The 69,593-nt window shown below is 40.4% G+C and overlaps 2 protein-coding genes and 2 long non-coding RNA genes across 6 annotated transcripts in view; 3 read left to right on the top strand and 1 right to left on the bottom strand.

The window, feature by feature from the left end:
* The first annotated feature begins 11,970 nt into the window (after positions 1–11,970).
* LOC126388636 (uncharacterized) lies at positions 11,971–14,633 on the top strand. The gene is made up of 3 exons (XR_007569767.1): positions 11,971–12,056; positions 12,634–12,804; positions 14,316–14,633. It is a non-coding gene; the product is annotated as an uncharacterized LOC126388636 (long non-coding RNA).
* A 2,777-nt stretch (positions 14,634–17,410) lies between these two features.
* On the bottom strand, positions 17,411–22,835 carry LOC126388634 (uncharacterized). The gene is made up of 4 exons (XR_007569766.1): positions 22,728–22,835; positions 22,388–22,420; positions 21,567–21,705; positions 17,411–18,067 (listed from the first exon to the last, which is right to left on the bottom strand). It is a non-coding gene; the product is annotated as an uncharacterized LOC126388634 (long non-coding RNA).
* A 9,861-nt stretch (positions 22,836–32,696) lies between these two features.
* Positions 32,697–47,807, top strand: tlx2 (T cell leukemia homeobox 2). Of its 3 annotated transcripts, XM_050041831.1 has the most exons (5): positions 32,700–33,914; positions 41,298–41,510; positions 42,204–42,441; positions 46,767–46,947; positions 47,432–47,807. In XM_050041831.1, the coding sequence occupies exons 1-5, from the start codon at positions 33,407–33,409 to the stop codon at positions 47,441–47,443; spliced, it is 1,152 nt and encodes a 383-aa protein (XP_049897788.1). In that variant the 5' UTR covers positions 32,700–33,406; the 3' UTR covers positions 47,444–47,807. The 3 variants fall into 3 exon arrangements, with proteins under 3 accessions (XP_049897787.1, XP_049897789.1, XP_049897788.1); XM_050041830.1 differs by lacking the exon at positions 47,432–47,807 and having other exon boundaries at positions 32,697–33,914; positions 46,767–47,424; XM_050041832.1 differs by lacking the exons at positions 41,298–41,510; positions 47,432–47,807 and having other exon boundaries at positions 32,698–33,914; positions 46,767–47,424.
* Positions 47,808–57,635: 9,828 nt separating this feature from the next.
* Positions 57,636–69,593, top strand: part of npm1b (nucleophosmin 1b) — a 24,545-nt gene continuing 12,587 nt past the window's right edge. The window contains exons 1-8 of the mRNA XM_050041838.1: positions 57,636–57,719; positions 58,033–58,115; positions 60,306–60,425; positions 60,666–60,759; positions 61,325–61,416; positions 61,672–61,730; positions 61,921–61,993; positions 68,638–68,736. Of these exons, the coding sequence (XP_049897795.1) occupies positions 57,671–57,719; positions 58,033–58,115; positions 60,306–60,425; positions 60,666–60,759; positions 61,325–61,416; positions 61,672–61,730; positions 61,921–61,993; positions 68,638–68,736 (669 nt within the window). The 5' untranslated portion in view covers positions 57,636–57,670. The remainder of the gene's footprint in view (positions 57,720–58,032; positions 58,116–60,305; positions 60,426–60,665; positions 60,760–61,324; positions 61,417–61,671; positions 61,731–61,920; positions 61,994–68,637; positions 68,737–69,593) is intronic.

Genomic DNA, 69,593 nt, shown 5'->3' with positions numbered 1-69,593 from the left:
TTGTGATGTCCATATTAAATAAAATAAACCTAAAACCTAAGTAAAAGATATTTAATAGTTGTCTATTTTTTTCATTATTGTACCGAAAAAAAACGAACTGTGACTTGTGTACCGAGGTACGTACCGAACCGAGATTTTTGTGTACCGTTACACCCCTACCGTGGAGGCATGTGAAAAAAACAAAGTTTTCTCCACAAATTTAAAGTCACATGGACTGCGAACTGTTATGGAAATTATCATTTTGTGAGTGAAGTGTTCCTTTAATGCAATATATTCTGAGGTATTTTTGTGGTTCCTGTTCTGTATTATTTTATTTTATGTGTTTTGTTGAGATGTTTGTGCCTGAGCTCTGCTACATATACGTTTCATTCCTCCTGGGAGTGCATGAAGTTATTAAATTGAATTGAGCTGAATTATTATTATTCTGTCCACTCCATAAACCAGAAACAAAAACAGTTTTGGATGTGCTGTCTGAAGACGTTTATTTGTTTCTAAATGCATCCCAACCAGTTTATCACACCAAAGTTTTTGTAAGTGCCAAACGAGACTTTTTAATTAAAAAACAAAAAAAACAAAAGAAATAACACTTTCTTCTTGTGTGACTCTGTTCAGCAACTTAACTAAACGAAAATACTCTGGTGACAACATTAATAAGTAATGACTAAATTCTATACTTCAGTAACATTAGATGACATATATTTTGCAATATGAAAGTAATTTCACTTATGCTGACGTCACGTTGCGTGCAGCAGTTATTGTTTTTGGAATTGTTTGGCAGATGAGTCATGAGCTGCTTCCTAGAACAATGACAGTGAATATGCAAGAGCGTAGGTGTCAGTGTAACATTTGTGTTGACACATATGAGACAGGAGGTTCAGGCGTCCTCAGACAGAAAACTCTCACACTCCACTGGTTCAACTTAAAAAAATTAAGGTAACAATATGCATGCATCTTTTGAAGTAGTTCCAACTCTGGCATTATTTAGTAAATCCTATGAGTCATTTATAATCTGACAAATCCAATTTGTTTAGTACAACAAACATGATTTGCTTTGATATAAAATAAACCTAATTAAGTTGAACCAATTTAATATTTATACAAATTGAATTGATATTTAGTGGGTAAACTATTTCATTTAAGATATTCTAATTCATTTTAATTCCAGCAATTTCTTACAATAAGTTGTCAACTGGCTAAAACATGTTAATGAGACAAACATATATTTTTTATACTGAAAAACTTTATTTAACTTTACTTTAACTTTATTTTAAGCATTATTCAATAACCTCATGCATAATTTTTTTTAGAGTGCAGCAAACGCTTCATTTCCTGCATTCTTGTGAATTTTTATGCACCTTTTTTTTTTTTTGCCTTTTCTGCATCTGTTTATAGTGTAAACATCTTAAATTATGTCAAAATGAAAGTCTCATTCCACTTTCATGTTTTACTTTGGGGAGAGAAATGCACATGTTTTAAATATTGAGGGAAGCATGGCCCCTGCGTCCCCCCTAAAATCTACACCTATGTGAATATGAGTGAAGAAACAGCAAGGTAAACCTCAGAAAGTGAGTCAGCCTGAGTGTAATAATACTTCACCATGTCACAAATTTTAGCCTTAATCTTGAACAAAGTTGTTGTAACCATCAGCTAATATTTTCACCCAGTGAACGTGTTGACTGTTGTTTCTATAATACACAATAGGTATGATTTCAGTCATTGAAAACACAGCTGTTACACTGTCATAGACAAGAGATGCCGCAGCAGCAGCAGTCCTCATTCTTATCACAGAACATCAGAGGTTTCATCAGTATCGCCATCTTCACCGTTAATGGCCATTAACCTGATCTCCCCTCAGCATCCGTCAAGGTGAGGGTAATGCAACTCAAGCAGAAGATCAGAGATCAGCGGATGAATGAATCTGGGCCTGCTTTATTGAAAGTAAAGCCATGGTGGTAGTATCTGCGTTTCTCCAAACACTCCCAGCTCTGTCTCGGGATTATTATGGGCCGACTTCAATGGTTTGAACCCCATCCATCACGTCTGCGGCGATGGTGGCTGAGGGCGTTCTCACATGCTGTGAAGGAGACATCCTGTGAAAAACCCAGAGATCCGTATCGAGGCTCTATAAAAGTAACAAAACTACAACCGGTCAAACTTATTTCCCTGTTGATCGAGCCGAATGTTAATGACTGCAAATCTTGTCCTGTTCATGATGTGTCGAATATACTCTTATGAGATTCTCAAATTTATGTTTGACCCCTGTAGGTTTACATGCTGTGTGATGATTCTGTGAGAGCTTAAACAGATGTTTTATGTAGTTGTTTTGTGTCTAATTGTTCTTCTTTTATATGTTGTGTTTTCACTGAGGAACCATGGCAAAGATAATTTACTGTCACCTGCAGAGAGACAGACATTAAATTTTTGCTTATTCTTATTCTAATTATTCCTACATGGAACATTTGGAATAAGACTGCCATGTAATGCAGTTTCTTCATTACTAAAGTTTTGCACCAAGGTAAATTTCGCTGCTGTAGTACTTTAACTAGGCAATATTTTTCTGTAAAATTACACCCAGGTGGGTGTCCTGCTTGGTTGGCCTTATCATGTGATCACATGACATCCCTGCGTTCATGTCAGCCTGAACCACAAAGTGGGGCTGCAACAGTGAAACGTGCCCCATTCTTACTAATTGAAATACTGTAGACCCCGTTGCCCAAATGTAATTATAGCATCAAGTATGGGCACTAGAGGAAACAGCAAGATACAAATTGAAATTTAAGAGTGAAATACAAACTGTCTCCAGCAGTGCGTGAGTGCTCATAGTGCCCACAAGACCTGGCCCGCAGTCTCGTACATGTTAAAAGTGAGTGAGTGAGTGAGTGCACCGTAATAAAGCAAGGCACTTTCATTTTGTCCCTTACACTGGGAGGAATTTGGGATTGAATGGATAAGGGGGGAGCCAGGAACTGATAACCCACTCCCTCTACCAACTGAATAATAACGGGGAGGTTGAGTGAGTGCTATAAGCTATAAGTGTTCTTGCTAAATAGTTTAATTGTTTAAAAAAAAATAATATTACAATCAGTACATTTTGCATGTTACACTCCACTCTATGTCTCTGTCAGACATAATGAGAAGCTTTATTTTTAGGCAGAAAATGTTCAGACGATGTGGGATTACATATCTCATCTTTCTTGGGAACACCTCGGGATCCACCTCGAAGAGCTGGAAAGCGTTGCTGGGGAGATGGGCAACTGGAATACTTTGCTCAGCCTGCTGCCCCCGTGACCTGGGTTCGGATACGTGGTTGAAAATGTATGGATGGATATGAAACTTCTACATCCATCATCTTACTTAAAGGAGCTCTATGCAAAATTCAGAGCGTATGAATCGTCTAGACGATTGGCAGCAGTGTTTGCAGAGCAAATTATTAAATGGGTGTTACGCCTCCCTGATGACGCCATCCAGATATCAGGGGTAACCTCCATATAAGCGCAGTGCTAAGCAGCCATGATGAGCTAGCCAGTGGGATACACACATGCACTAACATGCACATGCTGCCGGACCGGCTCACCACAACAAACCACAGACGAACTCTCCAACACACACACAGAGGGAGTGTGACTTAATTTTCTGCTCAGGACACCATTACTCCAATATCTTCACATAGTAAATAGAGGTTTGGTGCTATATTAATGTTGCATGCAGAACCTTTAAGTCAAAGTGTGGAAGTGTCATCAGTGAAATGTGCTTATGTTGAAGGTATGGAGATAAAATGGCCCCTGTCAGTGGTGTGCTATCATATATAGGCAGTGTTGGGCAGTAACACGTTACTAGTGATGCATTACAATAATATTACTTTTTCTAGGAACAAGTAGTGCAACTAATTACTAATAAAATTTTAGTAATAATATTACAGTTATCCCGAAACAGTCACATCAGCAGACTCATTTTCGTATTCGTCACGCTACGCATGCACGTCACAAAACAGCAAGCTAATTAGGAAGATGGAATTGCCGACCTAAGCAGCTGAAAATATTCCTGTTACTTTGATTTTATCGTGCAAAACTTTCGCTCACACTGAGAAGTATGGCAAAATGCAGTGCACTATGAGTACCCAGATGGTGCACTCAAAACGGTCAAGAAGTTGAGTGTGGAACTATGGACACTTCTCACCCTCAATGGTCACCATCTTGGCTACGTAGCAGAAGGGGAGGGGCCACTTTTCAAACTGGAAATAGCAGCCGAGGACTGTGCGACCGTGAACGTCGCTGCATTGTACAAATACATGTGTTTTTGGTAGGTATAAGCCAGCAGTATGTTTATTGGGTTAATTTAGCAGTCTGAAATGATTTTGTACCGCGAACGATAACGTGAATGCTAATGCTCGTTTGCTAACTAGCTAATTTGCGGTCGTCATTTCCGGTAAGTGCGCAACGGCCATGTTTGGTTTGAGACAACACTACCCTGTCGAAATTCGTGCACTACGCTAATTAGTACACAGTGCATCTAGTATACTACATAGAAGTGTACTAACATGATTTGAGACACACCATCTGTCTTTCAGGCAGATCTTTGGGAAAATACCGGTTACAGGTAACTGAAGAGCAGGTAAAGAAAAAAAAAAAAATTGCACTCTATGGCAATTACCCTGAAATTCACAAAGAGGCACACATCCAAATTTTGGGGAGAAATGCAATTACAAGTTTTATGGAGTATAAGGGAAAAGTAATATAACTAGTAGTGTAATGAATTACAGTTGGCAGAGAGTAATTGGTAACGTAATAGTATTACTATTGAAAAGTGTAGCGTGTAATGAGCAATATATTATGTTTTTAGAGTAACAAGCTTTAACTGCTGTATATACCATTTAAAGTGTAATGGCTGCAGAATAATGACACAATCTGCATTTAGATTGGTTTCCTATAAGCCTTTACTACTCAATTCTGCCACCGGGTACAATCTCCAGGAAAATTAAGGCTGGATTTACAGCATAAAGGAAGTGCGTAGCTTTCCCCAGTTACTGAAGGGTATCAATGTAAATTCTTTGCTGTTACTACTCCCAGTAGCAGAAATGGTAGATGACGGAACAACTAAAGTAAGTATGGAAACTCCTGGCAAAAGAAAAAGAGCCCAGTTGCAAACGAGAGGGAAAATGATCCAGTCGAGTTTGGGGGTGATGGAAACTTAGTTTACAGCTCATTTAAATGAGTCATTAACAATCATATCTTAAAAACTAATCGTATATTTTGTATGTAAAACATAATTCTGCTCAATAACTAGAGCTGTCCTATAACTAGTGATGTAAAAATTATAATATTTGCCTTTTAAATTTAATGTAGTGTCATGTAATCTTATACTTTTACACTTCCTAATCTTGACATTCAATAATGCTATGGAGCATGAAGGGACCATAAAAAAAGGCAACTGATTTGTCGCAGTGTTCCAGACTGTATTATTTCTGCTGATTAAGCCTCTAACTTCTCAAGCTGTTACCTCTTGCTGACATCTGGGGCTTAAGATTTAACTATCATTGATATTCTACTTAATAAAATTCAGTTCCCTTCTGTAACTCACAGGAAGATTAGTTCCCACAAAGGTTAGTTTTAATTGTGGAGGAATATTGAGCACTCCATCAGCAGAGGAGCATAATGACAGCTAAATACAGTATGTAGGCTCCATCAATGCACCTCTCCCCCGGCGCTGCTGTTGTGACTCCCCTCACGTTCAGGAGCTGTCAGCAGGTCGGCCGCAGGGAGCTCAGAGTGCAGATGACAGGTGGAAGAGCAGAGCGGCTGCGCTGGAATGAAAATGGCACAGCCCGGACAGCATGGCGACAAAACGTTTCAAGAGGCTCGAGAGTTCAGAGGATCCGGACAAGAGATGCTATCCAGATGCCTCTTTTCAGCCTCAGCTGAAGCGTTCATTCTTTGAGTCAGTGTGTCGATCACTGGCTGTGTGTGTGTGAGGGAGAGGGGAGGGAGATGTTAGGCTGCTGTTTTTCTTCCCCAAGCTGTGATCTCCAGGCTTCTGCTTTGCCAAGACAATGGCAGACGGGAATGTGTCGATATTAGCAGAGGCCCTCTGCGTGCATGGACACGCCGTACAAAGTTCAACAGTGTCACGCTCCTTCTCTGACTCTGCTGCTGTGTAACGTTTGTGTATGATCTCTGAACCTTTTAAGTAACTCGTGTATGCTGTGTAAACTTGTGCCTGCACGCTCTTGTATTTGTTTTTCTACAGATCCTCGGGGTTTGTTCCGATAAAGCATCATTAGTGTGACTGATATTAAATTTACAAACCGCTAATAATCGTTGGAAATGAAAACATTTGGATTCAGACACAACCTTGAGACGGAGCCAGTTGTTGTTGTGAGGTTAAACCCCACAACACCTGCTTCATCATTAACATAAGAAGCAGCAACAGGCCCATTTTAAGCTCTGACATAAATTAACTTGTGTCCTTCTTAATAAAAGCAGCATATCTGGTTTCCGGAGGACTACGATCCGTCGGGACTAATGCATTTTCCTCCTGCTGGACGGCCGTGCTGCCGACGACAGAGACGTTTCACACAAGCTGTTGAAAATGGCAGCCGCTTCGCTCGTTCTTAATCCAGATATTTCAATCTTGACACTTTTATGGGTGGACAGTCAAAGGAGAGTAGAAGTTGCACTGCCGCGGAACAAAACAATCCCCTTAGTTACAGTAGCCAGGAATTTGGCCGCGGTGGAAAGACGCAGATGTGGAAGATCACATTTCAGATGAGCGCTAATACACCAACAAGCCTCTGCAACAGCTCTTTGTAAAGGTATGTGCCACACTTTCCATGGGCGATCGAGTTTTTGACGACACATTAACAAATTTCATCATCTTCTCAGGCCCCCGGCCCCCCCCCCCCCCCAAAAAAATGGATCTGTAAATGTGCAGACATGGTGAGACAGCTGAAATCTTGAAATAGCTGACAAGTCTGCAGTGGCTGTGTGTTTTCATCCACCTTTGGCGCCCTCACCACTAAAATCTAGTCACCGCAAGTGGATTGACCTCGCTTTGTAACCGGAGACGGAGTTGTACTTTGGAATTCACAAACTTTCATCTCTGCAGTCAAAACCTTTCATCGCAAGTGGCTCGGCGTCTTGATCTGCCGTCAGTTATCTGCCAAGCAAAGTAAACATGGCTCACACTTAAAGAAATATAAGGTAACAGAGACACTGAGAAACATTTTAATTATGGGAAGCTCCTGGATGCTTAAAATGGTCAAGTGATTCACAGCAGTAGACACAAACATATCCTTTGAGAGAAAGCATTAACACGATGAAAAAAATATATATTCAAAAAATGCAGAATGCAAGAAATGTTATCAAATATCACAAACCAAAGTATTGAAGCTGTGGGGGGAATATTGGTTTAATCAGAATATCTTTCCAGTATCAGTGTCACTATATTGCAGATGTATGTAAAAATCACATTTCAAATAAACAAACTTATGTCAGGTGGCACGTCGGTACAGTGGTTGGCATTGTTGCCTGACAACAAGCAGGTTCCTGGTTTGAACCTGGAGTGGCTGGCTACTGTAAATAAGGGGATTGTTTTGTTCCGCGGCAGTGCAACTTCTACTCTCCTTTGACTGTCCACCCATGAAAGTGTCAAGATTGAAATGTCTGGATTAAGAACGAGCGAAGCGGCTGTCATTTTCAACAGCTTGTTTGAAACGTCTCTGTCGTCCAGTGTCAGCTGGGATAAGCTCCAGCGACGACCCCTAACAGCATAAGAGGTTACGGAAAATAAATGAATGAAACTAATGCCAAATACATCTAAATGTTCTTTACTGTCATCAAAGGCATATGTTTAAAGACTTAGGTTTGAAAGGAATACTTCACCCCCTGAGTGACTATTTGAACATCAATTATTCATAATAATAATATTAATACATTATACTTAGTATATAGCGCTTTTCAAGGCACTCAGAGACTCATAAGACTCTGAGACTCACCCATGTTGCACTTAATTAATGAAGAAAATGTAGAAAATTTTTTTTTGGTTTCCTGTGATTGAAGAACAAAGTCTCACACAACTCGTGCAGTATAATCCAAGTCTCATTGATCCAGTCGTATACTCAGAACTTCCCAAACAGACTGTTCTTTTTGACAGGGTACTCAGCGGAAAGTTAAACTTATTTCTGCTCTCTTTAAAACCACACTCCATTGACAAAAACAGTAATTTTACCTCGCTGAACATGAAAGCTGCTAGTCTACCGCTACCTCGATCAGTAACTTTATCTTTGTTACTGTGTGATTTTAGTATTTTAAAGGCTTAGTTTGGATGCACCAAAGTCACACAATAACACAAACAAAGTGCCAATCGAGGCAGCGGTAGACCAGCAGCTCCTGTGTTCAGCAAGGTAAAATTACAGTTTTTGTCACTGGAGTCTGGCTTTGAAGAGAACATGGATAAGTTTTCCCTTTAGTATAGTTTCCTGTTGGAATGGGTTGTCTATTTGGGAAGTACTGAGCATACGACTGGATAAATGAGACTTGGATTATACTGCTCGAGTTATGTGAGAGTTTGTAAATGGATGTTTTGATATAGTTTTGCTGTTGTTAAACTTGGACCCCTGTGACTTCAATTCATCAAGAATTTTCTCAGTTTTTGGATTCTTTGTTCACTTTGGAGGCATGTGAGAAAAACTACGATTTTCCCACAAATTCAACATAACACAGGGTGAGTAATTGATATATAAATGATCATCTGAGGGGTGAAATATTTGTTAAGTGTAAAAGTTCATGGCCATGACAGAATGCAAAATAATCTCAGGTCAGAGGTCTCACTTTTTGTTGCTTTCAACAGTATCTCATAGTCAAGCTGAAGCAAAATGTCATTGTTTTAACACCCCAAAACCACTAAGGACGATATCAACTGTGGGCCCAAACCCAACATTTAATATCCCACTTTATGTCTGATCTGCTACCAATTATCAACGTTGGTTTCTTTTACTCTGTAGACCTGCTTTCCCAAAACATGTAGCTTTAGTTGCCTGTAGCGTGCAGGTTCACTATGGGGATGTCACATCAGCAATCATTAAGTCATTTTAGGAGCAGTCAGTATAGGAAGCACTGACAGACCACCTTGTCTACCTACCTTTCCATTTCCACAGACACATAGATGCATGTTCATCATCTTATTTTGGTTAACAAGGCTCATAAATAACAGACAATAGCAAACGTACGTGCACACAGCCGTCCTCATTTGTTCTCACCTGATTTCAACCAGGAGCAAAGCTAGTTTGGAGTGCTGCATACAAGCAGCGCACTGCCTTAAGATTCCTTCTCTTCCCTCTTCCTGTAAAAGAGCAATCATTTCTTCATTAGCCTTTTATTTGTTTCTAACTGTTCCACTTCAGGGGTAACACACACAGTTTATTTGGGTACTCTTAATTACAAAAGGGAGATTGTGTGCCCTCCTCGCCAAAATGAATGTCTCTCTCCGCCTCCCAGAGGGCAACAGCAGCTTAGAGTTGGACTGTATCTGATTGCATTTTCCAGGATTGATGAAGTTATCGAAATACTGACCAGACTCACTCGGACCTTATCTCGCTTGTATGTGGCTGTGAAGTCTTTAACCTGTGTCTTTCACCCTTGAGGTGAGGAGGATTAAGAGGAGAAATGCCTTTATTTCCTATTTGTTAGTTTTTGAGATTTTTTTCCTTTGGAAGGAGAAGCCCGGGGGCTGTGAGCTCAGTCACGATAAATTACATTGCAGTGCTGTTTCTCTCTCCAGATAGCCGTTCAGGAGGTATAGCTACCTTCAGGATCTTTTCATTTTTCGTGCCGTTATTAAACACAGTGATAGAATCGGCTTCCCTAGTTGATTCAGAAATGTCAGGGTTGACAACAGAGGAAGAAATATAGCTTTCTGTTTGCAGTTCACTGTCACCTTCAACATCATATCTAAGACAAAAACACCTCTGCAGACACAAGTGAACACCTGCACATGGACACACACAGAAATCTCCTGCAAATTAAGTTTATAGGAATCTAATTTGTAATAGTGACTCATACTTACTGCCAACATTTGGAACCAGTGCAGGAAACAGTTGCATTATGCCGGGACAGGTGAGTGTGCTAGTTTAAAGTGTTTATCTAAAACATCATTAACTACCTCTATAAGAAATAGTTTGACATTTTGGGAACAATCTTACCAGCTTTCTTGCAGAGATTTAGAGATTTTGTTGATATAAGACAGAGCCAGGCTAGCTATATTCCTCTGTTTCCAATCTTTAGGCCAAGCTAAGCTAACCAGCTGCTAGCCCCAGCTGTACATTTACAATACAGACAAGAGAGCCATATCTATATTCTAATCTGACGCTTGATAAGAAAGTGAATTGCCCAATATGTCAAACACAGAAGTAGTCTTTTGATCACTAAGAAGCTGATTGGGAAAACATGTTTTAAGGGCCTTTAAGAATAACGAAGTGCTTTAATTTGTCTTAACGTATAGCTGCATTAATTGGTCTTTGGTCACTAGGGGGAAGAAGAAAACCAAAAAAAACTGACAGACAGAAAGTCCTACCTTAAATACTGCTCGTCCGTAGTGATCCAAGTGTCCTGAAGCCCCGACGTAAAAAGTTGTTTGGAAAAACGTCATTTGAACTCTGTTTTTAGCCTCACTGTAGCCTGTAGCTCTAACTGCCTCTCTGTGCACCGCGCACAATGAGGCTAAAAACAGAGTTCAGATGACGTTTTTCCAAACAACTTTTTATGTCGGGGCTTCAGGACACTTGGATCACTTCGTACGAGCAGTATGGAGATATTTTGTGGTTTCAATTATGTNCCCTTGGATCTCCGCAAGGGATGTGAGGACTCTAAAACTTCACCTGAGCCTCCATCGGCATATGGGTGAGTAGATAATGGCTGAATTTTAATTTTTGGGTGCACTATCCCTTTAAGATTGCCTTCTAAAGTTGATAAGACTAACATGTTAACAAAAATATGCTTACTTACACATCCAACAAACACAAACACAGTCCACAAATGCACAGGTATTGGTTCTTGGGCCACACGATGAATATATATAAAATACTGTGTTGTAGCTTTGGTTTGATCTCCACCATCTTCTGAGAAAAAACATCCTTTTGAACGTTAGGATTGAACTAAATAAGTTTTATAGGTGGCTATCAGCCTTAAAGATATGGGTTAGAAGGTTCCAAGTAGGTTTGGAAGGCCACTATCAGCAGGGCTGGGTATCAGTACTCAGTACTTTTAAAGTATTGATCGGAATAACCCAGTACCAAGTGGTGTCTAAACTTCTCCAGTCTAACGATACCTGCATTTAAGCATTTTTTTTTTACCAAGATCTGGAAAAAAATGACTATTTGCATGGTTTTGCAGCATATCATCGTTCTTTGGTGATTGCTGTACTAACACAGCAGCTACATCCCATTTATTCTGTGGTGTGTTGAAGGTGAGCACAGTGTATTTGACAAAGTTGTAAATAATTATTAACTTCAACACTTTAAAAATGTGTTGTGTAAAAATCATTTGGATGGGGAGGAGTGGTGGCGGCATGTTTTGCAATTGATTGCTTCAAGTCAAATGATGGTCATCAAATAAAGTAAAAAAAAAAAATGTATAAAATGAAGTAGTCTATTGTTATTGGTATCACTTTAAGGTTGGTATTGTAATTTTTAAACAATTCCCAGCCCTAATTATTAGTCCCTTAAGTGTGAATTGTCAGTTGTTATTGGGAGCAGTTTCATCAGGTTTTGGCCCAAAACTAAGCATTGACGTTGAGAAAAATTATCATGGTTTGGGTTAAAATAAGTAGGTTTGTAAGGTAATTGTACAAAAGTGTGACTAGGTCACCACAAAATGTATCCTTTCAGTGCCCTCTGAAGGCTGCCAGTGGTACTGTCTCCTTAATTGGTTATTGTTCATTTTAGTCAGGCATAGTTCGGTCACCTATAAAGGGGCCTAATCCCACATGTTCTCCATAGGAGTCAGTTTGACTCTGCCAACTCTGCCAACTCTCAGAGTAACAACCTGTATGTGTCCATGAAGAATGTAAGTTGAGTTTCTTTGTCCGTTCTATGATGTGTCACATTAGTTATTGGGTTTCATGCTGGAAATAAGATTTAGTCAAGTCTAATTCTTGCCAATTGACCTAGCTTAGCATTTTAGCTGATTTTGCTAGTAGCTTAATATACTTGAAATCCACTTGTAAGGAAGCTACACTTGTAGTATTTTGAGACTTCATATTTTCGTTAGCATGTTAGCTTAGCATTGCTAGCTAGCTTAGCATTACTAGCTAACATCAAAGATTAGCATTTATTAGCCTCTGGTGAGGTGATGGGTTAGCTGTGTGTTGCACGCAGAAGGCCTGTATGCCGCAGTTTCTTTGAACCTTGGTAGTGTTTCCTATAGTATTTCGATGGTATTTCTGTAATGTTTCGGTAATATCCCTATAGTATTTCTGTAGTATTCCTGTAATACTCTGATAATATTTTTTGTGATATTCACAGTATTTCGGCCTAAATTGTAGTTAATTTCCTTTAATTTCTGTCACCATAGCTTATGTTATTGTTGTTATTGTTATTGTTACAAGGTACTGATATTCCATTCTGTTGTGATTCTGTTTCAGCTACCATACATATGTATATACTCTGTGCCTACCTGGAACATGAATAAACATCATTAAACGAATACCTGCCTACCGTGTCCTTATCGTCATCCCCCAGTTGATAGTCAAACTCCTAAATCCTGAACCACCCATCTACCTCATCCTTCACATGTTCCTTCACAGTAACGTAAGGTAAGGAAAGGGTAATGTAACGTAACGTGACAAACTTAAGTATTACGTCTGTTAAAATATGTTAAAATTCACTAGTGCTTTGACACAGGACAGGAACAGCGGTCTCCTTGGTGAAAGTCCTCTGTTTTTTAGACCACCCATCTCCCTTTGCTCTTTATACTTTGTCACCTGACTTCCTCCTTTGCTCCCACCATCATTACTACAGCCACTAGAGGTCCTCACCGAATAAATAACAGAGGTTTAATGGGCTGATGGCCTTCTGGACTCTGCTAACCAATATCAATGAGGCTAATAACCACTGATAATGCCCATTTCAGGGAAGGATAACATTTGAAGCAGGGGAAAAAATTTCAATTTTCTTTAACAGTCACTTACTTTGTTTACTACTGGTGTTGCGCAGGCATACAGTGGGTTTATCAGAGCTTTTTAGTTTTCTGAAAACAGCCGCTGCTTTAAACAGGGAAGATGAGAGCCTTGGGACTGAACTAAGCAGTGAATGAGCTGTAAAGCCAAAGTTTGAGCAACTTAAAGAGGCTAAAATCCCTACAAGTAACTCCTTTCACATTAGATACATATTTTATTGAATGTACATATGGACACTGAATGCTGTTGTATGATAAATATCTCAATCATGCCTAAGTTGCCATGACAACATTATAATATGTTTAATGTGATTGGAAAAAATATCTGGTTAGAATGTTGTTTCACCTGAAATATGTTCAGCTTATGCAAAATAGCTGTATGTGATCAGACTGTTTTTCTTTACATACACACACTGATGCATGCACAACATATAAACACCTATAGTGATTTCCTGGACAGTAACGTTCTTGATATCTATCCAAAATCCTGGAGGGTGAGGCTAAAAGGCCTTAAGTCTCATCCACAATTGATTAAGGGCATCGGACTCAGTGTACATTAATTCAGTTTACGGCCATTAAAAGAAGAAGAATGCTTGGGCTTGCAAATGGCAAACTACGACTGTCAACGGCATGATGTATGGTAGCTTATTATATTCCACTCATTATGATTAATAACATAGGAAGGAATCCTCCATTCTTGTCGAGATGGAAAATGCAATTAGCTGCCTTGGCTGGCGTTGCAAGCCAGGCTTCCTCTTGGCTGCTCACATCCCCAAGATAAAACACCCAGTTTACAGCGGGAGACTCAGCATATAGTGCATGAAAACCTGCAGCTGGTTACACATCATCCCTTTCTTTCTGTTTCCCCAACATGCTTCTCTTTGATCAAGATGTTGTAAATGTTGCAGAAATTTGATATAGTTATGATTTTAAGTCGATATGACATTAACTCTTTCTATTCTTGTCTCTAAGACGTAGTGAGAACTGCTGATTTATTTGAGAAAAGTGGCGTTAAGGGAGTATGAAATCAAGAAAAACACTTTCCTTTAAAATGTAATTGATTTTTGTTTATATTTGTGGTTGTGTGTCTAATGATGGCCACATGCAGGAGGTCATAGTTTGCCCATATTTGTTTTTACCACTGGGCAGAGTCGTGAGAGGGGCGAGCAGAGGATTGGAGTGGGGCTGATGGTGGTGGTAGAAGTGAGTAATGGCGAAGAGCAAAGGGAGGGCATTCTCATCATTTCTGCCGCTGCACCTGCAATCAGCACCTATGAGACTGATCGAGCTAAACATCAATTAATGCCACGATATCCTCACGGAGACCCAGCTCGCTTTCACCTGGACTCTCAGCAGCAGCCTTCTGATTACAGTAATGACTGTGTTCGACCAAGAGACACTGATGGGAGATGGTGTTTTAGTGCAGTACTTTGCTCTCCGTGTGTTCAACTTGTGTAGTACGAAGGTACGATAAGAGATTTACTTCATAGCTTGATGCAAATCCACAAGCATATGAGGGTGGAAATAAATATCTTTTCTTGTGTGTTGTGTGATTACATTTGTTTAAACCAAGAAAAATCAGGCAGTAAACAAGACATACTGGTTAGTTTGTGTCTTTATTTCTTTACGTATTGGTCAAATGTATGTTTAAGGCCATATGAACAACAAATTTGACGTCAATTCAAGAACAAACATCCTTGTTGCAAGGGTATGAAGTAAATTAGTGATACTTAACATAATAAAATAAGCAGTGGTGGAAAGTAACTGTACTATAGTGTACTGAAGTACAACTCTGGGTACTTGTATTTTATTTTTCTTCCGTTTTTGGCAAGTACTTCTCATCAATTCAGAGGGAAATGTCGTATTTTTTACTCCACTCCACATTAATTTGACAGCTTAGTTACAAGCTGATGTGCAGATTCAAATTAGAAATATAAAATACAATCAATAGACACATTATGATATATTATTATAATTAAAGATAAGACTCTGTTTACAAGCAACCCTTCAGCAGCTATCTGAAATGGGCCATTCTGCATAATGAGTACTTTTACTTTTTGCACTTAAAGTAAATTTTGATCAGGAGCTTAAATATAGACAGTGCAGGCAGTGTGGTGGCACTGGGGCCCATGCAGAGGGTGGGCCCTCCAACAATGTGCTGGGATGAGAATGGGCCCTTATGAGTGATTGCGACTTTGGAAATATGCCTGTTTTCAGAGAACTCTCATTAAATTAAAAACAGTGCCATTTGCTACATATGCCCTTGAGAAATGCACACCCATCTTCATCACTTTTCTGTTTTTGTTTCGTGGTAAAATAGTTAATAACATCTACAACAAAATTATATGCTTATTCCAGATAAACTAAACTATTAAAATTGCTAAATTAAATCAATACTTTCTCATTTTCTTTGGTATTTTTTGTCATAGACAGATATGCAATGATGATTGTTAGGTGATATGTATGTTGATGTTATCCAATGTCAAGTCTCTGATCATGTAATGAGACCATATGTGCACAATAGCATGCACTGAGGCATGTCGCAGTTAATTTACCCCACTGATTCTGATGCTAATACTTCTGGAGTTTTACTGAAGTTTAATTTTAAATGCACAACTTTTACTCATAACAGAGTAACTCTACACCGTGACATCGCTACTTTTATTTAAGTAAAATATCTGAGTACTTCCTTCACTGCTGCTAATTAGAGAAAATGGCTACTTTAAAAAAAAAAGAAGAGACCAAGCATTACAGATTAGAAGAGAGACATGTAATGAAAGACTGAAGTAAGTTTCTCAAAACTTTTACATTTTGAACTTCATAAAAACTTGCTTTTTGTTTGCTTGTTTCTAAATTTCCTCTCAGTTTGAAAATTTTACTAAATTATCTTCAGACTGAACTAGTTTAAAGACCAACTGATAATGAGCATAATCAGATTACATGTTTGAGCTGGTGACAATGGTTTCAGTCGATGATTCATGACTAGATCGCAGATTGGAAGTAACAGCACAGATCCTTCACATGATCTCAGCCCGTAGGAGCACAGACTGTCCTGTAACCAGAGGGTCACAGATCTGATCTCATAATCTTTTGTTAGATCACACTAACCCATCCACACTGGAACGGCAGCAGAACGGGTTGATTTTCAAACGCTTAAAGCAGCATTTATCCATGTCCTCTGGAAAAGTGACATCTGAAGTTCAAGGAGGCGATCAGGGTAGATGTTTAGGCCTACAAGATGTCTAGCTTTTTTTTTAAGATATATTTTTTGGGGGCATTTTGCCTTTAATGGACAGGGAAGCGTGAGGGGGTGAGAGAGAGAAGGGGGGATGACATGCAGCAAAGGGCCACAGGCTGGACTCGAACCCGGGCCGCGGCGGCAACAGTCCTGCACATGGGGTGCCCGCTTCACCACCAAGCCACTGACGCCCCAAGATGTCTAGCTTTGACACTAAAGATGACGTGCATACCCTCTCCTACCAGCTGCATTGGTTTCTTTTAACCATGATCACAATCTTTTCCTAAATTGTCACAAACTGATCCACATGGCCCAACCAAGCCAAGCATATTTATAACTTAAATACTTATAGCATATGAGGAAACCTTAAACTAACAGTAATGTGTAATTTTAAGTGCATGGGTGCAATGTTATGGTGCAGCAGCACAAGACAGAACATCAACCAAAAACCACATGGATGTCTAAGGGGAGGAGAGACAGCAACTGAGCTCCAATAAGGTTTTTAAAGGAGACACTGGCACACAGGGCCCAGGTGTTGCCAGTGCTGCTGATGAGCCCAGGTGTGACCACTTTGCTGATGAGCCTCTGCCACACCCTGCTCCAGTGCCTGCAGAGAAAGCAGTCACACAAAGTAACAGGCAGACGGGGAGGACAGGATCGTCACATTATCCAGACCATAACCATTTTATACATTGTTCTCATATATTGGTCATATCATCTGGGTATAAAGACTTGCTGAGCTTAGAAACCACTCGTATAAGTTGTTTTGGAAGCAACACTTTTGCTAGACAATGATTCTGTGAAACCCTGGATTGTATTAATTACCAACATTTTCAAAATTCTCACTTTCTACAGTATAAATGCATAACATTAGGGGAAAATAATGTTAAGAGCAAAGAAATATTGGTGAAGATTTGGTAAGAGTTAGTCAATTAAACAGTTAGTGGTGAATAATAAAAAAAAATGTATGTCTCTGTTGCTTTAAAAATGTCTTTATTTATTCACAATACTGGTCCCAGAAACAGTGGCATGGAGTTTGCTTGACAAACAATACCAGTTACACCAAAGAAAACAAGGTCACACAGAGAGGCGTGTGTGGCTCTTTGGAACATACAGTCGAGTCTCCATCCATCATAGCACAAAGTGAGACACCCCAAGGTCTTATAATCTTCCCAACTAGACAGTGTAGACCTCCGGACCAGCTTGGCAGAGTAGGTGAAAGTGACAGGCCTGGATTGCTTAGCTGTGCCAGTGCAGAAACATACCCTTTTACATATATATTATATATATATTTTAAGCTTGGGAAAACACGCTAAAAATAGGCAATACTTCCCCATTGCCAGTAGACGAGTATGCCTTTCTGTTGTGTCACACTGGTGTCACAAACGCACTGGAAAACAGGGTTAGTTAATGGACAACTCTGTCGCACTCCAAAGTCCAGTGCCTGTGCAGCGACTCCCGGCGTCAGACACTGATGAAGAAAGCCATCCTTTAACGTTGGCATGAAACATGGCCAATTGCCGTCGTAGTTTAACAGCAGCTGGTGGCATCAGGGGAAACGCAGCGAGGCAAGAACAAAAGTTAAGGTGACAGGAGAGTGGTGTTTGTGTCCTGGGAGATTAGAAAGCCAGACCTGTTTTTTCCTCATCCCAACCACGTGCATCTGTTGTTGAAGGACAGACAACGTCAATTCATAGTTATACCAACATAGTGCTTTTATTTTGAAAGAGACTGCATGCAAATGGTATATTTACTGTGAAAACGGAAGTGTATTTTGAAACAATGCATGCAACAGGCAGAACTTGACATGGCGTACCAGATCGCCAACAGTCATATCTCGATGGGGAAATCCATAACTAAATGTCGATGTGTGACGAGATTGGAATGAGAATGTGTTGGCATGGAGGCCGGCGAAAATGTCACGGTGGTTACTTCTTTTTTTTTATATCTGTTACTTATTCAGTCTGTCCGTCAAACTCGGTGCCAAATAATTTGGAGCAATGTACGAGTGCTGGTTAGACTGAGATGGATTTTGTGGTGGCATGCCATTTCATTGTGCCAGAAAAGGGGCAAAAATGAGTACGTCTGCCCGGGTGTCAAGTTGCAAATCACTGCCAATCAGAGCTGATTGGATCTGGAGCGGATTAATACCGTTGTCACCAAAGGCGTTTGAGCATGAGTCACTGAGCCCATGTTAGCATGATGGACAATGAGACTACACGACAATGCAAAGAAACCCAAATGACTAGTATTCAGTGGGAGTTTGGTTACAGTGCCTCAGACTTTAAAGTGAGTGAAATGTGTTTGAATATAAAACCAGATGTGACACCTTACGTCGTAGTCGCTCTGCTGGGTGTCTTTGTGGTGTAGTCAGCGCACACAGGAATCAGAAAAAGGTCACATCCAAAAGTAGATATGAACAAACAACAACATAAAATCTGACACAAGCAGCGGTTAGAAACTGAACATGAAGTCCTGCAGTGTGAACATAGCTGCAGTTAACACCTTGCTGGCTCTGCAATCACATCTGCCCTCCTTGGCCCGGATTCAACTCCCATCAGCCCCCTCTGCACCGTCTCTCCCTCTCAGCCTTCCTACAGCCTCAATAAAGAAAATATAAAGTGTGTGTGCATGTGTGTGTGTGTGTGGACTGACCAACTCTCCTATTAGAGCAAGGGAAGAAAAACACCACCAGCAATCGACTAACAGCAACTTGAGATGGCGGGCTCTCATCCATCACTCTGCATGTTCGCGGACGCCATATGAAAACACAAACAAGCAATCAATTGTTTTGCGCACAGCTTGAGGCCTCCTAATAGAGCACATTTATCTGACGCCGCGGTGGTAGCCCCAGCAATACTTTAATTTGTGAGACATTATGTTGAGTTAATGCCTACCAGGTTGCCGTTCAACCGGGGGGACTTGGCACATTTGGCGGCGTTGTAAAAGCCGGCACCGCGCTGTATTGTACTGGGACGCGGTGATGTAAATGATCTCACCCGCTGTATCTTTAATGGGTTGTGAAATGAATTTATGTGGGAATATTTGCAGAGGAATATTGCATTGTATCATGGCGTAATTAGAGAGCAGGAACTGCGCTGGCCCCGTACGGAAGCTGCTGCACGACGGCCGGCGCTCTGTTTGTCCTTCGACCGCCCCTGTGATTGGATGGAGAGAGCCTGGTGAAGAGAGAGAGAGAGAGAGAGAGAGAAAGAGGGAGGGAAGCCAGGGCTCTCTAATAATGATGCACCCTCAGGCCTAATGTGCCATCTCCCTCTCTTTCTCTCTCTCCCTCTTTCTCCATGCTCTGGTCTTGTAAACACACACACACACACACACACACACACACACACACACACACACACACACACACACACACAGAGCACAGTGCGTTTCATTCTTCCTCAGATGTGTACAATGCCAACAAAGAGTTCATTACAAAAGCCTGTTTTTTCCTTCATGTTGCAAATAAATTTAACCTTAAACTCATTATTTGATTTCTGGATTATGAACAAAGATCCAGTCAATAAAAGGGTTTTTATTCTTTCAATCGAGGCATTAAATTCACTAAAAGCCAGCATATTTCATTGTGAGTGTAAATTTTGAATGCTGCCTTTTCTCTCCAAATTATGGTAAATTCATTTTGGACACAACCAGGGTCTCGGCTTTAGTGTTTTCCTGTGCTGCTGACCCCTTTGTCTCATAACGGGGTCACACCATCACAGCCCTGCTTCCCATTGCATCAAGTGACAAGCTACAAAGCCTGGTGACTGAATCCAGTGTGTTTAATTTCCCAAAGAATAAATGACACAGTGTTAACACGCTGTCAGCATCGCTCTCGTTTTAACAGGGCCTCAGTTTAAAAAGGCTGCTGTCATTTTGCTTCTCCCTGTGATTGGGCAAGTCTCTCTGCTTTTCCATTACCGTCTGTGGTGTTAATGAAAAGGGGGATACCGTCTCGTTGGTGATCATCATCAAAAACATAAGCTCAATTTTAAATTTTCACAGACTCGGGATGAGTTTATGCTCCCTTATATAATCGAGCTTCATGACTATGATCCATGAATTCACCTTTGAAAGCATCTCTGCCCTTAAAGGGGATTAAAACACATATCACTACCAACCAATACAAAAATCACCCAAGCTATTTTCAGAACATTATTTATTTGTGTTTTTTCCCCTCTCAGGATAAAACGAGCTCAGATTGTTGCTGCAATAAATTAAAACAGTAAGGAAAATACTATACATGGGGAAAAATGTTTAAAAAAGTAAATAATAAAGGGAATAAATGGTCAAAAAATGGTTAAATAAATATAAACGTAAATAAAACATGATGAAACAGAACATTAAAAATACACACAATGTGAATCAATGAAATATTAAGACAGTACATGAACATGAATATGATGCTAACATGAATTAAAAACACAATATAGTAAAGGAAGCCATGATGAGCCTGTTATTAATATTGAGTTATAGATTCGTGTCAGCTAAACCATAGAGTCGGGAGTGGGTTAACCCTCCCTGGATATCATTCATATAGACTTTTGTTTGCAGGCAGATGTCACCCTCCTCCTCACCCTCCTCCTCCTCCTCACCCTCCCTCTCCAGAATCGCCCGGGGCCAGGCTCCTGCCCGCTGCCCGGGGTTGGGGAGGCTGAGCTCGGCCTGACAGGCGGCTGGTGGCTCTTCAATGCGGCAGAGGAAATTAAATTACCGCTCCTGTTGCCCGCTTTGTAAACAAGACAAAAGCCAATGATACGGCCAATTACACTTAAATACGACGCATGTGTACAACAGGCTCTCAGAGCAGACTGTGGAGTCAGGGACGGAGAGGAGCGTAAACAGGCTGTAGGGACAAATTGTGTTTTTATTTGTGCTGTAGAGATTTGTTGTGGCCAAATAATCATTTTTGATTTTTTAAAATTCATCATAGTAGTTTGCAAAATAAAAATCGGGGCTGAGTGAAAAAAATATGAATAGCATATATAATAATATATTAATCAAAGTTTTGCCTTTGGTGGCTGAATTTGGCTAAATCAAAGGTTTCAATTATGTCTTCTATCAAAATATGTATTATCCAATACAATTTTAATTTTAAGTTATTGTGGGAGGCAGATAATAATTAATCATCTGCAGGAAACATTGCTTGACCTACCTACCTACTAAGTGTATTCATATTTAGCAACAAAGCAGGAAGTGCTCTGATGTTCAAAAAATTTAGCCCAAAATTATGAACATTTCCCTTTGCAGTGGTGCATCTTGCAGCAGTTGTGCAGCTGTGGACGAAATAGTTGACTCCTGCAGACAAAAGAAAATAAATGCATATTATAATCTGTGAAGGGTAGCTTGTAAAATTATTAATTGGTTAAACTCAATTGACTGGGGAAATATGACTGGCTTTAATGCAGAACTTATTGACTTAGCATCTGCTGCAAAATGATAGAAATCAGAGGCCTATGTGCACATTTTAGGAAAAAAAATAACAGCTGTAAAAATAAAAAAATATATAAAATAATAAGGATAAAATAATGAAAATAACTCTGTATATTTTCTATGCAAAAACATGACAGATTAAATTCACTGTCGTCACTTTAATTCTGCAAAACGAAGCTAAATCCGTGCTCCCAATCTCCTCTCCCTTCCAAAAATCCTCCTCAAACTGCCTTCACAGTCTCACAATAAAGCCCCGATGAAAATGGCGATCAGAGTAAATAAAATAGATGGTCTTTATCAAAGTAAATTAGATTCAACTAAATAGTTCACCGGAGGGGCAGAGCAGTTCCTGTAATTCACTTTAAGGTTCACCAACTTACTCAATAAAGCCCTGGCTAGGAATCTAACTGATGTCTAATCGATAGGTTTATCTGAGGCGAACAGCTGGGAAGAGCAAAATGAATCGGTTTGCATTTAAAAGGAAAAGTGGAAAAGATAAAGTCGAGGAATCTGAAGTCGTGTAATGAAATTGCGGGTTTTATTTTACCTGTTTGTGTCGATTTTTTTTCCTTCAAATAGACTGAAGTCACAGGGGAAAAGTTAGAAATAAAACACAATATTATTTATAAAAAAATATCTTTTACCAACAAAATTTAGTCTATAATAATACTAATAATAATAGAATTGTACATAAAATAAATAATAATAATAATAATAATAATAATAATGAATTAGTTAAAAATAAATTACCTGTTTTCNATAAAAAAATATCTTTTACCAACAAAATTTAGTCTATAATAATATTAATAATAATAGAATTGTACATAAAATAAATAATAATAATAATAATAATAATAATAATAATGAATTAGTTAAAAATAAATTACCTGTTTTCTTGCAGCCTGTGAGGCCTGTAACGCTCAGTGCAGCAACATGACATCCCTCCATCCTCCCAGTCCCAAGCCTGCATTTCAGCGATTTCTCCTCTCTTTTTTCACTGTTTTCACTCCCCCCTCTTCTTCCCCCTCCTCCTCCTCCTCCTCTCCACCCCTCTCCTCCTTTCCACTCCGTCCAGTTTCGAGTCGTCTGATCCGGGCAGGAGGCGCCAGGTTTTCCCCTGAGGGAGGCGAAGAGTCAAGGACTGAACCCTCCAAATGCAGAATAATGTAATTCCACACTCTGAATAAAAAGGGTTCCCACATGCAGGATGGTTTCTTTGTGGGGTTGTAGTTTATAACAGAACCCTACACTCTGAAGAAAAACAGATGCTGGTGGCAACGGAGAGGTGGCTCTCCCTCCATCACAGAACCATGGGGGTTGTACACTCTCAAGAAAACAGGTCTCACAGGCTGCCAAACAATGGCTCTCAATCTTTTGTTTAATCGCTTAGTTATTGAGTATTAGGTGCGTGATGACGTCAGAGTCCATCAGGATAAACAACAAAATCGTGCAGATGATTAGAGCAGTTGTAAATAAACTACTAACTCTGGACATCACCTAAACCAGTGGTTCCCAACTGCTGGGTCATGGTCCAAAAGTGGGTCGCATGTCCCTTCCGAATGGACCGAAAGTGACTCGCAAACATGTCACTTTATTTTTAGGTACAGTGAATTCTTGGCAGTTTTTTTTAACTATAGGACACCTACTTGACAGAGAAACTAGCTTGTCGACATGAGGAAACGCTTAACGCTAAATGTATTAAACTGTGTGGACTTAGAGATCTGGACCCTGTGCTGGACCCATTGGGAACCAGTGACCTAAACTATCTTTTCTGGAAAATCGTGAATGTACCTTTAAAAAAACTGTGTTATGACAACTACAGTAAGTAAACTAAGTCACGGTTGAGTGTTCTGCAGTATCTATTGAATGTTTGCAATAAATAGTTTGGATAATATGTTACTAACAAACTAACATTATTAAACTAATAGGACCCTAGTTGTAAAAAAAAACACAATTGGATATTATCCACTGCAAAAAAAGTAATAAAAATAGATAAAATAGAATCAAATAAAAATAGTAAAGAATGAAAGAAAGAAAACCTTTACTTTCTATGACATTACCTTATCTGATTGTCTCAGTGTTTTCACATTAATATCACGTTTAATTACTAACTAATGTAATTATTCCAGAAAAACTGAAAAACATAACATGCAGCCTGTTTTTTTGCACAAATAACTCCAAATTGCATGTGCGATTTTTAAACTGTTGGCACTGACCTATTGAACCAGTGTTTAGCCTGATGGAATAAATGTCTTGGCACAATTTAGTAGCATTAGCATTTAGCATTAGGTTAGCTTAGTCTCTGGGTTTTAGGAGTTCTGTAGGTTATAAATGTTACTGTATATCATATGCACTTTATTTTCTTAAATCTAGATGCATTCTAAAATGTGTTTGTACATTTTAAAATACAGTTTGCTTCATGTCTTGGCCTCTACTCTCAAGCTTTTGATAGCTTACCAGGGTTTCACATCTGCACTATTTCTTATGAATTGTGCATGTGCTTTTTCTTTACCTGCTCCCGTGAATACATTTGCGAATTGAAAGTTCTTCTCAAGCTTTCAGTATCACCAAATGGTTCTTGCACCATGAAAGGACATCATTCAGATTTTGACTGTTGGAGAAGATTTCCAGTTGAGTGAATAAGAACAGCAGAGTGCAAACTTGTTGAGACAGAAGACGTGTTCAAGAAACGGAAGTTTTCTCTCATATGTTTATTTTCCTAAATGTTTGGTTACTCAGCCCTCATCAGGGTTTGAAACGCTGCAATGAGAGAATTACTTGTATTTGTTTACAGTGATTCTGAGTCAACCCTGGAGTCCACACTCTCAGTAAAAAGGTTTGTAAATGGTTTTTGTATCATGACAAGCACTGCATAGAATTGGCATTGCAGAATTATTTGAGTGTGTAGAATCCTACAGCACTACAATGGAGAACCTCAGGCCACATGCACACATACCTTTTCATTTTAAATTGAAGTCTCAGTGCACACAAATATTTTAGCACCCTTTTTAGAGATTATCTTATACTAACACAACTGAGCATTCACTATATTGGGCATGCACATGCCGATGTAGACAGGAAGTAGATTGTCCACTATGTGTTTGTTTGCTTAGTTACAGAAAATACTATGGAGATAGTACAAAGTAAGACCAGAGATTTCTTGACTTGTGCCGACAATGAGGTGGAAAGGTTTCTGAAAATAAAACATGAGCACAAGGCAGTCAAGGCGGTGGAAAGCATTTTTTGAGGCACTGTATTGCAAACATGGCAGCATAACAGGAGCATTATCCATTGCTGGAGGAAGCCATGGCAATGGGAAAGGAAGAAATCACGAAAGGTACCTAGCTGTAATGTTTGGCTTGACATGTTATGAGTGATAGGATCCAACTAAGAAGCAAACGTAGATCTCTGTGTCATCATTTTCAAAAGTCTTAATTTCCTCCTGCCCAGATTGAAATGCTACCCTGGAATTTAAAACCGAAAAAGGGTCAGCAGTGTTTTCAAAGGTCTCCATTTTAGACTGAACATTTGATGAAACCACTTATCAAGTTTTCACAATCACAAAGAGACTCTTTGGACTACTATGATGGTACAACACAGAGGTGATCAGAACTTTGTTATTGAAGCCTGTTCCATATGACCTCAATGGTAATTTATGCCGCTGTAGTTCTATGAAATAGGTCATTTAAGCTTGTGGAGAAAACTTGCACGCAAAACCAACCTGGTCTAACTCGGAAGTCATTGAAATCCAGCGCTTGGGTAGTGACTTCTGGCATCAGACACCGACAACAAAAAACATCCTTTCATGTCAGCGTTATACGCGGACAGTCGTTGGCGGTCACTGACAACCTAATGGTACCATCCATGTCTTGCTAGCTTGTCTGATAGTAAATAACTTTCTGAAGTTAGGCTAAATTATAACGAGGGCAAAATGGCGTGGCAATTTTCAAAGGGGTCCCTTGAACTCTCATTTCAAGATATCAGAATGAAAATGGGTTCTATACCCAGGAGTCTCCCCTAAACTAACCAGGTCTCACTCCGAAGTCATTTAAATCTGGCACTTGGGCAGTGACTTGCAGCGTCAGACACCAACGATAAAAGCCATCCTTTAAGGTCGGTGTGACATGTGGACGGTCGCCATTATAGTTTAAAGGTGCCCAGTGGCATCACAGGGAAACACAGTGGGACAACAATGGAAGTTAAGGTCGCGAAAGTCTGAGTAGGGCAGGCAGGAGGGATGGTGGATGTGTCCAACAAACACAGACCCTCACCCAGGTGAGCGGTGTTTGCGTCCATCATGGAAAGTCCATGACCAAACGTTGATATGTGACGAGGTCAGAGTGAGAGTAATTCTAACGTACAGAAGCCATTGAAAGAGCATTAAGTCCTTAATATTAGTTGGGTGATAAACCTCACACAATACATTACTGAACCATTAATTCAACAGTTCAGTGAACAAATAAAATATGGAAAAAAAAAAAATTAAACTTCAAAATTTGAGGGTGTGCAGGGTGGGGGCCAATGTGGGTACTTGGCCCCAGCATATCTAAAATCCAGCCTATGGCCCTGACAGGCTACAGGGGAACGTTGAGGGATAAATAAACGGAAAATAAAACGTATTCGAGAACCACATTATTTCTTAGGCTATTTAACGCTTTCATGAGTTGTCAGAGGACGACCAAGCCTCCCCTGACCACTGAACCCTGTTTTTTCCGGGTGTAAATTCTGAAATTCAAGCTAACAGCAGCAGAGAGCCAAACAGGGCCTGGGAGGGAGGAGGATGACAGCCTTCGTCACACTAATCTCCGACATCCTTGATTGCAGAGGCAGTTTTTTCTCCCCTCCCCAGGTCTGGGATCATTTCAGCTGTCAATTTAAATGCGTCCGTTATCGGACAACTTAAAGGCTAGACATCCATTATCGGACGCCCCTTCTGTCTGGATTTGCCTTTTGCCAATTTTTTTTTTTTACGCAAAATTTGGACAAGACTCCACAAACAACCAGCTGACAGCATGTAAAGGAGTTAAACCATGCATGTCCGTTTTTTGTTGATACACACATTCGTGTTTTGTCGGATTAAATGTCAGTGCGCTGCTCTCCTGGTGTGAGCAAATGCAGGCCACATCTCTTGCAGCCAAATAGCTGCGGCACTGGAAATGAACATTTTGAAAATATACGCATTCATCAAACTGAAACTAGGTCAATTTTTTGCACCGAGATCTGCATTGTTGCATCGTCACATTGTGCACAGCAATAAGAAACACTTGCAATAAGTGTGTTTCCCCTCATCGTCTCTCTTTGCAGAAACAATTAGTGAACACCAAGTCCGAGGAAGCGTCTCCCATGATGAACTGTGGAAAAACCCCAGTGACCAATAACAGGCTTTGCACAAACTAATGACACAAAACAGCGTCTAACAAAATCAAGAACATCAGCAACAACAGTAACAGGCTTAATCATCATAATTATGATACTGTAAAGCACAGTGTATTCACTCTAGTGCTATGCTCACTGTGGATACTTGTTAAATACTTCCATTTCCTCTCCATGCTGCTTCCACTCTGCAACATGTCTGGAGACACTTTACCTTTTTTTTTGCTTCCTATGTTTCTTCTGTTCGTTTTAATTTGGTATGTAGGCCCCTGGTCCCCCAAATGAAAGCTAAACCGACCGGTAGGTCGCTAATATATCGGGGAGGCAACTGTGACAAATTCCTTTTGTCTCCGCTTTGCTGGTACTTTATTACCCAGACGAGCAGCATGGCCTGGAGATAACGATTCATCACGCACAGCCGGCAACCATAGACAACGCCTTTGGGCAAAGTCAGCGAGGAGCTCTCATATTGAGAAAGAGAGGGAGTGTGTATGTGTGTGTGTGTAAGAGAGACAGAGTGTGTGAGAGGGGGGTATACCTTAATTGGCAATGGGGTTTTATTGCATTAGTAAAATTGCTGATTACAATCCTGCACAGCATCATGTCACGTTTGCATTTCAAAGCTATAGGTAGACCTCCTATTGGCCTATTTTATAGCTAGTTTTATAGTGGCAGCCCATAATAAGTCAGGGATCTTTATTTAAATAATAATAATAATTTTAATTCCCTCATGTTTTGCAGCTATAGCTTATTAGATAAAATTTTAATGATCCTGATGGGAGAGCTGGGTCACTGAGGCAGCAGATAGAGAGATGTATAAGAAGAGAGCAAAAGTAGCCTATAATGAAGATACTTAAAGAAGCATTTAGAGGAAACGGGGAGCATGAGCAGTTCATACACTCCCACCTCATTATGTACAGAAATAGTGTCTCCCTTTGCAGAATGTGTCAGACACAAAAAGGAGAGAGGTGTGGACAGTTTGGTTTAAAAGGAGTTTGCTTGTTTTACAAAAAAAACCCTTGAATTTCATAACAATAATTCCTTTGTAGCTTTGATTAAAAACATAATTATTCTAATTTTCTTCTGCTCAGACGTGTGCAGAAATACAATCGTAAACTGAAAACAGATCATATGATGAGATGTTTCACGGAGTCAAAGGTGCCACATCAGTCTGAAGACTCCCAACTGCACATTAGAAATCAGATAACTTTTAAAAATCATTTTTAATTTCCGTCCGCTTCATTATAGCAGCAGCTCGTGGGAACTAATCACAATGAACGGCCTCAATTGTTGAGAATAATGAAACAAGACACTTGGTGTCTTGTTGAGTAAGCTCTGGTTGTCAGGCTCAATAAAGAGGACTCTAATATTGCTCCTGATGATTAGAGGTTTGCAGTTTTACCACTGTGTTCAACATGTTGGCAAAGAGCCTGAGTCGTGCACATGCAGGGAGCTGATGTTCATGTGAGCAGGACACATTTTGGAAAGGTTTTAGGTGTAGGATTTCAGTAGGCCTGTGACTTCCTGCTTCGGGACGTGTGGATTTTGAGGATTATTTACACTGTCTACCAAAAAACATAATCAGCTGACGTCCAGTAAATGTTTTCAACCCTGAGTATAACTCTGTGTAATAATAATAATATTTTTGGATTTTTTTAAAAAAATAGTTGGTCAAATGTAGCCTGATAAATGAAATAAAAATGAATTTAAAAAAAAAGTACTCCTGCTGTTACAGTTACAAATTAGTATCATAAACCTGCACAAAAATCTGTCACTTGTTATCAGAACATCTACTTACTGGAGATATTTACACTGTTTTCACTGGCTAAATATTGGCACAGTTAGAGAATGTATCGTGCTGTCTTGCTAAAAATGACAACAAACTTCTCACAATGACTTTCAGTAATAAAGGCAGTCATCAAACAGCCCAAACTGGGAACACTTGTGGGTCTTTGACATTGAAAACCCAACATGAAAATAATAAGACATGCCAGATTAACCCTAAAAAGTGCAAAAATAAACAGCATGATGGTGTTTAAATCAACCTGACGTACTATAGTCAGAATATACGCCTATAAATAAATGTATATATATGAGGAAACTGGCTTGTACTTATATACACGGGCGTCGGTTTCATTTCTCAAGAGGGGACCCATATGAAACGAGAGGTTTCAGGGTCATTTGCCAGAAAATTTTGAGCATCAAACACTAAATTTTTGGCATTCTGGTGAATTTTATGCACCAACATGTGCGTTTTTCTACATCAATTAGTCGTGCAAATGTCTTTATTTCTGATAAAATCAAAGCCCTCTGCTACTTCTGTTTTTATCGGGGGTTAGAAATGCACATGCTCTAAATATTAAGGGAGGTGAGCCCCCTGCACCCCCCCTGAAAGCTACACCCATGCTTGTATAGCCTGTATAGCTCCTACTATTGTAACATTAAGTACAGGTGTGTTGTATGTCTTAACACGTAGTTTGCATGTCTATTAGACTTGTATTTTCTTCTTCTTCTTCTTTTTAACATGCCTGTAAGGAGAAGTATAGACAATAAAGACACTTCGGCCAATAAACTTTGACTTTAGGTTGATGCACATGGCATCCTGTCTTTCTTTGTAAAACAAAATAAATGTGTAAAATGAAGGCACTGCATGACGTTTAAACACCCAAACATACAGTAATAAGAAAAATGTAATATTAATTCAAATATACAGCGATACAACGTAGAGGTGTGCTGTATCATAGCAACACTCGACTCTCCATTGAACACTGTGAACTAACCTGAGGTGTAATTTCCAGTTGTTCTGATATACTCCAAAAATAAATAAATAAATAAAAGCCAGAGGAGCAGCCTATTTAGCATATTTAGTACTATTCTGGCAGAAATTGGCATGATGGCCAACTTAATTATTCCCCTAATTTTGTATTGGTTACCATAGTCCCCAAATGTATGTAGAAATTCCGGAAATGGGATTCAAATCAAATTTATTTACTGGGTAAAGCCCCCCTGTGTTATTGTGCCCCCACACTTCTCAAACCAAAGTTACGCCCTTGAACTAGCCCTCACTGACTGATCAGAAGACATACTGATATAACATATATGATAAAGTTTGGGAACCCCCCGTGTTGTTCTATGTAAACAACCTGGTTTGTGGCTCCAAAGGTGGCGCACAATCAGACCCCACATCCCCGCTGCTGACATCACCACCACAGAGAGAGATGTGTTACCTCCAACATTATTTCCCAACCTTCCGTCCCATAGATCTCCCCGGTTTTGCATAAACGGCCAATTACCTTGTCAGTAAGCTGATCTGCGGGCTCAGTGCATCCTCTCGTCCCTATTCATTTCAGTGTAACGCGCAAATATAAACAGGCCTAATAGCAGCTCCACTCGCACCGCTCTCGTCCCCGCGCCGTTATTGATATGGCCTTGAATTCACACAATTGATTTTTATGCTTCCCTCTAGCCACCTTGTGCAGTTGAGAGATATCTTTATTCGCACGGAAAGTGAAATAAGTGCGTAATAAAACGGTGATATATTAAATTCGTTTTTCCCCGTGTCGCGCTTTTATTGTGAGCCATTTTTCATCTTTATTGAATTGAGACCCCGGCGATCCGCGTCGTCGCTTCGGGCGGAGAAAGGTTAAATAATTTGTGCAAATCAGCAACACATTTGGCTTTCATGATGTGACTCCAGCTGCTATTTATTCCTTTAATTATCTATCTATCTATCTATCTATCTATCTATCTATCTAGCTATCTAGCTATCTATCTATCTATCTATCTATCTATCTATCTATCTATCCTTTTTCTCCTCATTTGGACATGTAAAACCTTTATTTCACTCCTGGGTCTGTACAGTGTCTCCTATACAGACTAACGGTGGGTTTACATTTCATTACTTTGTGATAATGTCCGCTGGAATGGGCCTATCAGTGCCTTTAAATCAGGCCTGTACACTCCGCACACTTCCCGTCAATAGCACCGGATTTATGGCTTCATTGTGCGCAACAGATTATTGCTTCAGCGGCTCTCCTCTCTCACACGCGCATAAATCTGGTCCAGTATTTGTTGTATCTTGCAGGACCCGTTGCACTGATGCATCCCTGCCATTAAAAATAAGGGGATGCCACTCAGGCCCATCCTCCAGCATGATGTGCAACTTGCCATTTCGGTTTTTATATTCGCTCAGTGTTCATTGATCCGAATATTTGTGGTTCCCTAAACTGGTGTGCCGGGAAACTCTTGGATGAGTTACATGGGTCCATGAGTGAGTGCGTGGCTGGTTTAATTGCGCAGACAGTGAGCGCGCACACAAAAGGACACCCGTGTATTATTTGGTGCCTTGGAAACATAAGTGCTCACCTCCTGTCGGGTTCTGTACCAAATCATGTCCAACAGCAGGGTTCTGGTCAGGTGGCAGAGAGTTCCCAAACAACATCGTATCATGGGAGATTCTCCAGGGGCCTGAATGTAAAGACCACCATTTAAAATGTTTTGTACTCAAGAGCAGGGGCGTAGGTTTTGTTTCAATATTGGAGGGGACACATATGTAATGGGGATCCTCTGCCAGACATTTCTGACCTACTTTCATGCATTCTGATGATTTTCATGCACCAATTTATAATTGTAATGTCTAATTTTGTCAAAATAAAAGCTCAACATTAATGAGATGTTGAAATGATATACAAAAGTAACATTAGATGACATATCTTTTGCAATATGAAAGTAACTTAACTTATGTTTATGTCACTTTAGGTGCAACAGCTCTTGTTTGGCAGACGGGTCATGAGCTGCTCCCCAGAACAATAGAAAATGAATATGCGTGGAAGAGTGTGGAAGTCATTTCAACATTTGTATAGACAGCAAGAAAATTCTTACCTGCATTCTGGTGAATTTTTATGCACCATTTTTTGCCTTTTCTGAGTCAGTTTATGGTGTAAATGTCTTTAAATCTGTCAAAATTAAAGTCTTATTTTATTTTCATGTTTTAAATATTGCGGGGGGGCATGTCCCCTGCGTCCCCCGACATCTACACCTATGTACAAGAGTCTTGGAATAAAAATGGACACCAAAATATCAAAACTAACTGAGCATTTACTGACACAGTCAAAACGGCCCCCATAAAACACAATAATAAATTTATAAATACATTAAAAAATATATTTTTCTTTAATTCAGTGCAGCTATATTCTGATATTAAGGGAGATTTTTTTGTTTACTCTTAAAATAATATATTGAACATTAGACCGAACTCTTTAAGTTTGACTCAGTGTTTCGAACATGTAGACGCGAAACAGTTTGGAAACGCTTGACCCGGAGCTCCAGCACCGCTAAAAGGCACAAACCCTCCTGTTTAATAGCAGCAAAGCTGCAGATAATAAAGAAAGCTGCGGCTTCTTTAAGACATCCGAGCAAAACAACTGCCCTGCCGAGGAGGGAGGGAGGAGTGGTGGGAGGGAGGGAGTGAGAGAGGGAGGGAGGCGAGGTTTGGCTGGATGACCGAATGGCAGCTTTTACGCAGAGGGTTGTCTCACCTGCTGAAACGCACTTCACCCATTCAGCACAACAGAGCCGTCTTTCGCTTTCACCTCCAATTAATATCCACGCCTGCGAGGTCAGCGCTTCGTTTCGTCGCCTCTTTTCTGGGGTTTGTTTTGTTTTGTGTCTGTGGCTTTATTTTGATGCGACGAGCTTGGGTATCCTACCATGCCCTTTGCGTATGGATCGTCTCTGCCGGAGTAGGCGAACAAAGCGCATCAAGCCTCTCCAGAGAACTGCCTCCTCTCAAAAAAATCACGGATTTTTGTCTGTAAGTACTCAGGATAACCATTTGGCATCTTCGCTTGTTTTTTCCTGCTGTTAGGCTGCCGTGTGTGTGTAGTTCACTGGGAAAGAACACGCTGTAAAAGATGGATACGCTTTTTCTTAGCCCGATGGATAGGCATTTAATTTAGGGAACACCCGATCCCAATGCTGGACAAAAATAATGGCAAGATTTTGGATAGCACTGGACACGTTATTGCTTTCCTGGGAGTAGAACAGGCCTGTGTCGATGCGTGAAAACCAAAAACAGCCCGATCCTGCAGCACAAACGTTTCATTTCCCAAGGCGTGAATTACCATATGACAAGAATACATCCGAGCACTGATAAAACACACTGACAAACACATCACAGACAGAAAAATAAACTATGGAGCACACCGGGATTGAGGAGGTGAACCAGACGCACCAGCAGCAGCATGAGCCCATCAGCTTCGGGATCGACCAGATCCTCAACAGCTCGGACCAGTCCAGCGGCTGCATGCTGCCCAACCGGACCGGCGACCCGGATTACGCGCTGGCCCCTAACGTCTACAGCAACGGGTACAACAGCGTCTACAACCCGGCCTGCTCCATGGCGGCGGGTCTGGCCGGTTCCTACAACGTCAACATGAACATGAACGTCAGTATGAACATGAACATGAACGTTAACGTGAACTCGGGCGGCGCCGGAGGGGTGATCCGGGTGCCGGCGCACAGACCCATGCCGCCTCCGCCGCCGCCCGCCGCTGCTGCGCCGCATCCGCCCCCTTCGACGCATCCGCCGGGCATCGGACCCGGCATCGCCTCGGTGCCCGGGATGGGGATGGGGAATGCGGCAAACTTCACCTTCCCGTGGATGGAGAGCAGTAGGAGGTTTGCCAAGGACAGATTAACAGGTAAAGAGTTTCCTCGTGAACCTGCAACACACGTAGTCTCACTTGTGTCCCCCATTCACACACATGTAGGCCAGAGGATTATATAATCTACCTCCACACCTTCACCTGCTTCTCACACCCTCATAAATGAACCCAAACACCTCAGCGCACAGTGTAGCGTTACTCTATATTCCCCTCATGGCCGCACAGGTGTGAGTTGTGAATTTTCTCATGTTAAAAACAGGCCCTGAACGTTGCAGGATAAAGTGGGCCTCTAATAGCTGACGGATTGGAGCTGATTTCATCTTTAGGTTGTAATCTATAACGAATCGTATATGCACGCGCGCACAGTCAGTTTTATTATGCTGGAAGGGGCAGTGTGATAAACGAGAGGAGAAATTGACATGGACATGCTGATGAATCAGTATTGGACCATCACTCTCCATTTACAGCGGATGACGGATAACGACGTTCCGCGTCTTTTCATGAGGATGAATGATTTTTTTTTTTCTTCCTCTGCGAGCCAATTGAGAAAACAGGAAGATGAGTCATAATAGTAATAACACATGGCAGCTTTAAATCCTATAGAACAGGTCAGGCCTATTATTATTATTATTATTATTATTATTATTACGCATTTATAATGTTTGCTGCAACGAGCATTTTTTATTCTAATATAGAGAAAAATATTACTTAATGCCTAAATTATGTGTAGCTATCAAAATTAATCTGCACAATTCACATACAGTAAAATTTTAAACACCTCACACTCATTTGGATCTGATTGCTTTTCATTTTTCCTGCTGCAATTAATAAAAAAATAAAGAATAAAAAAACATGACGCAGCAGTAATACAGCTACTTTTCAGATTTTATATACATTTAAAGTTTTTTTTTTTTTTAAAAAAGCATAAAAAGTAATTTATTTTTTACAATAAGCATAAATCAGGAAGCTAGGGTGCATTATTATATTTTTTTCGCAAGCCAATCTGGTGTTACTTTTGTCTGTGGTGCAAATTTGCATCACAAAATCCCAGTTTAATTGTTGTTAGGTATTTGCTCACGTCAAACACCGTCATATATTTGCAGCATTTATCATGCACTCTTATTGCTCACGTGCCTTTGCATCTTGCGTGCAAAAACCTAATCACTATCTAATTACTCGTGTTTTCTTCTTCAGTCACAGAGGCGTTTGCAGTCTCCATTTTTAATTTACTTATTTTTATTTTACAGGGACAATACACATTGATCAGAGGAAGTAAAACAAAACATCAGTTTCAGTTTCCTTTTGCCAGATGTTAAATGAAGCACCATTTCGTCTTTGTAAAAGTGCATTTTAATTAAGAGAGTAGTGTAAAATAATATTTTTTAATCCTTAAATAGTAAAGTGAAGGAGTGTGTCCTCTGTGGCAATCAGACATTATATAGTTATCTCTTTATCTATTTTTATTCTCTTTATTAATTTGGGAGGGGGAGGTGATGGTGGTGCCACTGGTCTTTTTCTCATGACCTCATCGTTATGAAGATGAAAATGAAGAACATCATGGATCTGCACAGCCTCACACACTCACACACTCCCCCCTCCACACCACCTCTCCACGCATTAAATATTCACCATTCCGTTTCTTTCTACCTGATTAATTATTAAATACTGGGGGACGATATGTCAACTGCAAAAAGATACAGTGTAAATAGGCTTATCAATTCTACTCATGGTCACCGAGGGCCTCTCGTTTAATTTCTCTCAGCTTTGTGTCGCTGTAATTATTTCGCAGCTTATATCTTTCCACTGTATTGATCAGCCAAAGATCAGCAGCTACACACACACACATACACACACACACACACACACACACACACACACACACACACACACACACACACACACACACACACACTGTCCACATTTAGCCTGCTCTGTTTCCTATAAAAGGCCGTAAATCAAATGGACTATCATCTATCCTGATGGGCAGAGCACCATTTTAAATCTCTCTCTCTCTCTTTCTCTGTTTCTTGTTTTTTCTTTTTCCCTTTCTCTCTTCGTTTTTCAAGTTGAAACCGGAGGAGACAAACGGCCCCGTGCAGCTTTAAACAGCCAAACATTTAGCCAAAGGGCTCCCAGCTTTTGGCAGCCATGGGCGCTTTTATTATTTTTTTTGCAGGGATGTAAAGAAAACCTGTTAAATTGCACAACACAATCGGCTTCTCTCGTTTTTCACCCCTGGCGCGAGCCCTCGTGGCCTAAATTCGTGTTATAAATCACGAGGAGCTGCATCAAAGTGACGCAGAGGATTAAAGTGTGGGGCGTTAGAGGGATCATTTCATCCATATCCGAAAATAAGACTTGTTTATTTACTGGAGGATTTATGCTGATGATCACTAAGTCCTCTCTGTGGCTGACAGTTATTTATTTCCTTTAATGCTTTAATTATTTATCCCAAATATCACTGCAATAGTATTATTATTATCATTATTATTATGGGATAGTAGTATTATTTTGGCGACGTAATTTCTGTCATTTTGCAACAAAAAAAGAGGCTTGATTCAGCCTAACATTATTTTTTATTTATTTATTTATTTTAATTGAGGCGTGTTTTAAACCTGCTAAATGCTCGGCAACATTTTTTGTGACATAAAAAACATTTTAAAAAATTAAATAAAATGTGAAATATCAAAAACATTTCACAAAAGAATTAAGTAATAGTCTGGCTGCTGTAAAAAAAAAAAAAAAAAAAAAGGTTATAATAATTATCTAATCAATAATATTTGTAATAAATTGAAACAAGTGGGTCATGACGTGGGTAGTTTAAATTCATACAAGTGTAAATATAAAACACCAATACAGTCATTTAAAAAACCATACTGTAAAATAGCACTTTAATAATAATATTAATAATGATAATAATATAAGAATAGGACATCATGTGGATCGTTTGAGCATCCTGACATTAACCAGAGCCACTACAGCACGTGCAGCTCTATAAGAAACACCAATAAAAAACACCAACACAATTAAAGCTGTTTCTCCTCCAATAAATCTCCTTCTCTCTCTGTGTTAATTTCAGCAGAGCAGGAACATCTGATTTTATTTCCGCTCCTGTCCTCGTGCTCTCCGCGCCGCCCTGCTCCTCGCCGTGACAGAAGACAGTGTCCCTGCCTTTTGTCCCGTATAGTGTAATAAATAGCAATATATGTTCATGTTATATTTCAATATCCCCTTTAGAATCCTTCACGGATATATTTATTAGATTGCTACAGAGGTAATATCCGCAGTGGGGAAGGGAGGCGCTGTCACCGAGAAGTGTTATTAAGTATAGGTGGTTTTATTATGGGAAACATATCCTCCATGGTAGCATTTTATTTTTTGATATGCTTATGCTAAATTGTATTACCCAGGCGGCAGATTTAGTATTTCTGGCTCATTTTCTTTCTCATCTGAGGGAGAGGAGGAGAAAGTCACATCGTTTTTGCAACTTTTTTCTTTTCTTTTTATAGAAATAAGAATTATTTCTCTTTTTAATAGTAATAAATGCTCCATTGTGTATGAGTTTTAAGATTTCACACCCTTTCCACACAAACAGCATGAACAGTTTGGCTGTTTTACAGGATGCTATTGGCTATTTATCATTATTATTATTATTATTACAGTGAAAATTATTAAAACCTTAATTTTGGATTTCAGAGGACACAAAAGATGTCTTAGCATTAATGTAACGTTTTGAATTTTGCACTACAATCCCGTTTTATCTCGTGGGATTTGAATCTCTACACCAATTTTATATCATAGGAAATAACAGACTTGCTCCATGCATGAGCAACAATTAGCTGTCTTTAATATTTAGACTTTTAATTTATGTGATTTTGACATTGGGCTCTGAATTCTGAGGTTGCTAAAAGAATATATATGGTTTTTTTTTCATATTGCATTATACCTTTAAGCGTGGTATACTAAAAACTCATAATTTAACATTGGCAAGATTGGCTTAATATAAATGCACAATTAATGAGTACATTTGAGAGCCATAAATACAAGAACATTTGAATATTATGGGTTATTTTCAGGAGTGATGCAGCTAAGCAGGGACAGTCTTTTCATTTCATATTGGTTTAAAATCCATCCAATATCAAACATTACAGCATTTCATGTCTTGTAAAAAAAAATAGCCCACAGTCCTAATAATAATAGCAATGGATAAATCTGAGGGCATATCTGATTCCTGAGCTGTCTCAGCCGTGCACCCTCAGTCAAAACACGACCCATGACTGATGCAGTATCCACAGCATCACTGTATCGTATATTTCTCAGCAGTTTGCACGCTGTGGAGCAAAGCCTTTTTGCAGTTGGCAGCTCCACAGGCCCCTGCAGCATGCAGTTCCACTTGGGTTGCCTCTGAACGTGCTTGTATGCGCCTGGTCCATTAGTTAGTCCGCAGATGGCCTGAAATAGCCATCTAATGCGGTATTATTTAGCCAGACGCGCCGTTGGGAGCAACAACAGGCCTGCTCGCTCCCTGCATGTGACCCGTAAGGCTGCACATAGTTTGGGGCCACCAAAAAGAAACCAATTAGAAATATTATAGAGAAGTCATCACACAGGGCTCATGTGAGATTTAAAAAACATACCATAAAGTGCAATAAGGTCACTATGAACTCACTGCTAAGGGCCACAGAGGTGCTTCAGTCCACTGTGAGCACCTTATAGAAAACTCAGAAACATCATGGGAGTTTCGTCACCATAAACTCATGATTAAATACCACAGATGCCTGTCTGAGTCCCGGAAGGAATATTACAGGGATAGCATTACCATTTTTACTATTATTGAGCACTGGAGCAACACAAAATGTGAAACCTGATGATAATATTATAGGAATATTACCATAGGAGATTAAAAATAATAATGAGAGGAAGAAGAGGAAGACACGGACACTATAAATCCGGCACAAAACACAATAAAAAGGGAGCGAGCTTTCATTCCAGGCACTAAATCTGCAGGGCTAATTTACACGCAGGTAATGTTAACTTTATGTGACCTACTGTAACAGCACATCGCAGCCATTCGTCTTTATTTTACAAATCATTTTGCTCGTGTACGCCTCAATTTGCCACTCGTGTTCAGCACCATCAGGGGACGTCGGCAGCTCCCTGGAAACGACTGCCGAGCGCATAATAGCTTCATGTTCCATTTTCCATTCAAATTGTCATCGTCTGTGCGGCAAATGAATTTTCAGGACGCAGCAGCAGCAGCGGCGGCGGCGGCAGCACGTGGCCCCCAGGGGACACCTATGCAGATGTTTTCATATTCATTTTGGCTTCTGGTGAGCTTTTCTGACAAAACAAAAACAAATAAACACCCTGTAAGACAGGAGGCGAAACAGCTTGCTGGGGAGGAGTGACACACAGATACAGGGAGAGGGAGAGGAAGAGGCAGAGAGGGTTTGCTGTTGTTGATTTCCATTCTGCCTCAAAATGAGAATGTGGCTGGGGAGTGGATCTATGGCCAAAAACGATCTCATTACATTTATCGATCTTCTGTTTACCCATGGCTGACAAAATAGACAGGATTCATAGATATTTTATGATGCAGGAGATAAGTTGTTATTAATACCCAGATACAGTGATATGTGAAAGTGAACCGTCAGGCAGCGAGGCACAGATGGAGGAAAATAGAAATACAGTGGCAGTGTGCAATTCATATTTTTGAAGAGACACAATGACGAAGCAGCCAGTCAGTATATGTAGATTTAAGTTATTTAAAAGACTGAATCATGACCTCGAATTAAACATCAATATCTTTAAATCAAAGGCGTTTTTTTTCTGAAAGAGATGATTACACAAGGGTGCAGATTTTGGGGGGACACAGGGGCCCCTTAATATTTACAATATGTGCATTTGTCCCCCCAATAGAAACATGAAGGTAGCAGAGGACTTTAAGTTAGACAAAATTGAAGACATTTACACCATAGTATGATATTGATAATCAAAGCAAATCAGGCTTTAATTGTAATCTCACCAAACATTCAACAGTCAGTGTTTGCAGGGTCGTTCCAACACTAAATTAATAAATAGGCTACTAATATCATAAAATAGATGTCAGTGAAATACAATAAAACCTGAACTATCCAGCAATAAATCACAAACTAAAAGTCCAGTATGACACTCACACATCACACATCAGCAGTGGCCATTTTCAGAAAAAGATTAATAATAATAATTGATAATAAAAACTAGCACCTTTCATACTGGAAATGCAGCACAAGTGCTTTACAATAAAGGCATTATAAGCACTGAGTGCACCACGTGGAAATAGACATAATGGACATGAAACAGACAAACAAGGCAATTCCATTTAAAAGAGTTTAAAACATCTATTAACTGATTCATAAAATTATAGAGTTGTAAAACTATCATAAAATCAAATAAGATTTTAAAAGAGTTGCAGCAGCATGAAGCATAAAAAGAAAGAGTTTCAGACCAGCATCAGGAAAGTCAGAGCTAGTTAAAGGCTAAAGTGAACAGATATGTTTTTAGCTTTCCTGTAAAAAAAAAACGTTTAGCGAGCTAGCTTCCCTGATATCTATCGGAAGTGTGTTCCATAGTTTTGGGGCGTAATTGACAAACGCTGCCTCAAACCTCCAATAAACCAGCAGCAGATGATGGCAGTGTTCGTGGAGGCAAATAGTAAAAAAGGGGGTTAGCAATGTAGCTCGGTCTGAGCCCATTGAGGCTCTAAATGTAACAGGAGGCCAGTTGGAGAATGATGGAGAAAAGGCACAACTTGGTGCATTAAGTTCCACCGGAATGCAGGAAATTAAGTGTTTGATGCCCAAATTTTTCTGACAATCCCCAAACCTCCATTTCACATGTGTCCCCCATGATGTTAATATGAAACCTACACACTTGGATTATACAAAAAGTTGTGCAATTTTTCATCATCAATCATGTAATGTTATTGTTGGGAGTTTTATTGTTGTATGGAAGATGATTTGTGCCAAAACTGAATTAATGAAAATTGAAAAATTACAGAAAAATAGAAGTAATCTCCCAAAATTTGAACTGTGTCAGATTGAAGGACTGTGACTAGTGCTTATACTGCTAGTGCCTTTGTTTTAAGTTGTGAATGGATGACCTTCATTGCCTGTTTCTGATTGGCTGACCATATGTGCTTGATTTATCTTTGCAACCCTGCTAGTTGTCACTTATTTCTCTAAATGGACTGATATGTAATTTTGGACCAAAACCTTTCCCAATGCTTAAGTTAAGAGAGCAGCAGTAAATGACATTAAAGTGGACTCTGTTCATCATTCAGGCTTCCTTCATGTGATTAGTTGCTATGCGTTGGCGCCCACACAGCGGCTGCTGCTGTGCTCCAGATGTGGGACCTCACTGTGTCTCCCTTTCCTTTAGGGGAGCAGGCAGAGGAGAGCCGAGCCGGAGAGGCCACAGGGGGGCCGGGGCCTGCCGGGTCCCTCTGTCCTCTCCCCAAGGGAGACATCGGCAGGGTCCCCGTCTGGAGCACTGTGGAGACATTAGCCAAATGCTATTACCCCGAGCTCGCTCACCTGCGAGACGGCAATGGCCTTCTAGCAGACTATCCTTTCCCAAAGGGGGCTTGCCCAGGTGAGTCAATCCCCCTCCCCCCACACCAACCTCACCCATTTGTCTCACAGCTGATTTTTAAGTGCATCCCTCTTGTGTGTGTCTAGATATTGAAAGGTCTTCTGTCTTTATGTGTGAAAAAAAACATAAAAGCTAAAGTAAGGGTTGATTTTTTTCCCCATGATTCAACTCTAGGAGAGCAATTTATTGCCGGTTCTGAGCAATATCTTTTCTTGAATTGTTTTCGAAACTGTATATCTCAGCTTTCTAAATGACTTTCCTTTGGATTTCCTTTCTGTACAAACCTGTGTGCTGTTTGGTTTTCAAAATCTGGCAGGGGAATATTAGTTGTAATTACATTTATCTTCTTCAATTGGCAGCTTCTGGGCCTTCTCTTAGACTCCCCAAACAACACTGGCTTTTCCAGAGTTAAGACAAAATGGACAATAATTGTATCTAACCAAGGAATGGAAAACAAAATTGTGTTTATAACATGAACACAGACCAACTAAAGCTCAAGGGAAATAAGTTTATATTTGAGAAGCACGGCTCGTTCTTGTTTAGAAATGCTAATAACTGCTTGAGCCCTTGAAGTCCAAACTTACAATAACCTCGTTGGTCATGCTAACATGGAATTTTTTAGTGACTACACAATGTTCAAAGCTACAATCCACCAACTGCTTAAAAATCATCTCCTTTTTTTGCCTCTTTCAGCTGCCCTCTCACCCTTCTCTGTGACCCGTCGTATCGGCCACCCTTACCAGAACCGGACGCCGCCCAAGAGGAAAAAGCCTCGCACCTCCTTCAGCCGGGTGCAGATCTGCGAGCTGGAGAAACGTTTTCACCGGCAGAAGTACCTGGCATCGGCTGAGCGCGCCACCTTGGCCAAGGCCCTGAAGATGACAGACGCACAAGTCAAGACCTGGTTTCAGAACAGACGGACAAAATGGCGGTAAGCGTGCGGCAGGGTGTACCTTCACTTCCAGTGTTATCTGGTGCAGTTCAATCACCTTTACTGGTGTGAGAGGAGAGAGTAGGGAAGCTAAAGCATCATAGCTCTCTCCTGTACGTGCCATGTTTTGCTCATATCTTCACCCTCATGATCTACTTAAGCAAAACAAAAAGGCCGTGGTGCATTTCTCAGAAGCCCTTTGTCTTTATGAGGGCAGGATGTTCACTCAGAAGAGCCACTCCTTCCTTCCAGTTTTTCTCGTGCCATAAATCGACAGTGCTGAACGTGTCTGTGTTTTGCTCTCGGGGTCCAAAATGCTTACCGGTGTTTTACTTTAAACACGAGTAAAAATGGCCCGCAGCTGAAGCATTCGAGGCGTCGTACAACACAACACCTATTTTGCTTAGCTTAGCTGCCAGTCGAGGCCAGTTCACTTGACCAAGCACAATTACTCCTGAGCCTCCTGAAAGGCCTTTTAGAAACCTGCTGTCCAAAGCAATACTGAAACACTCACAGGAGGAACTGACTGCCAGGTCCATAGACAGAAAACACACACGCACACGCACACACACACACACACACACACACACACACACACACACACACTCCTTCACTTCATTCTAACTGTTGTTTATAGCCATTTGGAAGTAAATGAGTAGGAAATCAAATTATGAAGCCCTGCCCCTAGTTAAAGGGACAGGACGCATATTTCATAAGCACATTATGAACAATTAAATTACCTTTTAGGGTTTTAATGTTTAAAATGATTCTAAAGCTTTTTAGTATGAGTCAGTGGTGGAGTGGGGAGGTGGCTTCTGAGGCTTCGAATGTTTTCTCAAAAGCCTCAAATCTTTTAGCTTTTTAAAATACCTTAAACTTTGTGTAATTTCCCCTCAGTGTCTCTGAGGCAGTAAAGTTATATTACCTCATATCTGTAATGCTTTTTATGCCAAATTCCTACCCTTTTTATCATGGATGAATTACTGAACAGGCTTACAGGGTGCCGAAGTGTCAGTGGCCCCCCCAGTCCTCACCTGCAAAGTGTCGCTCAAATTAAAATGTACCAACTAGGAACTCAAAATTACCATCAAGAGACACAAAAAGACCACAAAGAGATGCAGAATATTTGCAAGAAGACACAAAATAACCACAAAAATGGGCAAATTGACCCCAAAAAGACACAAAACCACAAAGAGATGCAAAACTACCACAAAATTTGCATGTCTTGCGTTTGTTTTGGAGAAGTTGTGGCGCCTTTTGCATATCTGTGTCCAGGGTGTATCGTAACCCACACATGCTACCTCTGTTGTGTAACTTAAAACTAGTAACACGGCACAATTTTTGCCTGCTATATGTGGCAGGAGTGAAAATTAGTTATCCTCATTATTTGTTGTGTTATGGTTTTACAGTTGGAGAACAATTAGGATATAGGCCTCATAGGAGGATATATTTTTTCCTTGGCAAAGATCATGTTTTCCCCCCAAATGATGTATAGATTTTTAGGCATTCTGTTATCTCACATGGCTTGGAAAGTAGTGCATATATCTGCCGCAAATGGGGAAAAAATGCACCCCTGGACCTCACTGAGATTTAGGCTAAATCCCTGAATGTTAACAATATCTGGCTCCGCCCCTGGAACGAGTTTAAACTTAATACACATAGAAATCACTTAACATTTTGGGGTTTTTCTTTGGCTGCTTAACATTTGTGAGTTATTTTATTGTCTTAAGCAAACATATACTATTGAAATTTGGTTTGACAATCCCTGTCAAAACAATTGCATCCTGTAGCAGTGAAAGACCAAGACATATTTCCCACTCCAAGAGGCAATAAAAAGGAATTTGCCTGAAATAAAAACAACCAAACTAAATCCAAGACTAAACAGCATGACACATGGAACGAGGGAATTGGCTTAACTCGTTTTTCTGATTTCCTAGTTTTGCTGAGATTTATGCCATTTCCCTGTAGTGTGCACCTGATAGGATGAGCATGAGGGATGTCTTTGCGTGACGACTACGCTAGTAACAAGAGGATGATCAAATCAACAGCCGGGGAATCAGATTATGATAATGCTGTTAACAATAATGTGTGGCTAATGGATGGAGGTTGGTGTGCATGAAAGAGTGTTTTAGAGGTGTGTTTCCGCCTGTGATTTCTACCTGTCGTTTGTATTTTGGAGTTGATTTTGACGTCATTTGTTTATCATGTTTTGTGTCATTAGTAACACCACCATCATTCTAGAAGAGCCATGTAAATTCTTCATTTTGCCTTAATCTGTGTTTCATTTTTTTGGCTAACATGAGCACACACAGAGGAGACACTGTCTGTTACCATAAAAACATCTGTCAGGAAGATTGATTTGAATATAAAAGAAACTTATACTTGGAAGAAATGAAAAGTAAAAGCAGCATTTCATCTGCTCTAATCACAATGGAAGCTCAATTTAGATTCACAATTTCTAAGCTCCTTTTATGCATTTATTTCCTCAGTTCCTATTTTACATCTTTAATCCTTCAGACTAAAAGTGGTTACTTTCCAACATCAACACTCCAACTTATCCTTTTAAAAGCATCTGTCTTTTTAAACATATTGTGCCTGTGTGTTTCAGGAGAACACCCATCTGTGCTGCTTCTCAAACACAGCAAATGTTAATATCAGCGCCAACACACGATGCACAGGATGTATTTAACTGTTAACAGATGCTGTTCTGAAAAGAAAAAAAAAACAAACAGTTTTCACCTTGAGGCAGGAAGTGTACTGTACCTCCTCCTCCTCCTCCCTCCGTTAGTCACGTCCCCTCACCAACACCTGTCACTCATCCTGATCAGCTGTCATCTAGCCTGAAGCCGGAGTAACTGGCGCAGGTGTTGAATGAACAAGCAGTAAAAGCAGACGATTTGCAAATGAACAAGTTTCGTTTGCAAATTTTCGGAGACACGTGTAACCGTGCTGTTTTTCTTTTCACACCTTTTCTTACTTGATTTGTTTTGGTTTCTATATTGCATTGACTTCCATTGAATGTCCCATGAGTATTATTGAAAATCCAGTTTCAGGCTGGTGTTCTTTCTATTTCTCTATACTTTTAATTTCAGGCAAGCTGCAACTTTTATTGTAGTGTTATTATTTTAATGGCAATCAATGACAACCTCGGGCCTCGATCACACAGAAAGCATTTTGCATTTTGTGGGTACATGAGACTAAAAAAGAGGCTGGATCATGGGGAGTACCACCAGTTGGTCCAGGAGCTTCTCCCCCATGATGGTCGTTTCCAGGCATATTTTAGGATGACCTGGGGGCAGTTTGACAACCTGCTGTCTATAGTCAGGCTGTATAGCTCTGAGTATCCACCAACCTCTACCACCATTGTTTACCAACTGTAAATTTATTGTTGTGGCCACCACAGAAAGCCCGCCTCTCAAATCATCTGATTGGACAACGGGAAAAAAAGCAGAGATGATGTGGGGTGCTTTTCCACTCTGAGTTGAAGTGTTTTCAACTCGAGGAGTTCAGAGCGCTCTGGCAAAAACACCAGGCCCCTAGAGCGCAAAAACGCGAGGCACTTCGCAACGCAAAAACTGTGCGCAAAAAGCTTCATTCTCATTAAAAATAATTACAAAAAGGCGCCTCCTGCTGCTAAAACACTTTCTGTGTGATCAGGGTCTAAAGGCATCCATTGGCACCAAACATGTCATGCTAGCGTGTTGGAAAGGGGCGAAATAACCCTTCAAGGTTTGTCTAAATTTTGGCAGCAATCAGCCTATTTGAAGAGCAATGAATCCCTTGCGTGTATAGATACGTAATGTATTAAAACGGGTTTGTTGTGGAACTCAAAATGTTAACTGTAACAGTAATAGTCTTTGCACGTCAGATAATTAGTACTGCTTGTTGGTTAGCTAGTTTTCAACTAGCCACCCCTATGAAAAATTTCTACGGGCGCCTTACTAGTTGTGACCATCTCAACCAAAAGTGCTTTTTCCTTGTTGTATGAAAATGTTTTTGAGGCTTGAGGAGGTAAAATGATCCAGTAATCTGAAAGAAAAAAGGAAAATTGTAAAGAAAAATATAAAACATTTATTATCTCACAATCCCTCCTGTATTCCCTGTGGAGTCCTGACCCCCTGTTTGGGAACCCTTGCTTAAATCTAAACTTTACCCTGTCTGAGAAAAGAAAGTTCTATTGCTTCTTTATGAGGCGACGAGACTAACATAGCAAACAATGCTGTGGTATGCAGCATTAATAAATCTCATACACACCCCATAAAGATAAACATTATATAGGTCTTATATCTTCCTCTGTTCCCCTTTTGTCTCCCCCATCCACCCAGGAGACAGACTGCGGAGGAGAGAGAGGCCGAGAGGCAGCAGGCCAACCGGCTGATGCTGCAGCTTCAGCAGGAAGCTTTCCAGAAGACGTTGAGCCAGCCCCTGCAGCCGGACCCACTCTGCCTGCACAACTCCTCCCTCTACGCCCTGCAGAACCTGCAGCCCTGGGCAGACGACAATAAGGTGACCTCCGTCACCTCCGTGGCATCTGTAGTGTGAACGTGTGTGTACGTGAGTGTGCGTGTGTAGAAGAGAGGGAGGGGGAGACAGAGGGAGGGGCGAAGCTGAGAATGAGATGTGTTTATCAAAGTGTCGTCAGTGTGAATGGACAAAAGGAATCTGTATTCCTGACGTTCAGAACGCAGCACCATTATGGGATTGTCATAGATACGGGAGAATGATGCTTGCTTTGGAAAAAAAAAAAAATTGAATGGACATTGTGCTTCCTCACTCATTGATCGTTACCAGCAACATGGTGGGGGAGCGTGTGTAGAGAGAGACAGCTATCTGTTACTGCCAAGACCTACAAAACACTGTGTGTGGACTTCACAGCACAGGAGCCGCACTGACATTGCTGTTTGTCAAAATTAAGCAACTGTTATCTCAAATATCTAAAATATGTTGAGTCATTTTCCTGCCTTACACCAAGTTTCCGCTTTCCCTTCAGCTGACGGTCTAAAAGAGAGGAGGGCACTTTATCCATAAGTGCCAGGAAACAAATGGACACCTCTGTACATGCCCAACTATCAAGACTGTCCCCCCTTTTGCCTCTGGATCCCTCACGAGGCGGCAGAGACTCTCTGCCAATAATGGCAAAAAAAAAGACCTCCTGTTTTTCGCTTTTGACTTTGTACAATGTAGTAAATGCATGTTTCAACCCTTTTCTGTGTGCACTCGGATGTACCATTGAAGTCAGCTGCCGTGGAGGTGGACTGCAGTGTTCAAGTGGTAGTGGATTGGTGGAACTCCTGATGACGAATTCCTCATTATGTTGAATTTAAAGGTGTTTTATATTAAATGATATTGTGACTTTTTGAAAAGATGACAAACCTCTCTGTTTTTCTTCCTCCCTTCTTTGTCTCGTCGGGTTCTTTCTCTAACTGCCTGTCTGTTGTTTGTCACCATTATGAAAACCATGCAATAATACTTTATGATTTTAGCGAGCTAGTTAGCCTCACGGGATTTGGCTATGATTACACATTAAAGTTTCAAACCACCCAAAGGTAAGATACCGTCGAATTGTATCAGAAGGACAGTGCAATACCTTTTTTTATCCATAAAAACTGATGACTACAGCTCCCAGGTGTGAATGTGAAGGAGGGCGTTGCCGAAAAAACAGCAAGCGTGCTCAGCAGAACCCTCCCTGGATAAATAAAGGTTTGAAAACTGATGCCAGCTCAAATTAGAATGAGAGTACAGGAGAAAGAACGAGGTGTGAAAGTACAGGTTGTGCAGCTGCCGAAGGAACGTTTGAAATGCTCTGGTTGTTATTTATGTTTTTGTTTGATTCCAGTGAAAGGACAGCGTGTTTTAAACATGTCACTTATCAACGTCATCCATCACATTTCTACTTTTCATTTTGAAGCTTGTACACAGCACACTCTTCCCCGTGAAGCCCTTTGCTGCCGTCATCCTTGCACATGGTGAAAAACAACTTCAGTGAGAGTGAGATGATCCGTCGTAGTAAGCAAAAAGCTGTGGTGTGATGTGGTCGTAGCTCCTCTGTTTCTTCTATCAGTCCTGCATTACGTTACGCTCTGCTTCCAGTCAATCAGCTGACACCTACAGAAGGAATGGAATTCTCCGCCCTCAGACAATCCCTCAGATACCTGCCATCGGAGAAACTTTATCATCTTATCTGTATTATCTTTTGTTCAGGTTGATGTTGGAGTGTCTTTGCAGCTGAATGAAGCTCGTTTTTAGAAATATAAAAAGTAAGTAAACAAAAATGGTGCTAAACATGACTCAAAAGTGGCTCTTTGGCTCATAATCATAGGGGAATCTGATGGTGCTATACATGGCACCTATCTTTAAAAGGTGATATACAGCGCCCTTGTCAAAAAGTGCTATACAGAGCCATGAGAGATCATAGAACACTATATTGATTTTAAACTTTTGAGCCTGGGGGCTTTTGAATGATGCCAGATAATAACATGGATGCATCATTATGCTTCTAAATGACACTTTCACTCAAAGGAGCAATGTGTATTGTGTTTAGGATCACAGATTGCAACCAGACGAAACTTCTCCCAGTTAGGTTTCCTTCGGTGTTCTTTGCTCAGGAGGTTTTTACTGGGAGCCAAATTATCTGTGGAGGTCTCCTCCTCTTCAAAACAAACGGATCCATTAATTAAAATTGGTAAAATCTCTGGATAAAGCAGCTTCACGTTACAAATCAGTGTTTCTCCTTGGCTGTTTGGATTGTTGCAGACGGGGCAGATACAGCTCAGTCTGAGGTAAATAAATCACAATGATTCTTATCTGCAGGTGATTACACACTAAAAAAAAAATACTTATTACATTATATTCGATTTCTGTCAATACATCCCTCCGAAGCTTTAAATGTGAATGATTATTAGTCATTACTTATAAAATGCTGGTTTAAAGATTCAGAGTCATGTACTAAATGCTTCCTGAAAAACACTATGACCTGTTTAAACCAGCATATTTCGTGCACGTGGGGGCAAAATGGTTAAGAGGCACTCCTTTCATTTGTTATCCTCTGGAAATACACCGTTTGTAGGCTTTTTTTTTAATGTAGTGTTTTTATTCTTTCCCCAGTAAGTTAAACTAAACTAAGCTGAGGAACTAGTTGTTTACCGGGGAAAGAAACAGTAGAGAACTCCATGGGCATCTCAACCCACGCCAAAGAACCGCTGAGGATTTTTTTCTGGCTGTAGATGCTGAGGGAAAAGGTAAACTAAGTGTGCACATAGCAGCACTAATGCAGACTGCAGTCCTTAATGACAGCAGCATTATCTTTATTATCAAAAAAAAAAACACCCTCTTTTTGACTGTTAGCTCCCACACCATTTTTGGTATTGTCTTCCATTGTTGTCTAGGTGAACTACGGCCACAGAGACACCAGACAGCCGTAAACATTTTGTTATCACCACGTCCGCCTTATCAGGAAAATGCTTATCAGCAGAGTCATAACAAAAACGACCTATCTAGAAGCACAGTAAACACATCATTCAGGTTGCTTGCTCGTAAATGACCCTTCACCATTATGAAATGCCACAGGAAGTGGGCCTTGCCGTGCCGTGCCCGCCTCCTGTCCTCCACATCGAATCACTAGATTTCATTGGACTGTGAGTGTTATGTCAGCCTCTTGTTAATCTTGGCTGTGCACGCCGCTGACAAATACCTATCATCTTTCTGACATACTTGGGTTTGAAAACTCCAGGGTAAACATCTTGTGCCTTTTGTTGGGATATCAACAGCATCTGGCTGCTCCAAGTTGTTGCTCATAGCAGGTTGATGATCTGGTTCGAAACAGCTGTCTGCAACTGCAGCCACCCCCAACAACCCTCCGCTTTCTCTCAAACACAGCGCCTATGTTTAGTCAGTTTTAAGGGCGTCGTGCCTGGTTGGGATCCTGTCAATGGCAGGCAGTTCTCCAGGTGACGCCTCCTCAACCCCCATTTCCTCCGCTCCCTGCTGCTTTCATCTCTCTGTCTCGGATGCCTTGAAGACGTGACTTGGCCCATTTTAGAAAAATTCCTCCCTTTACTGTTTTCAAAACCGTGCATTGTGTTTTACTACAGGTGCTTAAAGATTTTTTTCTCCTCTCTTGTCATAGCTCTGTCGTTTTTTGTTTTTTTCTCACTCCCTCTCTCTTGCCGCCAAAGAGCCCTGTCCTTATCCAATAAAATGTCACCACACAAGATGAACAAGAGAGGCTCAGGGTATATCAGACTTCCTATCGAGCACTCTGTTTTGAACAGGGCCACCGTAAAAAAAACTATTCACCACATACGCTTTGTGCTGCTCTGTGTCACGTGCCGTCTGCTCTAATCAGTTGTTTCCATTCTTGAGAAAGCCAGTCAACATTTAAGTCATTATCAAGCAGCTGTTGTGACTTCAGTGATCACTGAGTAGAACAGAGTCAGGTTTGATTTCTGAAGAGATGCTGATAGACATGATAGGCAGCCCTTCAGCAAATGACAGCTTTTATAATAAATGGTCACTTTGCAGCATTGTACAGTTTAATCAGGCAGCTCCAAGGCACCTGGGGGAGGGCAAATCCCCCCCTCCACCCAAAATGTTGCTGACCAACAAATATGTACAACTGGCAATCACACACGGCCATTCTAAATAAGCACCAGCCAATGTTAGCATAATCATAAATAAACTTGATACATATCAGTCATTATTACTACCAGTTGTAGTATCATGGTGTACTGCATTTCTGCAGAATATGGCGCTCTCAACCCATTGTCGCTCTGACCTCGTCACATATCCACGTTTGGTCATGGACTTTCCACGTCGAGATATGATGTGCAACGTACTCTGGGTGTGTTAGTTGTTGATGTTCTGGGTCACCGTGTCAACTTCTGCCTGTTACATGCATTGTCTTCTTTCTAAATACACTTCTGTTTTCAAAGGAAACGTACTGTTTGCATAAAGTCTCTTTCAGACAAAAATGCACTACGTTGCTACAACACCAGAAATCGACTTTTCTAAAAAATAAAAATAGACTCCAAAGTCGTTTCCGAAGGTTTCCGAAGTCGTCGAAATCCAGTGAAAACAGACATGTATCTTGAAAGAGGAGAACTTGACATGGCATCCCAGAACATCCACAACCAAGGCACCCAGGGTACCTTGCACGTCGTATGTGGATGTGGAAAGTCCATAACCAAACGTCGATATGTGACGAGAACGGAGTGAGAATGTGTTGCAAAATCATGTGGTTGAGTATAGAAAAAGAGAACAGGGTATGGCTTTGTAATCTTATGGAAAACGAACACCGCTCTCCCAGGTGAAAGTCATTTGTTGGACCCATCCACCACCGCTCCCCCCTGGCCTCATTTGGACTTTCATCACCTTAACTTTCGTTCTTTCCCCTGATGCCTCATTATACTATATGGGCAACCGTCTGAGTATCATGCCGCCATTAAAATATGGCTTATTTTGTTAGTGTCGGACGCCACAAGTCACTGCCCAAGCGCTGGATTTTCGACAACTCTGGAGTGAGACCGGGTTGGCTGGGTCCCCTCCTCCGTCAGTTTTGGATGTTCAGGGTCACCATGTGAATTTAAATTTGATATATGCATCATCTCTTTTCGAAATAAACTTCTGTTTTCACAGGAAATGTACAGTTTCTGCTCGTCAAATACAAACAGTCTTTTGTCAAAATAAACTTGCATAAAATGCTTTGGTTTTTCGTTCACTTCCTTAAGTTTAGGCAACAAAATCATGTGGTTAGGTTTCGAAGAAAAAAACCCCATCACACTTTGGCTTAAAATAAGTATATTTGTTATGCTATCAAAATAATTCAATTGACATTGGTTTCACACGGGACATGAACAGTGGTCTCCTAGGTGAAAGTCCAGAGTTGGTTCGACCCATCCACCTCCCCTCCCTCCCGCACCATGTGACTTTTTATACAACGATAGTTCCATTAGGCGAGACGTTCTGAGAAAAAATGATATCTATTTACATGTGCACATAGTATGAGAAATGAAAAAAGGCTATTAGACCCCATCATGATGTCAGCTATTCCAGGAGGGTGGTAAAGACGTAGTAGATCAGGGAACCCCGCCCCCTTCTTTGGAGTCTAGACGCTGGTGGTGGTGATGGTGGTGATGAGATGAGATGAAGAGGGAGCTGAGGATGTGGATGTGAAGAGGACGGGGCTTTTGATAAGCTGGTCCTGGGCTCTGGATAAGGTGACGGGAGGTGAATGGGGAGGAGGAGGGCACGACAATTCTCAAATGTCAGCTGACAGAGAGAGCAAAGAGGAGAAGAGATTTAAAGGTAGGCAGAAGCAACATGAATGGCTGAGAGAGACTGTGTCAAAGTTTGACTGGGAGTGGGATAGAGAGAGAACTGTGAATGAATATAGCATAAAGACAGTCTTTCTGATTGAACTTATGCTCAGCATCATTTGCCTGGCGCATCAACAAATCCCACCTCCCATACCGCCATGATGGAGTGCGTTTGTGTCTGACGCCGACAGGCTGCTGACCAAGCGTCAATATTTGATGAGCTGAGACTAGGTTGGGCTTGTCCAAGTGGTGTTGCCGTACCCCATTAGAACATGACTCACAGGTATATTCAGTTAATGTTAATGTCTTTATAATGTTGTATTGGTCAGACAGACCACATGAAGTCTGAGTTAAATGTCTGTCATATATGTTGTGCTGCACATGTAATTTATATAGAAAGGAGTAGCTTTTGTTTATTGTATTTTCTTATAGTGTGCTTAAGTGGTTTTGATAAATCAACCCGTTCTCATCCCAAGTTGTCATACTGTATATCGCCGCTTTGCCAGTGGACATCTACGTCTACATATTACACACTAGGCATTCTGGAATGCTGCAACCAATGCTGGGATATCAACAAAACAATATGGTTAGGATTAAAAAAAACATCATGGTTTGGCTCTGTATTTATATGGGAAGTCAACACCAGCCTCCCAGGTGAAAGTCCAGGGTTTGTTGGACCGTTCTACCACCAATCCCACCCACCCTACAGGGACTTTAAAGCTCCGTTTCAAACTGACGCTGTCCAGCTGCATATCATACCACTTCAACAGGTGCCAACCAGCAGTGTCATGAACTCCATCCATCCATCCATCCATCCATCCATTTTGATCCGCTTATCCGGGGCCGGGTCGCAGGGGCAGCAGGCCAAGCAAAGTACCCCAGACGTCCCTCTCCCCAGCAACGCTTTCCAGCTCCTCCTGGGGGACCCCAAGGTGTTCCCACGCTAGATGAGATATGCGTGTTCTGGGTCTGCCCCAGGGCCTCCTACCAGTGGGATGTGCCTGAAACACCTCTAATAGGAGGCTCCTAGGAGGCATCCTGATCAAATGCCCGAACCACCTCAACTGACCCCTTTCAATGTGAAGGAGCAGCGGCTCTACTCCGAGCTCTCTCTGGATGTCCAAGCATCTTACCCTGTCTCTAAGGCTGAGCCCAGCCACCCCACGGAGGAAACTCATTTCAGCTGCTTGTACCCCATCGGAGTATCATACTGCTGTGACAGGTGCTGCCCAGGTGAACAGAGGCAGGGAGGGACACCCCAGCAGATTGGGTCCCCCACTGTTGGCTCCATGGCTACATCCTTGGACAATTCAATACTAATCCTCAGCTATGAACAGCAACTAAGGTGTTTCACAATTATGTCATTGCTGCATTCCCACACATTACACAAACATAATATAAACTATAAACTAATATAAAACTAGACTTTTATAGGAGCGATTGTTTATATATGATACACAAGTCAAACCACAAGAGCCTGTGCTCATGTTGGCACAATAACCTAATCCAGATCGCAAGTATATTCAGTATTTTTTGTGTCCAGAATAAGAATAGGGCTCTTAAAATAAAGATTAGTTGTAGTTTACGTTTCCTTAACTATGGCAAAATGTTCAGTGTGATTATCTGTAGCCCATCCACTACCGTACAGATCATGACTAATACCAGCCTAAGCATGATATTGAAATTCTTTTTTTCCTGTTTAATACCAGATGTAATGATATCAGTCCACAGTCCTAACAACCGTTTTCAGGCCATGACAGCTGCTGTAGCCACTACATTTTGGAGGAAAGCAACGGCCGCTTCAGACTGCCAACTTCTATTAGATCACTGCTAATGTGTTGACATGTGAGGCTTTGTTGACTAAAGGCCTTTATGGCTGTTGATTTTAAAATGCTGCCACGGCCCGTTAGTTTGAGTTACTTGGGTTGCATATTGCAGAGCAGGGAGAAGGAGCGCTCCAAATCTATAATTCTACAGTAACAGGCCTCCATTTTGAAGTGCAGTGATCTGTACGCCTTCCCTCAGATGTTCGGTCAAGTATGAAGCGTTCTTGCAATAGACACTTATTAACAGATTTTTACATGTGGGTGACGCAAGAGGTGTGGAAAGTGGGAACAAGTGAAAATCACAGTTTTGTTCCGGCAGATGTGAAAAATTAAATGCATTTAATATCAACAAAATTCAGCTCTGATGAATCAGACTCAGCTCGGCGTTCAGTCGGCAAAATGGAAACATTTTACATCATGGGCATTTCACAACTGATTTTTCCAGAGCCATTTTGTTCCTGAACCCATTCATTGATCACACAATATTAGTAATGACTCAGAACCACAATGCTCTGGTGATAGATGTAATGGTCCCATAATATTTAGTTTGGTTATTTTGTCTTCAGATGTATTATTGCTCGGGAAACAAACAGCATTCTTCATGATGTCCTGTGGCTTTCTGTAATTCAAGTGAGGTAAACCTCCTGAGTGGAGACTGTCTGTTTCAAATGATGGTAACTGGTTTGGCTGGACAGATTAACTTTTTGTTGGGAATCAAGAAGGCACGAAGTATGGCGGGCATTTTACTGCCACGCCAGAAAAACAAACAAACAAGTAATAACAAGATGTTTTTCATTTTATAACAACATATTTTCATGTTAGGCCTATTACTTATCACGTTCTAACAAGAAACTTTAATTGTGTTACAATGTAAAATGTTTTATGTTACAACAATAAATTATCATGTTTTGACATGAAATGTTTCACATTATAAAAAGATAAATAGTATATTGTTATAACAATTAAAGTTTATAATTATAATGGGGATAATATCTTGTTATAATCTGAAAATATCTTGTTAAACCATGAAAAACATCTTGATATGAAAATAAAATGTTCTAATTATTATATGATACTGATCCATTTTTATTTTTCTGGCATGTCAGCAATATGCTGCCCTGTAACTAAAGAGCAAATGTGAACGAAGTTAGTTTGAAACTACCCGTAAAAAATAAATAAATAAAATAAATAAATGCCATAACACAAAATCAATCCTCTTCTTTATCTGTGACTTCTACAAAAATCTACAAACATATCAAGTATAGATTTAAATAGAAGACCAATTAGTGGATTAGGGGACATTTAACAAAAGATTCACATGGGTTTTTACTCTAAGTCTTCATATTCCGGATGTACCGTTTGATGGGATGATTATTAAATAACTGTCGGCTGCTGTAGCAGTAAAAATCCTGGAGCATCAAGTCACTTCCATCTGAGTCAAGTGAGGAATGAAGAGCTCTCTCTGCAGCCTGACAGCATGACAGAGACTTCAGAGCTAACTCAACCTGCTGACATGACACGCTTTCATGGTTCTCTGTTTCTCTCTCTCAGTTGCACATATATGCACACACTCACATGTGCATGTACTTACTCGCAGTTACACATATAGGTGTTTGCATACAAGAGTACATGCAGGGATAAAAAGTATCCATGTACTGGGTGATAGCAAGTAAATATAGACACAAAACAACTTCTTTTTTCCTCTGCACTTTCAGGAGTCTTTATTAAAGTGCAAAGAAAATGTGTCGAGTAAGTCCATGAACAACATCATATCTGCTATGAGAACGGATCTGCAGACATGTCCTGTCCTGGCAGTCTGTGACACATTAAAGCCTTCACAAGTTTTCAGGCATGCATGAAGACAACTCATTCCTTCTGGGTAATACTGGTACTGCGGATCAGTGACTCAACACCTGCTCAGTACGGGCCGGCTACTGACACACTGTGCAGGCACTCATTAAGGTTAGAAAGACATCTCACAATTAAGCAACTCAGCTGCGGTTTCACAATTAGATTGTGAGTGGCCTTGATTTCCCTGCCAAGCCACATGCTAGATAAAAACCTGCCTGCGACGCAAAACTGTGAATCCTCACCAGCTCTGGGGCTCTAACACTGAGAACAAGACAAGGTATCCAGGGTATCAAAAAATAAAAATACAGTTTTGATCCTAGATCCCATCATCCAGTCATGTGACTTGTATTACACCCACTTTAAATGAAATATATAGTCATAATTTAAATCCACAGACAAAAAGAGGCATTTGCTAATACACTTGAGATTGTTTTTAGCATTTTCCCTAAAGCAAGCCATTGATAAAATAAATTCTGTGTGTAGTTTGGAAACTTTCACACTCGGTTAATTTCTCTTCACACTGTAATATCTGAGACTGCAGTGGCTCTGCGTTTTATTATCAATATTTTTAACAACCACTGAAGACTCTTCAAAGGCTGCAACTGCCCCCTGGGCTGCACCTTTAATAGCACTGACCAAAGGCCTCTTTTATTTAGTCCAAACAGCACATTAAGTGATAGACATAAGGGAGAATATCCCAATCTTAATATAAAAGCTGTAAAGCTTATTTGAGGAAGCAATTAGGAGGATACAAACTACTGTATAAAGACCTTGCAGATATTCAGAAAATTGGTGGCTGTGCAAACACCAACTTCATCTAATTATATACTTGATAATCAAACCTTCTCTGCTGCCATCTTGTTGTCTGTCTTGATGAGTTTTGCTATTTCTTTTTCTTGCACATATACTTTTTAAGCATAAATTGTAGCTAACTATCATATATTTAAATAATAATAATAATTAGCCTCTGTTAAATGATTATATAAGTCTTATTTGTTCGTGTCATTATTTTTTTCATACTTTTATTTGAAGCAGGTCATTTCCTTGTAAGATATCAATCCATATTACGACAGCTCCATCTAGTGTTCATCCACTATAACATTCAGTTTTATTTGTCCCGCCCTACCTTTAATTCTATTGGCTTAAGCGTTTTTACACAGCCACACGTTATGACACGCTATTGGCTCGGCAGTGTGTCCGTCACTCCTGTTTACGGAAGTGTTACCACCCACTTCAAAGATGGAGGACGATATCTCAGATTTGAGCAGACCACAAATGTACTTGTTTGGTGAGCTCGCTTATTCTGACAAGCCTGAAAATGCTCGGCTGCATAACCAGTTTAACCGCCATGTTATCATGCACAAATAGCCATTTCACATCTTTAGCCGGAGGAAGTTAGCTACGTAGCTAGCTAGCCTGCCTGCCCCCTGCTCGCGCCAATTCAGCTCTTTTGTTAGCTAGCCGAGCAAGGCATGGAGATACGGCAGCTATAGCGAAGAGTAACCCCCCGCATGTCCAACTGTTTTGTACGTTTGTGTATTTTGTTAAACATAGGTGCACATAAGAGGTTAGTTAACGCTGCACGTATCGTTTTTTTCCAGGTTGTACCCTCAAATCGGACAAACGGGAGTTCAAAGTTGACGTAGACGACGATGATACGGAGCAACAGCTGTCACTCAAAGCAGTAAGGAAGACGCTTTATCTTGCACCTGGAGTAACTGTTCAAGCTGAATAATGTGGCAGTAACGCATGTTGCAATGGGAAAGGGCATGGGGGCTACATATGTGTGTGAAATAGCAGTGTGTTTAGACGTTAGAAACCTTAGCTGACCATGGACATTACACGTAAGTGTAGCGTTAACTGTGTGCCAATAACGTAAGTTACGCAGTTACTTTCGCTGAGCATCTGTCTGTCTCTGCCTCTGTCACTTCCAGTTTGCTTTTCAGGTATTATATGTAAAGACTTATGTCTAATTAATAGGAGAACAGTGGTTATTATGATAGAAATAACTGCTATATAATAATAAAATGATCAGCACTGACCACTGAATGAATTCAGTCTGACTTCGTTATGTGAGATTTTACAGGAGAGCCAAAACTGATTTTAGTCAAACCTGAATTGGCTGCTGTTGCCATCTACTGAAGACAATATTTGATCTATTTGTGTTATCAGATTGAGCATCACTATTAAAGCAATACTTATTATAAGTATTATGTATTTGAAGTTGAAAAAATGTATTAAATGTAGGCCTACTAAAATTGGCAAAAGAGTAAGGTGTGCCTTTTTGACACAAACATTTTCCCAGTAGGCTAATGCAGAATATAACATATAGTATTTCAATTGAAATGTATCTGTCACACTTTAGTCAGTCCTTTAGTTTTCTTCCTCTTCTTTTCTGCTTTCAATACATACGTTAATGATAAAGTGTTTTTGCCTAGTTGAATCTCCCATCATCCAAAAATACTCAGATATTTCCAACCCGTTTGACTCGGGGAAATTCCCATTTCATTTGTTCCAACAAGAGTCACAGTTCTTCTCCTTAACCCTTTTTGTGGGCACACACACATTAAATGTTTCTGGCTCTGTGTTTGTTTGTTTGTTTTATTAAGATCCCCATTAGCTTTTGCATAGCAGTAGTTTTATTAAGATCCCCATTAGCTTTTGCATAGCAGTAGCTATTCTTCCTGGGGTCTTCATAATTCTCCACGCGACAATACAAAGCACACACACATATCACAAAAACAACAACAAGACAGTACACACATCTAAACAAAAACACAACACAACAAAACAGTACAAAAACACGCAATACAAGCTCCAATACTGAATCATCCAATGAATGTTGTCATCACACTACAAAATGTTGTTGATGTTAAGATCATCTAATCCATCTGGGTCCATCAAACTCAAAAAACCTCTATCCACAATGCTTTGTGAGCACCAAAAGGGCATTAGCTCTTATGCACCATTTTGGCGCAGACCAAAAGCCCACCCTCACTGTTATACTTTAAGTTTTCTTTTAATTACATCATATCAGTTGTGTCATTGTGGCATTGAAAAGATCTCACTGAGAGCGTTCATGTGATTTTTTTAAAATGAATATCCATGTTCGTCCAACATGGCACCTACACCCCTTTGGCTTTGTTTTATATTATGTTCCTAAGATTTACATCCAGTCTGATTTTACAAATACAAGTCAGATCAGAATCCAAATATATTGATTTCATATATTACACGTTTTACTCATATGTATATTTCTTCTTGACTTGTGGCAGCAGATAAACTGAGCTGCTAGTCTTGCCGTTTTCTTGTCCTTCTCAATGGGAAGGTTTTTCATTACTCCACAGGGTTATGCAGCCTGGAAAAGCTTTTTCAAAACTCTGATAGAATAGTTTTATACTTTAAACGTATGTCTTCGTTTTGATGCCCAAGTGACAGTGGTTAGACATATGTTTTTAGTGGTTTCCATAATTTCACACAGCAGTCTGTGTCTGTTTCGGTCTCTCTCCTACTTGTTGGAAAAAAGTAAAAGAATGTCAAAAATAAATACGTTATAAGAGACCAAATGCATGTCTTAAATATGTTTGCATTTGTCAGAAAAGGTATTTTTTAAAATGTAAAACAGGGAAAAGCAAGAAATTTTTAATCCTAAAGTTACACCCTGACTGATAAAGTCTGGGCGCTAATTTAAACAGTTGTGCCCCGAAAGATCATTACCAGGTAATTCATAAATGTTGACACTTCCTAGAAACGGTAGGTTTGTCTGATAAAATCTGCACTCGTCACAGTGCAGTAGGTCACACGAAGGGTAACAATAGTAACGATGCCGAGACATGGAGATGGTGTCATGATGTGAACTGTGTTGCCTTCTCAGGTGTGTCTGGGAGCGGAGGCGGAGGATAAGTTCCACATGGTGGAAGTGGAAGGCCTCACTTATGATGGAAAATCGACCAAAGTACCACTGGTTGTCCTGAAACCATCCGTCCTGCCCTCTGTGAGTGAATGCCTCAGCTGGCAACATTTTGTTAAGTGTTAAAGGGACTACTCAGTGGTATACAAGTAAAGAATATGTATGATCTATAGTACCTGTTTTTTTTTTTAAAAAACTGGCAAAGAAAACTAGCTTTCAGCCTCTTTAATGCTAAACAACTCATTCTAACTGTGGAGCATACAGAAATAGTATGATAACAGTGATTAACCTGCTCATTTTGCTGTTGTAATTTTTCCTGTCCAGATGAGTTTAGGTGGATTTGAGATCACACCTCCTGTTACGTTCCGTCTGCAGTCTGGCTCTGGACCGGTTCACATCAGCGGGCAGCATTTTGTTAGTGAGTATTAAACCAACAGCTGCTAGTGCTGCTACTGCCTTTTCTTCTTCTTTAATTACAGACACGGATGCACAAAGTGTTACTCACTGTATCAGTAAAATGAAGTCCTTGCCTACTTTACACTACGTCAGTCTGAAGTATGGTGAAGTTAATGGAGCTTCATTTTATAGACCCATAAAACAAAGTGACCATCATTATTCTTCAGACTGTAATTTGGGATGAACTCGCTCATTTACGAGCTGCCTCTTTACAGTTTGGTTCGGTGGGACAAATGCATAACAGGATGACACATTTTTCAAGCAGAAAAACAGTGCTACTCTTTTTACGAAGACTAATCACAAACAGTGCTTTTACACATAGGTTTGCTTTTAAAACTACTACAGTGATAAATACGGAGAGAAACTATCTATTTCTGATTCTTAGATTTTGATCATTTCACCAGTATATTGATGATAATGTCACTCTGTTTATCATAATATTTAAAAGTCAATACAAGGGCTGTGCATGAACATCTAAATCTAATTCATCACTGTGTAGTGGCAGTAACAAGTGTCTGTTTTCTTAGGTGTGAAGGATTCAGAGGATGAGGAAGAGGAGAACAACACGTCACCAGTGAAGCGGCCTGCAGGCCTGATGTCTGGGAAAAGGCCCCCATTGGTAGCTACCTCAGTGTGTTCATTTAACCACAGATCTGTCTTTAACTCCCAAAGAAAGAGTCTAAACTTTAGATTTTAAAGATTTTTAAGAACATCTCTGCAGCAGTGGGGCTTATTTTCTTGTTGCACACTGACAAAAGGAAGACAGAGGAAACACTGCATGTTGTCACACTGTGTCAAACAGTAATGACGACTCAGGCCCTCTGTAAAACTCTTAATGTTTTTTCTGACAAAATTATGGTTCATTTCCTCGTAGAAAAAACTGAAGATGGAGTCCGATGACGATGAAGACGACAGTGACGAGGATGATGATGAGTATGTATTCCTTTCTTGCTGATTTTTTTTTCTTTAATTCGTGGTGCATGCCTAAAAAACAACGTGCATATATGTAATACCACATAATACAGTAAATAATATTATTCACCTTTTTCTAGCATTTGTGCAGAGACAACCCTTTCACATCGCTTTTTACCTCAGTTAATGTTTTTTCTCTTCCTCCTTGTAGTGATGATGAAGATGAGGACAGTGATGAAAATGATGTGAAGCCTCCGAAGAATGTTGGGAAAGAGGTCAAAAAGGTAAGGCTGCTTTTTTTTGTTCTTTTTTTTGTAAATAATATTAAAAATGTAAACTTTGATTGTACCTGTGAAAAGCATTAGTTGTTAGACAGTAGCTGCAGGATACTTCAGGGCCGAGGTTTTCAAACTGTGAGATCCATGTTCCTTGAGGGCATACACAGATGTGATACACTGATTTTTAGCTTCAGTATCACGTAAACTTTCCCAGGATATCCCGTGTCCATAGCAAATAAATGTCCATGAATCTGAGTCGAAATCATTTAAAAAAAGGTGTGTTAGTAAAGCACAGTTATCTTAATTTTGTCTTAGTGGGGAGGGGCCTACGGTGTCAGACTTTGAACAAAGTAAACAGCAGTTCAGGTTGAATAAATACAAATATCTGATGGTTTAAAAAGCATACAGTGTGTGATAATGAGGTGGGTCTGGAAATATGAGTGAATCATTTTACTGCCGAGTATAGTGTCCTTTACACTACATGCAATATCAACGGTCCAGTGTGACCTTTGTGACATTAAATAGGAATTTATTAAAAATCCAACATGCTAACCTCGAGCTTCTGCAAAGCAGTTTGCTGCAATGATAATCAGCTTGGTTTATCGAGGCAGGTGAGACAGTGTTGTGATTTGAACTTGAGTGGTCTACAATATAAAAGTAACACACAAATATACAAGTAATACATAAGCAGAGAAGCACACATTACATAAAGTAATACACACTTGTTTTGAACTTGAGTGGTACCAAATAATGACACCAAGTGGCGACATGTCACTGTTGTTTAACATTCAACTTTAACATTGCATTGTTTTGGGTGTAAGAGGATGATTGCTTACATGTGATGAGCACCACATGTTTTGAAAGCCTATAATTATAAAGTGAGTCAGATGCTGCTTCATTTCCTTCTTCATCTGTTCCTCTTGGTTAGGACACCAAAGAATTAAAAGAGCACTAATAGTATTAGATTGTGTTTGAATCAAGTTGATTAGACTGGAATGGGATTCATTTTTTTGTCCTTATAAATGCATGTTTTCGAAGCTTTCTGCTGTGTATTAGCTTGCCTTCAGTGTTATAAGGAATGTTTTGTAATCTGTTTTTGTTGCATCACTTGGATCACTATTCAAACCAACCTAAATGTCCTTGTAGGTCACTAAACTTTCATTTGCACAGTAGATTCATTTAACTTGGAGTGTTACCAGTCCCCTGTTGTCCACCAGGTGTCAGGGTAGCCAAGGGCTTGCCCTCTTTTTTTGTGTGTGTGTGTGTAGAAGGAATTTCTCTGTGTTGCTGCAGTCTGCCCCGCTCCCCTTTTGCTTCCACCACATCATGTAAACTCCCACAGACCATATCCTATAGTAGCATTTCATTTCAGCAGGCCCTTCCCATTCGTGCACTCGCTGACCGTCCACCTTTTTGTATGAGACAAAACATGGAACTTTTTCATCCTGTTCGCTCATGTACCCACCTGTTTTCCACGAGTAAAACACAGGGTCTGTGTGGCGTAATGATCGGATTTCTCCTCTGTAATCTGCTTGAATTCTCACCGTCTCACCAACAAGACGGCACTATGTTATCCTATACGTGCACACACACACACACACACACACACACACACACACACACACACACACACACACAAGACATGCACGCACACACACAAACTCAAAGTATACATACACACTGTAGACATATATACTTATTGTAAATGTGTAAGTACACATGCATACTTGCACACAGTCTGCAAACATTAGCTATACATATCTACACTACATAAGCAGAGAAGCACACATTACAAGTTTCATTCACACACACACGCGCGCGAAAACACACACCAGTTATGGGAAACATCTTCCCCCATTTTTCTGTAACACTGCATATCTTTGTCCCTCTGTCATCCCACTGTTAATATGATTGCTCCTTTTTATCGTCTCTCATGCCATTTCAGCTTTGCACCTGGCCTTTGCCTTTGAACACTTGTTTTGCGTGTTACCACAATCATTTGCAAGTGTGTGGGTGCATGTGTGTATCTGCCTCATTTTTACGTCGGTGTCTGTTTGTGATTTCTTTCTCTTTTTTTTTTTCTTTTTCTTTTTTTTTTTTTAAACACGCTATCCAAGTGCAAACTGTGCCAGGCAAAAGATCAAAGCGGGGCAGATGCGCATACCTGCGACGTGAGCGCCGATCCTTGCCTCGGGGTCAGATGACAGCTGAGCATTTCTGTCACCTGTTGATTTATTCTGTTGTCTTCCCCTCCAATTTCTCCACCTCCGTCTCCCCGTACCCCTCCCCTCCCTGACCTTAATCCTTTTCTTCAGCCTTCTACTTTTTAGCTCCATATTTATCCTGTCTCATTCTTTAGTAATGAAAGCACAGAACTCTAGCTGGGATCAATTATTATTTTTTTGACTGCTAATTTAGCAATATATCAATATAATTTTTATCTCCTTTTTTGTTGTTGAATTGAACTTAATTAAGGTTTTAAATACCAAGCAAAATGTCTCTGTAGCATTGTGCACGGGCAGTTGGTTAGAGTCAGAGTTCTAGTGTGGCTGCTTGTGTTAAACATCACAGTGTTACAGTCACACTGGCATCAACTAATTTTCAAGCCCTGACCAGAGCTCAGTTTTGAGTTCAGCTACATTGAAAGTGAGCCTGTGCTGATTTGTTGATCACATGATTTCAATGTTTTTTTTGCCCTTTGTGAAGAGCAAAAGCATCATTTTCAGTTCTGGTTTGGACCTCATTTGATATGTGTTACCAAATAAGAGCCGGAGGCGTGTGGCGTACGTGTGCCTTGTATTTAGATGTTTGAATTGCAATTTGACAGCTTTGCCATGACAAGTAAATCTTACATCATTAATTGAGACAATTATAATTTTGGCAGCAGAGTAGCCCTGCAGTGCCAGTGTTGGCATTGAGAACACAACACAACCAATGTTAAGAAAATAAAATAGCTGATAGGTAATAATGAACATCCCCATCCAAACACATTTTAAAGAATGTAAAAAATACTATGCTTTTGTTAATATTTTGTTTATCATGGTTCCCCACATAAAAAGAAAGAAAAAACTGTCAAGGGGGGCGGGAGCAGATCCATTTTTCTTTCTCCCTCCCTCTGGATCTGGTCTCCGTCCTTCTCACCACCATTGTCTGCTTTTTCAGCACTGGCACCAGCGAGACTGTTGACAGGTAGACTGGTGAACAAGCAGTGTGCATCAAGGTGACTAATGTTAGAGGAAACATCGCAGAGATGTTTGAGCCTTTGTCAGATCAAGACTCAGATGAGGAATCTGTTTTGCAGCAAATTTGGCGACTAGCAGACGTATCAGAATGGTAAATGTAGCTAGCATATTTTATTTGTTTATGTTGTTTGCTAGCTTGTTAGCTTGAAGGCTAACTGGCAGTGGCTGACACAGTGTTTGTGGTTGTGAAACACAATAATATCTTCCATGACGGAGTTTTTGGTGGATAATGGAAGGGAGCTCCAGGGTCTGGTTTATATCCAGAAACTGCACACTCCACCATGTTTGCTGTCAAAACTTTCACTATTTTAATTCAAACTCTGCAATCTGTGCTGACAAGTCCGTACTGTGCCGGAGGTTTCAGGTTTCTTTGCCAGTGTTGTGTCAAAGTCTGTTCCCCCATCGATTTGTGATCCCAGTGTTAGACAGCAATTGGCTTTTGTATTGGTGACGTATCTAATGTAGCATGGACTTACAGAAGTGCTCAGACATCGCCCCCTTCTGTTGAGTAGAGGAAAGTGAAAACAACACTTTTGTGACAATGTCTGACATTTTAGGGGACATAAAGATAAGAAAACATATTTTTTAATGTTAGGGGACTTTAGACAGACTCCTTTGTTTCGTCAAAAACTGATGAATTGACAGTAAGGATGCCTTAATGCTACAGAAACGTTTCCAGGAACAGAATTTTGTAGGAGCTGAGGGACTAAATCAACTTTTCCACTCGAGTACTTCCATCCAAACATCACATGAACAACCTAATGACTGTGTTCTTCTCTTGTCACAAATTATGTCACAAACAAAGCTTACACTTCTGCTTTTTTAGTTGTGTATTTCCCTCTGTAGTAGGAGCAGAGTGATTTATATCACTAGTGAAAGACCTTTACATAACACAGAAAGGAACCGAAAGAAAACACTGAGGTGCATCTATGAAGGGTTTGAAGAAAGCATAACATTTCTCTGCTTGATTGATTTCTATCCTTTAGTAATTAATATCCCTCTAATTTGGAAAAAAAAGCTTTGCAACCACACAGCAACAGCCTTACAGCTACTTATATTACCAGGCATTGCCCAAGGAAATAACATGTGTAATTGCCTTGTAGCAGTTATGTCAACACAGGCAATTACACTTCTCACCCATTCCAAGGAAATGGTTGGTGCTCAGGAAATGCAGGTACTTGCCTCGGCTATTACAAGGTAATTACGCAGGTGACTGAGAGCAATGGAAACCTGACAGGAAGGCCTCCACTGGGGAGAAGAACAATGACAAGTTATGGGGGCAAAGTGGCAAGTTACCAAATATGTCTAGTGCTTCCTGTGTCATTTCGGACAGTGCTGGTGCTTGGAGATAATTTCAGTTTTGGTCACATATCCCTGATCTGGTTGCAGTTATGTTTTCAGTACACTTTTTTTTACTGTGATACTTAATCAGAAACTATGAATTCCTAAATTAGTGTCAACAGTGTTGAGTTGTTTTTTGTTGTAGAATGGAAATGTTTTGTCTTCCTGGGTTTTAACACTGCTAACAATAGTCGACATGTGTAGCATTGATAATACTAGTGCAGTGTCCATTCAGGCATGCCTCTTATGTCCAGGCCAATTGCTTGGCTTCAGGTATTGCTGCTTGTAGCTTTCTTGAGAACCACTCATCTAAACAACTTCACATTTCACACCTTTTAAGGATACAAACGTGGACATTGAAGGCTGACTCTCGTCTTTCTTTCCATGGCAAGCTTTCGTCATGTGCCTCTTAAGTGTCAAGGACGTGTCTTTTTGCTGTCATATACCAGCATCGTGCTGCACTTGGTACACTCGATGAAGCTGACACACACGTCACGTAGCCTAGGTCTATTATGAGGAGCCCGACCCAACCGAGCCGGAGGACAGTGGCGGGAAATTACGGTTCGGGCTTGGGCAGAGAATCTAAGCTCTACAATACACCTGCCATAACGTATTTTGGAACCCCAGCAGGGCTAGAGTGTACGCGTCATTTAGGTGCAAGTTAGAACATGGTGGCAGGTTGTGTCTGAGGTTACTAAGCAACCTTAACAAGCACCGTATCATATCCTGTTCACCCAAAATCCTGAGTGCAGAGCTGATCTTCTTCCAGGCACTGTTTATAAGTGTGAAGGCCTATCGTCAGTGGCACAGATTAAAAGCTCTGGCTGCCCTGCACCAAAATGACCAACTTTTCCATATTTACCACAGACTGATATTTTCAGAAAAAGGGAAAGGTATCTTTTGGCTGTGATTGGTTGTTATTGTCACATGACTGCTGCTTAGTTTCACAAATTAAGTATTCTATTGGTACCAGTATCACTTTAAGGGTACTGGTCTTGGTACTGGTGTTGTAATTTTGTAAAAAGTAGCCAGCCCTAGTGTTCTGCAGTCTCTTTTTTCCATCTGTTCTTGAATGTACTATAGCGAGCGATGGAGAGCATGCTGTTCGGTGGTGTAACAGTTAATAGGGGTCCCCTCTCAATACACTACAGAGAGTGAACACAACGCACGACTAATAAATACGTCCCGTAGATCTCAAGAGCTTGCACTTAAAACTACCCTTCTTTGGATCCTTAGCAATACACCCACCAAGTGTCAAGTCAATTGGATGAACAGTTGTTGAGAAAAAAGGACATACAGGCAGACAGAGACAGACTCCCTCCATTTTAGTTAGACGACGACCTTACAGGGGTGAGCGAAAATAACGTGAACACCTCATGGCAAAAGACTGGAGAAAATTAACCACAGTTGCAAACACTTCTGCAAATGTGGTTCACATTATGTTACATGGCAATTATAATTTGTCAGCTATAAAAGAGGCTTGGCTGTTTAAGCTTTGATATGGAAGTTTTCAAAACAACATGACACAACTACCCCAAAGAGGAAAAGTTATTTTCATATCCAACATAAAATATGTGGAGGAACAGTCTGAAAGTCAGTAACATTGACAAAAAGGAGTTTGAAGTTTGAAGCTAACCAACAGGGATATGATTAATATATACAGTATATAGGGGGCTGTTAAATATGGCAATCGGCCAGCGATCTAAACTGTTCCACCTTTGTGGCAGTGTTTGCAGTTTTCATTCAGTTACTTCAAAGTGAGTCGGGGCACTTTTTCATGGAGTGTTGATTAAATTTACATCTGCTTTTAACTTCAGTATGGCGCCCCTGCTGTCAGCTCACGTTTGGTTCTGTTTGCTGTGATTTACTGTGATCTATGGTTAATTTAATATACATTTTATGAACTTGTAATATAAATACAGAGACTTGTCCTTGTCTTCTTATCTTTTTTTAACATGTACATCTTTATGTACAGGTTTTATGACCAGCTTTTTCCTAAAAACATAGGCATGTCATACAGGGGGTGTTTTACTGACACATTTTGATTGTGTTTCTTTGCTTTCTCAGGGCCCAGAGTTTTCAGCAAAGAAGCCCAACAAGACTCCAGTGAAGCAAAACGGCCCCGCAGGAAAACCATCAGGATCAGCAGTCAAACCACAGATTAAGGTAGGAGAGGCTCTGTCACCTGCTCAGCTCTGTTTACTTGTGGTTGGCTTGTGGTTATTTAATTATTCGGTTGACGGCCTTTATACTGTTGGGGCGGCAGTAGCTCAGTCCATAGGGACTTGGGTTGGGAACCGGAGGGTCGCCTGCTCGAATCCCCGTCCGGACCAAAATATGGAGTGTGGACTGGTGGCTGGAGAGGTGCCAGTTCACTTCTTGGGCGACTCGGGGCGCCTCACCAAGGGCAGCCCCCTCACTCTGACATCTCTCCAATTTGTGCATGTATGGGTCCTGTTTGTGCATGTGTGTGTCTTTCGGACCTGTGTATAATTGACAAGCAAGAGTGAAAACATTGAATTTCTCCTCAGGGGGATTAATAAAGGAAATAAACTTAAACTTAAACTTAAACTTAGAGCAAAGGGTCAGCTGTTAGGGTCAACTAACTTTATTGGACAGGTTTACAGGTGCAGTGAAGGCCGACCTGTTTATTTCCCTCTCAGATGTAGACACAATAATTGGATACTTGTTTAGCTATGCAGGAAACAAATGAGGGATATCTCATAACTTTATCTATATTGCAACCTTCCGTAAAAAAAACACCCTATGTTTGTTTGTTCATATTATTGTAAAATTTGTTTGGACATAATATAGCTAGATTTGTGTAGTAGGCCAGGACATTGTCTGACTGATTAATTAGGTCTGCAGTTATGCCAGACTGTAGATAAACCCAGCAACTCTGTTCCTAATGAAAGACATGCCACTCTGAAAACTATATAAAAGAATGGTGGACAGTGAAAATCTAAGTTTTAAAGAAGGATACGCAAAGAAGTCTGCACAACATGTACAGAAGATAAATCAAA

The sequence above is a fragment of the Epinephelus moara genome, chromosome 4, assembly GCF_006386435.1.
Source record: "Epinephelus moara isolate mb chromosome 4, YSFRI_EMoa_1.0, whole genome shotgun sequence".
NCBI lineage: Eukaryota > Metazoa > Chordata > Actinopteri > Perciformes > Serranidae > Epinephelus > Epinephelus moara.
This window is presented reverse-complemented; position numbering and strand designations above follow the sequence as displayed.

Bases quoted from the DNA above. Each gene is read 5' to 3' on its own strand.
- tlx2 (XM_050041830.1), top strand. From the start codon at position 33,407: ATGGAGCACACCGGGATTGAGGAGGTGAACCAGACGCACCAGCAGCAG. The intron at 33,915-41,297 runs GTAAAGAGTTTC...CCTTTCCTTTAG, and splicing joins TGCCAAGGACAGATTAACAG to GGGAGCAGGCAGAGGAGAGC. The intron at 42,442-46,766 runs GTAAGCGTGCGG...CCATCCACCCAG, and splicing joins AACAGACGGACAAAATGGCG to GAGACAGACTGCGGAGGAGA.